At 45.5% G+C, this 65,826-nt stretch overlaps 11 protein-coding genes, 1 long non-coding RNA gene and 1 pseudogene across 17 annotated transcripts in view; 5 read left to right on the plus strand and 8 right to left on the minus strand.

Annotated features, from left to right (window-relative positions):
• Positions 1-4,359: 4,359 nt before the first annotated feature.
• Positions 4,360-4,487, minus strand: LOC117841767 (small nucleolar RNA Z247; annotated as a pseudogene).
• A 2,555-nt stretch (positions 4,488-7,042) lies between these two features.
• On the plus strand, positions 7,043-13,420 carry LOC117846360 (protein arginine N-methyltransferase 5). 2 transcript variants are annotated; one of them, XM_034727505.2, is made up of 22 exons: positions 7,043-7,381; positions 7,463-7,669; positions 8,186-8,275; positions 8,374-8,451; positions 8,548-8,636; positions 8,751-8,826; positions 8,915-9,001; positions 9,188-9,269; positions 9,549-9,643; positions 9,732-9,767; positions 10,435-10,503; positions 10,859-10,927; positions 11,298-11,351; positions 11,525-11,599; positions 11,784-11,876; positions 11,966-12,069; positions 12,166-12,214; positions 12,285-12,371; positions 12,496-12,601; positions 12,698-12,785; positions 12,873-12,966; positions 13,049-13,420. In XM_034727505.2, exons 1-22 carry the CDS (start codon positions 7,238-7,240, stop codon positions 13,130-13,132), a joined length of 1,956 nt encoding a protein of 651 aa, XP_034583396.1. In that variant the 5' UTR covers positions 7,043-7,237; the 3' UTR covers positions 13,133-13,420. The 2 variants fall into 2 exon arrangements, with proteins under 2 accessions (XP_034583396.1, XP_034583404.1); XM_034727513.2 differs by having other exon boundaries at positions 9,552-9,643.
• Positions 13,421-15,449: 2,029 nt separating this feature from the next.
• Positions 15,450-18,475, minus strand: LOC117846372 (uncharacterized). 2 transcript variants are annotated; one of them, XM_034727527.2, is made up of 9 exons: positions 18,317-18,475; positions 18,072-18,204; positions 17,822-17,945; positions 17,648-17,703; positions 17,521-17,568; positions 17,335-17,432; positions 16,657-16,726; positions 16,478-16,588; positions 15,450-15,619 (listed from the first exon to the last, which is right to left on the minus strand). In XM_034727527.2, exons 2-9 carry the CDS (start codon positions 18,159-18,161, stop codon positions 15,566-15,568), a joined length of 651 nt encoding a protein of 216 aa, XP_034583418.1. In that variant the 5' UTR covers positions 18,162-18,204; positions 18,317-18,475; the 3' UTR covers positions 15,450-15,565. The 2 variants fall into 2 exon arrangements, with proteins under 2 accessions (XP_034583418.1, XP_034583424.1); XM_034727533.2 differs by having other exon boundaries at positions 18,072-18,201; positions 18,317-18,472.
• A 205-nt stretch (positions 18,476-18,680) lies between these two features.
• On the plus strand, positions 18,681-21,748 carry LOC117846388 (uncharacterized). Its single transcript, XM_034727544.2, has 6 exons — positions 18,681-19,013; positions 19,904-19,957; positions 20,065-20,145; positions 21,012-21,081; positions 21,181-21,269; positions 21,370-21,748. The coding sequence occupies exons 1-6, from the start codon at positions 18,849-18,851 to the stop codon at positions 21,502-21,504; spliced, it is 594 nt and encodes a 197-aa protein (XP_034583435.1). The 5' UTR covers positions 18,681-18,848; the 3' UTR covers positions 21,505-21,748.
• A 2,538-nt stretch (positions 21,749-24,286) lies between these two features.
• On the plus strand, positions 24,287-27,532 carry LOC117865961 (protein PHOSPHATE STARVATION RESPONSE 3). Of its 2 annotated transcripts, none has more exons than XM_034750250.2 (8): positions 24,287-24,678; positions 25,032-25,798; positions 25,961-26,165; positions 26,256-26,332; positions 26,427-26,466; positions 26,577-26,646; positions 26,780-26,849; positions 27,082-27,532. In XM_034750250.2, the coding sequence occupies exons 2-8, from the start codon at positions 25,124-25,126 to the stop codon at positions 27,295-27,297; spliced, it is 1,353 nt and encodes a 450-aa protein (XP_034606141.1). In that variant the 5' UTR covers positions 24,287-24,678; positions 25,032-25,123; the 3' UTR covers positions 27,298-27,532. The 2 variants fall into 2 exon arrangements, with proteins under 2 accessions (XP_034606141.1, XP_034606132.1); XM_034750241.2 differs by having other exon boundaries at positions 24,287-24,474.
• A 104-nt stretch (positions 27,533-27,636) lies between these two features.
• Positions 27,637-31,269, minus strand: LOC117865974 (putative vacuolar cation/proton exchanger 4). Its single transcript, XM_072292148.1, has 13 exons — positions 31,004-31,269; positions 30,862-30,924; positions 30,100-30,315; positions 29,929-29,996; positions 29,811-29,839; positions 29,516-29,712; positions 29,227-29,445; positions 29,001-29,141; positions 28,759-28,875; positions 28,623-28,676; positions 28,340-28,456; positions 28,058-28,154; positions 27,637-27,848 (listed from the first exon to the last, which is right to left on the minus strand). The coding sequence occupies exons 2-13, from the start codon at positions 30,919-30,921 to the stop codon at positions 27,841-27,843; spliced, it is 1,323 nt and encodes a 440-aa protein (XP_072148249.1). The 5' UTR covers positions 30,922-30,924; positions 31,004-31,269; the 3' UTR covers positions 27,637-27,840.
• Positions 31,270-31,385: 116 nt separating this feature from the next.
• LOC117864132 (protein REPRESSOR OF SILENCING 3) lies at positions 31,386-34,380 on the minus strand. Of its 2 annotated transcripts, none has more exons than XM_034748158.2 (4): positions 34,043-34,380; positions 33,581-33,796; positions 32,417-32,872; positions 31,386-32,310 (listed from the first exon to the last, which is right to left on the minus strand). In XM_034748158.2, exons 1-4 carry the CDS (start codon positions 34,286-34,288, stop codon positions 31,531-31,533), a joined length of 1,698 nt encoding a protein of 565 aa, XP_034604049.1. In that variant the 5' UTR covers positions 34,289-34,380; the 3' UTR covers positions 31,386-31,530. The 2 variants fall into 2 exon arrangements, with proteins under 2 accessions (XP_034604049.1, XP_034604041.1); XM_034748150.2 differs by having other exon boundaries at positions 32,408-32,872; positions 34,043-34,375.
• Positions 34,381-34,514: 134 nt separating this feature from the next.
• Positions 34,515-36,661, minus strand: LOC117864150 (uncharacterized). The gene is made up of 3 exons (XM_034748166.2): positions 35,274-36,661; positions 34,995-35,039; positions 34,515-34,893 (listed from the first exon to the last, which is right to left on the minus strand). The coding sequence occupies exons 1-3, from the start codon at positions 35,609-35,611 to the stop codon at positions 34,836-34,838; spliced, it is 441 nt and encodes a 146-aa protein (XP_034604057.1). The 5' UTR covers positions 35,612-36,661; the 3' UTR covers positions 34,515-34,835.
• Positions 36,662-42,163: 5,502 nt separating this feature from the next.
• LOC140220040 (uncharacterized) lies at positions 42,164-43,497 on the minus strand. Its single transcript, XM_072292154.1, has 2 exons — positions 43,152-43,497; positions 42,164-43,018 (listed from the first exon to the last, which is right to left on the minus strand). The coding sequence occupies exons 1-2, from the start codon at positions 43,494-43,496 to the stop codon at positions 42,437-42,439; spliced, it is 927 nt and encodes a 308-aa protein (XP_072148255.1). The 5' UTR covers position 43,497; the 3' UTR covers positions 42,164-42,436.
• An 81-nt stretch (positions 43,498-43,578) lies between these two features.
• LOC117846098 (protein ALP1-like) lies at positions 43,579-46,909 on the minus strand. Of its 2 annotated transcripts, XM_034727202.2 has the most exons (4): positions 46,012-46,909; positions 44,562-45,931; positions 44,259-44,484; positions 43,579-44,177 (listed from the first exon to the last, which is right to left on the minus strand). In XM_034727202.2, exons 2-4 carry the CDS (start codon positions 45,081-45,083, stop codon positions 43,735-43,737), a joined length of 1,191 nt encoding a protein of 396 aa, XP_034583093.1. In that variant the 5' UTR covers positions 45,084-45,931; positions 46,012-46,909; the 3' UTR covers positions 43,579-43,734. The 2 variants fall into 2 exon arrangements, with proteins under 2 accessions (XP_034583093.1, XP_072148254.1); XM_072292153.1 differs by having other exon boundaries at positions 44,562-46,909.
• A 1,761-nt stretch (positions 46,910-48,670) lies between these two features.
• Positions 48,671-51,527, plus strand: LOC117865433 (uncharacterized). The gene has a single exon (XM_034749638.2). The coding sequence runs from the start codon at positions 49,074-49,076 to the stop codon at positions 51,246-51,248; it is 2,175 nt and encodes a 724-aa protein (XP_034605529.1). The 5' UTR covers positions 48,671-49,073; the 3' UTR covers positions 51,249-51,527.
• Positions 51,528-58,886: 7,359 nt separating this feature from the next.
• On the minus strand, positions 58,887-62,110 carry LOC117836385 (uncharacterized). The gene is made up of 3 exons (XR_004636082.2): positions 61,501-62,110; positions 60,913-60,991; positions 58,887-59,577 (listed from the first exon to the last, which is right to left on the minus strand). It is a non-coding gene; the product is annotated as an uncharacterized lncRNA (long non-coding RNA).
• A 1,745-nt stretch (positions 62,111-63,855) lies between these two features.
• Positions 63,856-65,826, plus strand: part of LOC117858850 (ATP-dependent DNA helicase Q-like 4A) — a 9,684-nt gene continuing 7,713 nt past the window's right edge. The window contains exons 1-4 of the mRNA XM_034741996.2: positions 63,856-64,114; positions 64,701-64,887; positions 64,966-65,023; positions 65,455-65,826. The exon at positions 65,455-65,826 is cut by the window's right edge and continues 42 nt beyond it. Of these exons, the coding sequence (XP_034597887.1) occupies positions 64,724-64,887; positions 64,966-65,023; positions 65,455-65,826 (594 nt within the window). The 5' untranslated portion in view covers positions 63,856-64,114; positions 64,701-64,723. The remainder of the gene's footprint in view (positions 64,115-64,700; positions 64,888-64,965; positions 65,024-65,454) is intronic.

The following is a 65,826-nucleotide window of genomic DNA, read 5'->3' on the forward strand; positions in this document are numbered from 1 at the left end:
ATGAAGGTGCCCGATTGAAATCATGTCAAATAAAAACTTGTAGATTGAAATACTATAAAATTATGTCAAATACGTCTAAGGAATCTGAAAAGTTCATACTTACCGGTAGGTTGGGGCACACGTGGGCTCTTCAGAGGGGCCAAAGTTTTGTCCAAATTGGCTATATTCCTCCATTTTAGACTCAAAGTTATTTAAAGTTAAAAAAGGTTGTTTAGAAAACAAGTGGCCAACTTGATCGAGTGAGTTTTTTTATTTTAAATTTGGTTTTCCATCTATACTTGATGTTGTAAAAGTAATTGGAAGCGATAAGCCCTCCAGGAGCCAAACCTTTCATTATATACTCAGCACATACAACTGTCCGTGTATCATACGGTTACAAGATCTAGCAGATCACGGCATGAGATCAACATGAGTCCTATCCTATTACAATATCAGCCACATTCTAACACTCCCCCTCGATCTAAACTGCATAAGTTCATATCGTTCTTAAACTTAAGGAACTGTTGTCTAGTCAGAATCTTTGTGAAGCCATCAACTAGTTGATCACCAGAAGAAATATGACGAATATCCAACAACCTTTTAGCAACCCGGTCTCGAACAAAGTGATAATCAACCTCAATGTGTTTGGTTCGAGCATGAAACACGGGATTGGACGATAAATATTTGGCACCTAAATTATCACACTAGAGAATTGCTGCTTTTGGTTGTGAAATTCCCAACCCTTTGAGAAGTGTTTGAATCCAAATCACTTCAGCAGTTGCATTAGCTAATGACTTACTCCGCTTCAGTGCTAGACCTAGAAACGGTAGCTTGTTTCCTAACACTCCATGATATGAGATTACTTCCAAGAAAAACTGCAAAACCTCCGGTTGAGCGTCTATCATCTAGACTACCTGCCCAGTCTGCATCAGCAAATGCACTTACAACTATCGAGCTAGAGGGTGAAAAAGTGAGACCAAGATTAAGACTCCCACTTATATATCTTAGAATTCTCTTTCCCGCTACCCAATGTTCAGTAGTTGGAGAGTGTAGAAACTGACACACTTTATTAACTGAAAAAGCAATGTCCGGTCTTGTCAATGTCAAATATTGCAAAGCTCCAACAATACTTTGATACTTTGTTGCTTCTTCTGATTTTAATGGGACACCATTTTGCGACGACAATTTCATATTGACAGATAAAGGAGTATTCATCGGCTTGCATCCTTTCATGCCGGCCTTCACTAGCAAATCAGAGGCATACTTAGATTGTGACAAATATAAGCAATTATCTCTCTAGGTAGCCTAAATACCAAGAAAATAATTGAGATCTCCTAAATCTTTTAGTGCAAAATCTTCTTGTAGATCATGTAACAGAGCTGTTGTTGCCTCTCCACTAGAACTCACCACAACAATGTCATCCACGTGTACAAGTAGATAAATAATAACCCCATTTGTCTTGTAGTGAAACAATTGAGTATCAGCTTGTGAAGGAATAAAGCCAAGTTACTGTAACTTACTACTGAGTCGTGCATAATGCACCAAGCTCTCGGGGCTTGTTTCAATCCATACAATGCTTTATCAAGTTTGTAAATGTACTCTCTCCGAGCAGGATCTTCATAACTCGGTGGTTGTCGCATGTAAACCTCCTCCTCCAGAACACCATGTAAGAACGCATTCTTCACATCTAGTTGTCGTATGCTCCAATTATTTGATACTGCTAAAGACAGAATCAACCGAATTGTAGCTGCCTTGACCACCGGACTAAAAGTCTCTTCATAATCAATGCCATATCGTTGCTTGAAACCTTTGGCTACCAAACGAGCCTTGTATCTATCAATAGAACCATCAGACCGACGCTTAACCTTATACACCCACTTGCAATCAATAATATTTGCCTCCTAGGATGAAGGCACAAGATGCCAAGTCTTGTTCTTAAGCAAAGCTGAAAAGTCTTCATCCATAGCCTCTTTTCAATGTGCACTCGCAAGAGCCTCTTCAAGGGTAGAAGGTTCTGTTGTAGATGTAGATAGCCCATACCGAACTGTACCATCTCTGTATTGTTTGGGCTTCCGTATATTATCCTGGAGCCTTGTCCTTGGACGTGCAGGAGGTGGCGAGGCAGGAACTGGTGGCAGTGTAACCACACATGGTTGGCGTGACGCACTCGGCAGAGGGTCTGAGGAAGAGCTAGGCTCCAGGATGGAGTCAGACATAGGTACCAAGGGAGATTGCATAGGATCACACCTCGGATCAGTATCGATTAACGTATGTGCTATGTCGCCAAGTCAAAAAGAAAAACTAGCCGGAGTAATGATCAGTTCAGCAGTATTTTCATCTTGGTTTTTACTTGAATTACTTGTACAACCGACATGTTCTTGGGAACTAAGATCAGAAAACTCACAAGTAGTATTAGCATGAGTATTAGTACCACCATGATCATGATTAAACATATCCCCGTTAGAGAAATCAGATGAGCTCAAGAGATGAGTTGGAAGAAGAGATATCTCAGAATTTAATTGAGCCTCGGCATTAGGATGAAGGCTGGAAAAAGGAAAAATAGACTCATCAAACACAACGTCCCTGGATATGTAAACACAGACCAGATTTCACATCTAGGCATTTGTATCCCTTATGCATATGACTATAGCCAAGAAAAACACATTGTATTGACCTATAGGAAAGTTTTCTTGTATTGTAGGGTCTCAAATTAGGCCAACATGCACATCCGAAGGTTTTAAGAAAAAGATAATCTGGTTTAGTACAAAAAGTCGCTCAAGAGGGGTTTCAAGATTCAAGACACGGCTTGGTAAACGATTGATAAGATACACTGCCGTAGAGAAGGCTTCATCCTAAAATTTTAAAAGCATGGAGGGATGACCTAGAAGAGCAAGACCGGCTTCAACAATATGATGATGCTTGCGTTCCGCAATCCCATTTTGTTGACGAGCATGAGGACAAGATACATGATGAGATATACCAATCTTTTGAAAGAATGAATTTAATTTTTTGGTACTCCCCTCCCCAATCAGTTTGAAGAGTTTTAATTTTTCTGTTGAACATGTGTTCTACAAGTTTTTGAAAATTCAAGAACACTTGAAAAATATCTGACTTGTTCTTGAGAAGATAAATCCAAGTAAAACAAGAATAGTCATCAATAAAACTCACATAGTAATTATGTCTTCCAACTGATAGAGGAGCAGGTCCCCAAACATCAGAACAAACAAGATCTAGGGGAGCAGATGAAATACTTGTGGATTTATTATATGGAAGTTGATGACTTTTGGCCTTTTGGCAAGCATCACAAACAAGCTCTTTATTAGACTCATTAACAAAGGGAAGACTATTGGAAACAAGGATTTTTTGAACAATAACTGATGAAGGATGACCTAAACGACTATACCACCTAGAAGTGGAAGGCTTGATCACACTAAGAGCTTGGCTTGTCTTGTATGGAATTGGATAAAGACCACCTTTACATCTGCCTTGAAGAAGAATTTTTCTCGTGGCCTGATCCTTGACATAAAAAGAATCGGGATGAAATTCAAAGAAAGAATTATTATCTTTGGTGAAACGATGGACAGAAACAAGGTTCTTTTTAGTCTCAGGGACATGAAGAATTTTATTAAGATGGAGATCACGATATGGGGTATGTAAAATAGCATGACTAATACTCATACATGAACCACTTGCCATATGAACTTGATCTTGTCCACGATACTTCTCCCTTGTAGTCAATTTTTCCAATTCATCGGTGATATGATCAATAGCTCACATATCAGTGTACCAATTAGTATCGACACCATAACCACCATAAGAGCCATATGATGTAGTAGCTGCTGTTGCCAACCTTTGCTGAATAAATTCTTCACCAGTGAAGTTTCTGTCAAATCTTTTGTAGCACGACCACCAAAGTCTCCACGACCTCGACCTCTAAGGGGGTGTTTGGGAGGAGGGGGCTAAATTTTAGCCCCTGTCACATCGAATGTTTGGACACTAATTAGAAGTATTAAACCTAGACTAATTACAAAACTAATTACACAACCCCTAGGCTAAATCGCGAGACGAATCTATTAAGCCTAATTAGTCCATAATTTGACAATGTGGTGCTACAGTAACCATTCTCTAATGATGGATTAATTAGGCTCAATAGATTCGTCTCGTGATTTAGCCTAGGGGTTCTGCTATTAGTTTTTTAATTAGCTCACATTTAGTCCTCCTAATTAGCATTCGAACATCCGATGTGACAGGGCTAAAGTTTAACCCCTGCCTCCCAAACACCCCCTAACTCGGCCACGTCCACGACCGTGACCTCTATAAGCTGAATTCGCTGAATAACTGAAGACTCCATTGTTTTGTTGTTCCAAGCGAGCTTCATAAGCAAGAAGCTGGGCATAAAGATCTGACAAGGTGACATCTTCTCTGCTCATAATTGAGGACATGAATGGATTATAGTCAGCATCTAACCCCTTGAGAATAGATGCAGTAACATCGTCATCTTCTAGCTTCTTTCCAGCAGCAGCCATCTCATCAACAAGAGCTTTCATCTTGGTGAAGTAAGCAGTGGCTGATTGGTTGCCCTTCTGTTCCCTGGCCAATTGTTCCCTAAGCTGGACAATGCGAGATCTTGACTGAGACGAGTACATCTCTGTGATAGCTTGCCACACTTCTGCCGCTGTTTCCAAATGAGCAACCTGGACAAGAACTTCTTTGGAAAGAGAGGACATACGGTGACCCAATACTTGTTGGTCTTTGGAAATCCAAACATCGTACGCAGGATTCTCAATCAACTCATCTGGTTTGTCTGCAGCCTTGGCTATAGTCTCCGACGGCTTCACAATTGTTCCATCGAGATAGCCAATGAGCCGTGCTCCACGCACGGTAGGAAGGACCTGCGCCTTCCACACCAGAAAATTCTCTCTGGTTAACTTCTCTGAAACATTGCTTCCCAACGAACCAGCGAGGGAAGAGGAGGACGAAGTTGACGCCATCGCTTCTGGAGAAAAGGAACTCGATGACGACTTCGGCACGAGAGAAGCAGCGACGATCTCGTCAACAATCCGATCAACAACTAGACAAACGAAGGAAGAGCGGCTCTGTATACCATGTAAAAGTAATTGGAAGCGATAAGCCCTCCAAGGGCCAAACCTTTCATTATATACTTAGCACATACAACTGCCTGTGTATTATACGGTTACAAGACCTAGCAGGTCAAGGCATGAGATCAACACGAGTCCTATCCTATTACAATATCAGCCACGTTCTAACAAATGTGAGTGCCCACAAGTCAGGACACGATACTTGGTGTTGTTGGTCTCAAAGGTGTGGTAATCTTCTCTGAGAATCTTCTCTGAGAAACTACAAAGCTCTGTACATCTTTTTTTTTCCTCATCTAAAAGTACCTTAAGAAAAGCCCATGGAACAACTCTAGAAGGCGCAGATATTAGATAGCATATTCTTATATTAGTACTCTAGCGTACGTTTGGATTACGCCAGCATCAGCCACGCTAAACTAGGGCTCGCCAAATATTTGGTGGATTCCCCACTGGTGTTTTGCCCACGCAAGGGCGTAGAAATCAACTGCGCGCAACTGTAGGCGGGGGCACGTCAAAGATTAGCGCCCATCTAAACATGCTTGAATAACGCAGTCAACATCCGAAAGATTGGTAAGCCATCCAAATAGCCCCTAATCTTTGCACTTGTTAATATGTGGTGTTGCTATAGTGTTCATGTATTTCGAGTAAATATTGTAATTCAATAGGACTCGTAAATTTCGATCTACTATTTTTTCATCACAAATTAGATTTCAATTTGCCTGCACCAGATACAACACTTGGTTGTTAGCATGAACGGTTAAGGAAGAGTATATTCTTAGTGTGTGGTACTCTCCACCAAAACACTTAAAAAATTTCTCTACAAATACCTACAGGTGACCTAATTAAAATAACACTAACACATAGCCTTGAAATTGTATTCCCTCCGTTCCGAATTATAGATCATTTTAGCTTTTCCAGATGCATAGATATTATTATGCATCTAGACATAGGGTATATCTAAGTGCATAACAAAATCTGTTAATCTAAAAAAATCAAAATGACTTATAACTTGGGACGGAGGGAGTAGACCTTGCTTGGAACCTCTGTTTATCTCACCTTCTTCAAATTGATAATCTATGTTTTGCTTGATGTGGAGGTTGGTACAGTTTTCATGTATTTTTTTAGCAAATCTTGCAGGCTGCTTTCATGCATATAACAAAAATTAGTTTTTTGTCCTGGATTTTTGTAATACGCAGTTTTGCTTTTCATGCATTTTGTCAATCTTAACTTCGAGACATAAATATTCTTGAATTATGTTGTTGAGACGAAAAAAGGCTTTATTAAGAATGTAAGGATTGTCACCGTTGGCTCTAGCGGTCTCGTGCCATGTGGATTTTCACACTCACATATGGCTTAGCAGTACTTAACATTTTTGAGAAATTGATATATCAAAAGATAAAGGTAGGCTATAAAAACACCAAGAAAAATTAATTTCTTCCCAAAGAGAATTCTGTTTACTCGGCAAGTTGAACTACAATATGGAATTTTGCTATGTTATGCTCGAGCTAAACTTTCTATTCAGTCATTCTTGGTTACCAAATTCCTATTGAATTCAACTCTAAAAATCCTATTAAATTCAAATTAATTCTTTTTATGAGTAGACATAAAAAAGGACAGAGGTTTAGTTTGCCCACTTATAAATGTTTAAGAAAAAATATTTGGCCATATGGTCAAGCATGAAGCTAGCTATAATTTTCATACACCAGATGCAATGGCTTATTTCATTTCGTTAGGATAAGCCTTTCACAAATGATTGCTCTATAAAACATATAACTTTTATGATACGAAGTTGATGTTATTAGTTCATCAAACACATGAAAATGTTTTATTTTCAAGTACAATTAAGTATAATCGAATAGGATAACAAGTTAACTATTTGGAGCCTGGTACTTATTACTGCTGGTCTCACATGTCAGTCAGCGAAAAGGAAACAACAAATCAACTGCAAAAGAACAAAAAAAAAAAAGAACCAAGAGTGAAATCAGAAGCAGCCCCCAAGGCGCCGCACCCTGCTCTCTGACCGCCGCGCAAACCCCTAAACCCTAGCCGCACTAGGCCCTCTCCCCCTCCTTCACCGGCGGCGGCGGCGGCGGCGGCGGCGGCTGCGGGAGGCCACCAGTATCGGGACGAGGAGAAGCGTCGCATACACAGCTTTTGCAGAGATGCCGCTGGGGCAGCGCGCGGGGGACAAGAGCGACTCCCGCTACTGCGGGGTGGAGGTGCTCGACTTCCCCGCCGGCGAGGGCCTCCCCGCCGTCCTTAACCACTCCCTCGCCTCCGCCTTCGACTTCATCCTCGCCCCGCTGGTGGGTACCGTGCTGCTCCGCTACCGCCCGCCGCCTTCCTCCTCCCCTGCTCAATCTGACGTGCTCTGCTCTACGATGCAGGTCGACCCCAACTACCGGCCCACGCCCGGCGCCGTGCTGCCTGTGTCGGCGTCGGACCTCGTCCTCGGCCCGGCCCAGTGGAGCAACCACGTCGTCGGGAAGATCAGCGAGTGGATTGATTTGGACGCGGAGGACGAGCGGCTCCGGCTGGACTCGGAGCTCACGCTGAAGCAGGAGATCGCGTGGGCGTCTCACCTCTCGCTGCAGGTTCAGTGGTCTCATTGCACTGTTCATGATTCATTCACTCCATAGTCTGACACCAGCCATTGATCCTATCCAAATTGAAAATTTAATTGGGTGATACATTGCCTTCAGGATTTTAAAAGTCAAAACCACTGTAAATAAAAAAAAAATCAAATTTTGCCGAGGGCCAGTAACTGGCTGCTGGTCTGGTCACATTTGATATCTCTTTCATACCTTTAACAATTTTCAAGTTCCAAGAGCATCCGATATCCCAAGGCGACACAAACAGCCTACACTGGAATATTCTCATTGCCATCACTTGCTCCCAGCTCCAGAGGCAAGACAGTAACCTGTGGGTTGCTCCTGGGATTTCAAACCCTGATTGCCATAGCACTAGAAACATGGATAATTCCATTCCTTCTTCCAATACAGAATCTTAGGTTTTTTATGGTAGTTGATTACTTTGTTAGTTTGATTACTATCTCATGCATCATTTTCCTTTTTTGAAGAAATTTTGAATTTTGGCACACTTCCTTGCAGGCGTGCGTTCTTCCTGCCCCCAGGAGACCTTCTTGTGCCAATTATGCTAGAGCTGTGAATCAAATTTTGCAAGGCCTGACCAACATGCATGTAATGCCCTCCTCACCCACTCCTAATTCTGGTACTTTTACATATGTTAAACATTTGCTTATATTTGATTTTTTTTTTTCTTCTGCTTCTTTCTCAAGTTGTGGCTTAGGTTACCTCTGGAGAAGTCTGAGCCAATGGATGATGATCTTGATAAAGTAAAGAATAACAGCCAAATGGTATTTTCCGTTTTATCAAGAATTGCCTGGAACATCATGTAAAAGCATGTTAACGTTATACAACAATTGTGTTCACATGTGTTTTTTCAATTGCAGAGTGAAAAAGTAGACTCGTGGGAATTGTGGAATTCATTCAGATTGCTATGTGATCACAGTAGCCAACTATGTGTGGCACTTGATATTTTGTAAGTGTCCCATTTGCCTATACCATTGCTTTCGTAAGTAGTCAACTACATCTAATCAATAATGCCATAGCCCATAGTTTTAGTTTATTGAAAGATTTGCTATTCTCTTACCAGGAGCACACTGCCATCAATAAACTCATTAGGGCGGTGGTTTGGGGAGCCTGTCAGGGCTGCTATTCTTCAAACAAATGTAATCATACCATTTATTGATTTAACAAATTCATGTCGATGTGAGCAATGAAAATACATATTTTCACCATTTTGATATTTTATCACAGGCTTTTCTAACAAATGCAAAAGGATATCCTTGTTTGTCAAAGCGGCATCAGAGGCTACTAACTGCATTTTTTAACCATTCTGTTCAGGTTTGTTATTTTTCTGCATTTGGACTTATGCTTAATCAGCCTTTCTATTTTCGTATCCTTTTGAGTTAAACTCCAATATATATGCCTTTATTTTTTCAACTCACCTTTTTCTTTACATATACTGTTTATAACTTTCGAGGAAACTGCAGTGGAAATTGTTCTTGAGTTCTTTTTTGTTTTATTTAGGTAATAATCTCTGGGAGATCAAATCACAATGTTTCCCCAGTGTCTGAAGGAGTGCTTTCTGGTGATGAGAACTACATTGAAGGTTGGTCATGCAAACTTTGACATATTAGTCTGTTGTGTGCTTTAACCAAACATGATTTTCATAAACAAAGTTAGTATCCGTTTACACTAAGATACTTGTCACATGGCACTTCTAAACTTCAAATGATGAAATCTAAGCTCTCTCTCCTCCTCCATTGTGAAAGTAATGTGAGTTTCTATGATTTTACTATCTTGTGTAAGACTCACTGTAAACTTACTTTCATATTTTGGCATACAACTCAGCAATTGCCTAAATTATTGACCTAAACTTTTGCTTTAGAAGCTCCTGTTCGACATGCATTAAGTCCATACCTGGACTACGTTGCATACCTATATAGGAGGATGGATCCGCTTCCTGAGCAGGAGCGCTTTGAGGTATCCATTCTACCAAACTTTCCATGGCCTATGTCTTTAGCTCTGAATGTGATATTCAGTTAACCTTGTGTTATTTGACTTGCTTCAGATCAATTACAGGGATTTTTTGCAGTCTCCTCTCCAGGTAATTCCTATTTTATTGGCTCTTGATATCATATTACCTAAAACTAATTCTTTATTGGGTCGGGTCGGGTTATCAATACTACCCCCAGATATCATTATCAGGGGTTTTGGTGTCGCTGAAATTCACTGAATTTTGCAAAATTCAGCTGTTATGGTCACAAATGAAAAAGTGTGTAGTTCCAAAAGTTGTTTAAAGTCAAAATTTGTAAGGGTAAAAATTCTATAATGGCCCCCATAATAGAGCAAATAGCCTGGCATCTCCAATATGTAGAGGTCTAGAGGATGTCCAGGTCAATTTCCATGCAGCCACGCAGGTGGGCCTCATGACTTAAAAGGAGGAGAAAACTGAAATCACGATGGCTCGGGGAGTCGGGGTTCAAACCCACGACCTCACCCTTGCTCAGTTACAATCTTGCAAATAGGCTAAAAGCATTCATATGTTAGGCAGCTAATGCTCTCTGTATCCTCTTTGAGGTTTAAATTCAAATTTGTTCAACCAATATTTCTGGAATTTAAAAATAAAATTTCATAATTGGAAAATTCAGGTTATTGTGCTGCCAACCTGAAATCTGAGGGGAAAAATTTTCAAACCAAAATAGGAATCCTTTGCCCTCCATTACTCTGCACTATTCGCTTTCTCATGGGTCACGACTTTCCTTTTGGTGCAGCCCCTGATGGATAATTTGGAAGCTCAGACTTACGAGACATTTGAGAAGGATGTAGTGAAGTATAGCCAGGTTATTTCTACGTGATTTCGATATGTTTTTTTTATATCATAAGTTCTGAAGGAGTTTATTTCATTTTCATGATTATTGTGAACAATTGTGAATGCAAAATTTAATTTTGAATTAATCTTCCTGCTTAACTATTTAAACCTTTCCCCCCCTTTCATTTAGCAACCCGTCATGTGGTGTTTGTCCACTTGAGTTATTGCTTTACTTGCACAAGTTAAACCTGGTTTGGCAAAAGAAAACAAGCATCATATGACCTGAATGCTATCCTTTTTTTTCATAGGGATTTCCTCCATTTCTGCTTGTTATTTACTTCAATACAGGTGTTGTTTTGTTGTTGATTTTTTCATCATGTGAACAGTATCAAAGAGCAGTCGCTAAGGCCTTGGTTGATAGGGTCCCAGATGATGCAGTCTCCACAACTAGGACGGTGAGCCTTGAACCTGGATTTCTTTTCCCTTCTGAATTAGATGCTTGCAAATCATATTTCTGATAAAACTTCGGATTGTGAAAATTTAAGAAATGAAGTGTATTAATTTGAACTACTATTAGAGGCTTCATTTTTCTGTTGAGCTGACATGAATTCATATATGGTTTCTCCTCCTGTACGGTTCTAGACCATTGCCAGTTGAATGTATCTGTCTTTTCATTTACTTTTTTTTTCGAAATAGGTTTTCCCTGCTTTTAGGAAAGCAAAGTCTTTTCATTTACTTCATTCTGTAAACAAAGCTACTCTTCGTTCCCTGTTTCTGTTATCTCTTGACTAACTATGTAACTCCTGCACTGTTCAACAAATGCAGGTGCTGATGGTTGTTGGAGCAGGCCGAGGGCCTCTAGTACGAGCATCATTGCAGGTCAGTATGAAGCTTATGAGCTTAACAGAAAAAAAAGGGATCTTGATGAATTAGCCTGTTAAGAATACAACTGCAACACCCTTTGTGAAAAACATAGTACAACTGTAACACAAGTCCTTTTTTATTTCTATCTGTTTTCAATGGAGCTAAATAGGACCTGACATTCAATGCAGGCTGCCGAAGAAACTGGTCGCAAGTTAAAAGTATATGCTGTCGAAAAAAATCCTAATGCTGTTATTACTCTTCATGTGAGTTATTTTCCTCTTATCCAATCGTTTCCATTATATGGGAACTAAACTGCTAAAGCTTGTGAATGCAATAATTGCTTATACACAATCCTTTTTACTCACCATTCTATTGCTAATCTATTGTTGCTGTCTTGTACATGTATTGACAACTATTTCGATTTGACTATTTTGGGTCCTGAAACAGAGTTTGATCAAATTGGAGGGGTGGGAAAGCTTGGTTACTGTAATTTCTAGTGACATGAGGTGCTGGAATGCCCCTGAAAAAGCAGATATTTTGGTACAGTTATTTTTCTCTTTTTTTTGGGAAATGGTCATATTTTCCAACCTGCTAAATTTATAAACCTCTGATGTACCTACATGAATCAGGTCAGTGAATTGCTTGGGTCCTTTGGTGACAATGAACTATCTCCTGAGTGTCTGGATGGTGCTCAGCGATTCTTGAAGCCAGATGGGATTTCCATTCCTTCTTCGTACTGGACCTTTTTCTTATAGATATCTTTCCTTAAATTCCTGATGTTTAAAATATATTTGATATCATTTGATTGTTTGCTGATGATGCTGTGCAGATACACCAGTTTCATCCAACCAATAACAGCATCAAAATTGCACAACGATGTAGGTGTCTACCATTTTTAGTTATAGCTGTGACATTTTTATAGAAATATAAGCAACTTGATTTCTGCAGATCAAAGCACACAAAGATATTGCTCATTTTGAAACTGCATATGTTGTCAAACTACACCGCATAGCGAATCTTGCACCTCCACAACAGGTGAGGGACCAGAATTTCTGCTGTGTACTTCATTAGCTGTCTGATCTGATCACAGTTTCTGACACTGCCGTCTTTCCTGTGCTATTTATGCCATGAAATTTGCTGATCACCTCTACATCTGTAGGTTTTTACTTTCACCCATCCAAATTTCTCACCAGACGCCAACAATCGAAGGTATACCAAGCTGCAATTTGAAATGCTACCAGATACGGGATCATGCCTTGTGCACGGTATGCAACTATACTCATGTTTGAATTTCGCTATTCATACAACCCAAACATTAATTGTTCCCTTAGTAACAGTAGTTATCCCCATTATTTTGGCAGGATTTGCTGGATATTTCGACTCTGTTCTATACAAGGATGTTCATCTCGGAATCGAGCCAAACACTGCTACTCCAAACATGTTTAGCTGGTAACTGGCAACCTGATCCTTGCAAACTGACAATAGAATCTTTCAAATATTGCCAACAATACTTGCATCTTGACCAAATATTTTCAGGTTCCCGATCTTCTTCCCGTTGAGAAAGCCCATCTATGTGCCGGACGGGTCTCCTATAGAAGTGCACTTCTGGCGGTGCTGTGCTCCCACAAAGGTATACATAGCTTATTGTCTGGTTGCTAATTCTCAGATACTTGAATTTCTTTATCGCATCCTCATCTTCCCCATCGCTGCAGGTGTGGTACGAGTGGGCTGTGACAACACCGTCTCCGTCGCCAATCCATAACAGCAATGGCCGGTCATATTGGGTTGGTCTATAGCTAAGATCGTCGTTTTGTTTTGTGATAAGAGGGAAAAAAAAGGAATGTAGGGTTTAGTTCTATATGAGTGGAGTTTTGGTGGTTCCTCCCTGGACGCAGTGCCAGGGAGCCCTGGAACCTGTTGTATCTCGAAGGGGTAGTTTGACTCCCAACGTCGTGTACTTAATTTTTGAATTTTGATAGCATAGGCGTCTGACTTTAAAATTTTGGCAATATTTCTTATCATGTCAATTTCGGAATTGCTTACGTTCCTTTTCGATCAATCAATCTATGTGGGTCGTTGGCTTTCGTCTCTAGCGCGCCCGATTTGCTTGTGACTAGATTTTTAACCTTTTTTCTTTAGTATACATGTTTCTCGGAAAAATGAACATGATAAGTTTTCTGAACAAATACGTAATATGAAATCAGTTCACATAACATTTCATAACTCTGCTACCAGCAACACTGAGGAAAAATTGCATCGAGCAGTAATGACGGCACGTGAGCGAGCGGTTGGGCCCATAAGTCAGGGGAGTGGTGGGGAACTTGGGAAGGAAGGCCAACAAGTCAATTTTCAAAAAAGAAAAAAAACCCAACAAGTCAGCGGCGTTGCTGGGAAACGGAAGGAAGCACGAGAGGGCGATTGGTAGCCTGGTTCCTACCTGCACCATATCTTATGCAGCATCTTTGACTTTTCTCATGTTTGGTAGCCTGTAAGCCATGCGAACCTGTATTCCACGATAAAAAAAATTGCACCGCGTGGAACAGAAATTTCCTTCGTTCCACGTGAGCCTTGCTCGCTCTAGCGCCGAGGGAGAGGTTGCACTCACCTCGCGTGAGCGAATGTTCTTCCCCAAATCTCTTTTGCCCACGCTCTTCTTCTTCCTGTCCGCGCAGGTCTGCCGGCAAGCGGGGGCGACCCTCCTCCCCGTGAACAACAAGAACATATGAGGCCTAGAACGGCGGAGGCAAACGAGAACGCGAGCCCAAGTGTCCTGTGCCGCCATGAGCCGCATCGTCGCAGAAGAAGGTGCTGGAAGTGGAACGCCGGTCCAAGCTGCCCACTCTCATGGCCACATTGCAAGTTTGCTCTATGCTCACGGGAGGTGAGGAGCCTAGGTGCGGAGGACGGCGTTCTTGGTGTCGAAGGCGAGGAGGCCCTGCGTGGTGGCGACGTGCACATTGTCGCAGCGCAGATGCGTGGCCTGCGTGGTGAGGTTGTCAAGGTGGCGCTAGTGATTACTCAAGCAAGAAACGAAGCTTCTTATGAAGCAATCGCTTTGATTTCTCAAGCAAGAAATGGAGCCTCTTGTGAAGCAATGGCTTTGATTTCTCAAGAAAGCAAGGATCAAGCAAGCAGCGCTGGCCGATGAGAAACAGAGCTTCTTGTGAAGCGGCTTGCTCGCCGCCTGCTCAATGATGCCGGCGATGATGACTTCGACAATAGCTTGGTCAGCGTGCTTATGACCACACACCGCTGCGTGAGCTCGAATTGTCGTACGAGGCGCTGCCCTTCAACGCAGTGAATTCCGATGTGATGCGACCACATATTCTCATATCAAAGAAGTGTCGATTGATGATTTTCTCTGCCTGTTGGTTGGAATGTTGGGATGGAGTTGGTCGACTGGACGGTGTCCTCCTTGTGTTCGTGCAAATACCTGTGAAGGAGCTAGCATCTGTTATCAGGTGTACTCTTTGATTACTATGCGTTCGTGTTGTAAATTGTGAGCAGAGCAACGATTTGGTCTGAGATTCAGAGGAGAAAGAAAAGATAAAATTGAGAAAAGGGGAGCATGGTATGAACATACGGTGGGTAAAGCTACCATGCCTAAGTGCAAGATAAGCATATCATCTTCATGCAGGCTACCAATCATAGTCTAGACATAGCCTGGTTAACTTAATCAGTCTACCAAATAAGATCATAAAAAAGATGCTGCAGCTCTTTAGGAGGTGTTTGGATCCTTGAGCTAAAATTAGCATGGTTAACTTAATTAGCTGGCTCAAGAGGGCCTGTCTCTACGGTACGGGCCAGCCAACCTCATCAGGCTGCCAAACGCGCCCGAGAGTCTCAGCGACGCAAGCCTGCAAGTCTGCAACTGCCGGGATGGGTGCCACTGGCCAGTCTAGCCTGGCTACACCACCCCGCCAAAAGGATCTCCACCCTACCCTTCTCTCATCGGCGAGTGGACCGCACATATCATCCGAGACCCGATTCCCATTCCCACGCACGGTAGGAAGAGGTCAAGACTCGAGACGACCCTCCTCATGGCGTAAATTAGAACAGAATTAGGACCAACTACACCTTTTAAGGTTAAATTAAGAAATTAAGAAGCATACATTGCAAACAAATATTCTCATTGCATTTTCATACTCGTAACACTGTCGGTGTGCCATTCATTAAAAACATCAAAACCCGAGTGCACAGTTAATGGTCCCCCTCAAAGCTGCAGTAAGCTACTGATCCTCATCGAACTTTATCTTTTTCGCTGAAGGCTGGATGCTCCCCAACTGCGTACAATCAAGAAAACAATACATGATTAGCATCCAGGGAGAATCTATCGGATCTGGCAACAAACTCATAAAAATCAAACTCCAGGACTGATCTTGCCTGTTAATATACTAATCCTATTTTCTGTTTGCAATTTATAAGAAAAGGCCAGAACATCTAACAGGCACCGAACATAAGTTTATATCATTTTTGTGCCTCAAAATTGTTCATCTTTCTGAATTTCTTGGGGGTGTCCCTTTTTTGTGCAGTTGTGCCACCAAACTGGGATTGGACAGAACAGAAACAATGTGCCTTGTTTTGGCCATAAATTTGTTACCACTTCATCTTATCAGGGATAGAGATCCATTAAGAGATTATAATCTTTTTCAGTCACTCTACAAGGTGCTACTGTCGCTAACTATTAAGCCAACATACTTAGTTAAAAAACTTTTTGAGAGCAATAATCCACAAGAACACAATTCTGTTTGCATAATGAAGTTTGTGTTTTCCTGATTCTCCTAGTAGTCAATCATGAAACAGTTTTCCTTAACCAAACATCTCAAAATCAAAGCAAAACTAGCACCTAAAAAGACACATGCAATTGGCATAAAATAAGGAAAAGCTCAGATAATAACATAGCTAATTGCAATTGGCTATCTGGAACCGACACAGGCCAGTGACAGTTGGCCTGACTGTCATCAAGGTTGCAAGGACTCAATTACTGTGTCCATCCAGTGAGCTAAAATACAGTAAATAAACAGCACTATGCTTATCTGTAATTGCACATATTATTCAGAAGCATGAAAGCATAAAAAATTTGTATATATAATCAACGGGATGCCACTAAATAAATTAACGGCAGGTAAAGGTTTACTTACAAGGGCTGGACACTCATAATCAATACCAGCAGCCTTGATCCTTTTGCGACGCTTTTCGTCCCGCTTTACAATTCCTTCAACCATCTTTTTGTGCTCTTCTGTAGTTTTATCCTGGTAACAACACATCTATTTAGTACAATGCGCATATTATGCTACAGCTGCAGTTAGCAATGGCTTACCTTGTTGTGTCTCTTCCGTTCAATTGCTACTCGATCAATTGGTATGAATCCCCGTCGCACCCCTCTCCATCTGAACAAAATTCATAATAAGACATTAAAATTGTACAGGACAGGAATTCTTTTCCCATTTTAATCAAGAAGCAAGAAATTGCCCACTACACACAGCTACTAAGTGCTAAGTTCCCTGTCAAGCACATATAAGAGCAAGGATACAACTATACAAGAACATTGTTTCCTAATAAGTCAGGAATTATGTCCTCAGCCTAAGATCTTTCTGTGTAAGTTCTGGTTTTTTATTTCAAGTTGCATTGACATTGATCCAAACACATGAAACCCATTTTCAATACAAATACATCACCAACTCCTTACGAAGTTCCAACTCCAGCACCTAGTTGATCTGTGCACCAACCTTGCAAAGGCATATATTCAGTGTAACAAATTCAACCTTAATTATATTATTATAAGCAAATTAGACCTATTAACAATGGTCCTCATCAACTCAGTCAACTCTGCAGACTGCATGCATGCTTTATTGAAAAAGTTACAAGTCACTTTTCATCTTATCAGACGCATATGTGCCCATTAAAATACAGACTAGTTAGAATATCAAATCTACTTTTCCTTTCGTCTAACATGTGTGAAGGCAAACAGATAGGCAGCATGTTTGGATAGGCTTACAATTTTGGATGAACTTTCTCTGGCGGAACAAGTGAAACTCGCAAGGTGTGCTCAAACAAGAGATAGTTATTCATCTCATCAGCTACAACCTTCGCCACCTGATACACCAAAGGACATACCCAAAATCATAAGCAGCTGGCAAACAGCATATATTAGCTGCAACGATGTATAAAATGAAGCGCTTACCAAAGGGCTCTCAAACTCGATGAATCCATAGTGCTTAGACTTTCCTGTCTGGAAGTATCATGAAACCACAAGTTAGATGCTTACAAGCAATGCACGGGAACCATGGCATGGCAGTATTATACGATACCTTGCGGTTCCTGGCAATCCTAAGCCTCTTAATATCCCCAAACTGCTTAAAGAACCCTGCAGGAATATCAATCAACAACAACAAAGAGAACATTAGCGCAACGAACGAATCCAGGCGCTCTATTTTCTCTAAATAAACTGCATGGATGCTCATCATCGTCGCACAGAAACACACCTTGCATCTGATCCTCGTAGAAGCCGTGGGGGATGTGCCCAATGTACACTACGGTCGCGGTGTTCTCCGGCTCCTCGGGCTGCTGCACCTTCCGCAGCCTCTTCCCGGGCCCTCCTTCCAGCGGCTGCACCAAACGCAAGACGCCACAGCAACACCACGGTAATATTAGCAGAAAGCCAGAGCTCTTTTCCCCCATCTCACGGCAAGCACTAAACTAAAACCAGGCTGAGTCGAGCGTAGAGCTACGCACCAGGAAGTCCTTGCCCTCGCCGGGGCGGGGAGCCGCGGTGCGCTGCGCGAGCACCCGCTTCTGGTTCCGCTTCTTATCCCGCATCCCCATCTCGCCGGGCCCTCCTGTCTACCGGCTCTCCTGCACGGTCCTGCTGCGGGGCGCCGCCGTTCCAGAGAGAGCGAGAAAGTGAGAATTCAGAGCAACGCGAGGAACCTCGAGGAGTGTCGGATGGAACGGAGAGGGATTCGGTGCGCGTCCCGTACCTTGGATACAGCGCTCGTCAGGCGCGGCGGAGGCAGGAGGCGCCGGAGGCGGGCAGCCGTCGCGGGGGGAGGGGGCGGAGGAAGAGAAGGGGGGGTTAGGGTTTTGCCCGTGGGGAAGTTTTGATGGATGGAGATGGAGGAGGTTTTGGGCCTTGGCCCAATACATAAAGGCCTATTGGGCCTTCATAAAAATTGCTTGCTCGGGTAGTGTCCCGCGTCTGACGCGTGGGCCAACGAGGGGTCCTACACGTCAGCGGCGTTGCTGGGAAGGCGAAGCTTTGACCGAGCGTGTAACTGCCGGGAAGGTTCGCGAAGCATCTGGAACACGCACCCATGCCACTGGCCTGAGTGACTGGCTGACCAGTGACCGCACCACCAAAAGGGTCAGAATTGGAGTGCACGCGACCGCGTCGAGCTCCAGCTCCTCTTCCCGTGCCCGCCTCGCGCCCTCGCGCCTCGCTGAGAGATCTGCGGCGGCCACCGGATCCGTGCGTCGTCGGCGCCGGGGGGCGGGGGAGGAGGACGAGCAGAGATGGAGGACACGGCGGCGGCGGAGAAGGCGGAGAAGGCGTCGTCGTACAGGTACTGGGTGCGGGAGGCCACCGGCGACGCCACGCCGATCCCGGTCCCGCGCAAGCTCGACCCCGCCGCCACCGGCAACGGGAACCCGCCACCACTCGGCTCCGTGTGGAACCAGGTCAGCCCGTCTCTCATCTCCATCCTTCCATCTTTCTGTGTTAGATTGGAAAAGGAATCATGCGTTTGCTGCGTGGGGACACGTTTATGATGTGTCTCGTCTCATCACTGTCCACCCATCTGTCCAAATGCTAGATCTGATCTGTAGTTGAACTTGGCTAGGATCCGTCATCAACTTTGGAATAACGCTGATGTGCGAACCAACATTTCTTCTCTGATTATTTCATGGATTTCTCAGCTAATATCATTCCAATCCATGGAATCCATTGTGGATTGCTGGGTGCATTCACCCTCAAATTCGCTAGGGATTTATAGACTTAGCTGGCAAGTGATCTGCTGCTTATGAACATTCAATTGTGTTGGCAAAGGTGATGGCCTGGAGGTCATGGAATATTATGTGCTAGATTGTTACTTTGTTAGGCATAAACGTACCTTTAAGTGTGAGATAGAAGAAGTGACTTAACCCATATGCATAAATGGAATGGAGGAAACATATATGAAGCGCGAATAGATTTGTAAGCATGGACTACTGGGGAACATATCTCATAAGTTCATACTATTTAACCTGTATTAATATTTCAAATTTCCACACAATTTTTAGTTTACCCCATGTTTGGGTTGATTTATCTTCACAATGAGTAATCTCATGATATTACTCGTAGCTTCTAATAGATGCGTCTTTGAAGTAATAGAAATGGAATGGTGGGAAGAAATATGGAAGTGATGAGTCATCTGAGTTGTAACCATTCTGCGCATAGTTTTGATATGCATTGTATGACTTTAGAAGGAACGAATGACAAATGCACTCTACGTTTTATGGCTACACGCCTTCACTGCTAGGTGCCACAGTGCTGTTCTCTGATGTGTTGTAATGTTGTTTGCACTTTGCAGGCCGGAACCTGGGAGGAGAAAAACCTTAACTCATGGGCCAATAGTAGGATTAAGGTGCAGTAGTTTAGCAGCCAATTGTTTGCAAAAAAATACTTGGTATAAAATGATGTTTCAGTTCTTCTACATTTCTCTTGACATTTGTTGGCTAATCCGTGCTACAGGATTTGTTGGGCTCTCTAGATTCACTGGAATTCCCAACAGGGAAGGCATCCATCGATGAAGTGTCCAAATGCTCAGGAGATGTAAGTATAATGTTTGACAGAATAATTCAGTTCCATGATAGCATTATTACGTTGTGACTAAAGGAAACACACTCTAATTATTCGTGTTCATTCATTGCCATTATACACCTTGTGATTGATATTGTCTGTCACTTTAGCTTGATCAAGAGTTTCTGCCTTGTGGTTTCTCAACGGAAACAGAACCCTTCTGCAATATGACCCTGCCTTTTTTTCTCATCAAGTTTGATATTTGAATTGTACCTGTACTCAAGCATACAGTCAGTTAAAGATTGGAAATATTTGTACTGTACTTGGAAGTCCATTAGCTGTCTTCTATTCAATTACCTGGACAAGCTTATATTGCAAGTCCATTAGAGAACCTGTGCAGAATTTAGCTAAATAAAGGTTAACTCGCAGTCAATGTAGGATTATTTAGAATTTGGCCTCGCGTAGTTTATCATGAATCCACATGAGCTGTGTAGAGCTCAATGTCCATTCCTCCACCTGGGCTACCCAAAGCAACTTCATTGCACCATCCTCAGCCTCATTGTGCCTCTTTGTGCCTTGTGTTAGCTGCGCCCTAAAATTATGATAGCTAAGTTTCTGCAAATGGATGCTTTGAGAAAAAAAAAAGAATGCGATGATCTTTCAAAAAAAATGCGATTAAATGAACTTTAGAAATATGTTGAGCTGAGAATTTCCCGTGGGATGTATTGACCAATAACAGTGGAGTAGATGTATTTTTCAATGTTTACCTGAATGGAATCTTTTGTGATTACTTGATAGCCATTTGCTTGGTGATTTAACATCTCAATTTGCTTCTTTTGACTAAGTAATTCTGTACTGGTGCTAATTTAACATCTCAATTTACATCCATTGTAATGCAGGCATTTCAGGTCACGGTTCGTAACAAGAAGAGAGTAGGGTATAATTATGAGCTAAGCTTGAGATTTAGAGGTAAACACCTCATCATGTCAGGATTGGTATCATTCACTTTAAGAATTTCCACATCAGACTTGCTGTTACTACAGTGTAACTCATGGTTATGCTTATCAGGTGAATGGTTAATTAAAGAAGAAAACAAGAAGGTCAAAGGCCATTTAGACATTCCTGAGTTTTCATTTGGTGAGCTTGATGACTTGGAGGTAAAGCTTCTACTCTATACTAGGGGATCTGTACCAATGCATCTAACATAATAATGGCTGCCATCACATATTCAATCTTTTTTTTTCCGTCTGGTTTCAGTTACAAGTAAGGTTCAGCGATGACAAGGGCCTCGCATCTGACGACAAAACACGGATTTGCAAGGATCTGAAGTCCTTTCTGACTCCAATCCAGGAGAAAATGCGCATGTTCGAAGAAGAGCTCAAAGGTAGATAGCAAAGATTGGCAAGAGTCGGCAGTGCTAGGTAACTGGCTGGCGCTGCTGTGCTAGATGAGTAAGCATGCTGAAACTGAGGTCTTGTGCTTTCGCCATCTTCTGCAGTCGTAACTTGGACGGCTGGGAGCCTGGGACTGTATCTGTGTACTAATGTTATGCACAAGAACTGCCTAAACTCTGGAGCATCTCTTGATCCTCCCTCATTTTCACGGAGGATATATGATAACAAAGAAATTTACAATATTTCTGTGTGGGTGTTTCATCCTGTATCTAAAGCTATGAAGGTACACCCGAAACCCGAATCATATCAGGATGCTATGAATATATTAGATTTATGAATTCACGACAGCAAAAATTAGTATTCAAAATTATGATCTGGATACTGTTAGAATCCTAAATGCCATCCTTTGAGTGGCTGTGACTGATCTGGAGGAGCTAGCGATAATTAAGAGCCCTAGTTGGAATTGAATTCCTTGTCTCCAACAAATTTGGCGCACTAGTTCGTTGTCCCCATCTATCTGATGCATGTGCATCTACCTCAGCCACAATTCCCAGCAATCACCATTTCTCTCACCATCCAGCAGTCTCCAAAACAAATCAACCATTTCATCATCTCCATTACTCTTACAGCTTCTTTCCATCAACCCTTATACGGTATACATGCATGCACATGCCCCAAACTTCCAAATCCTAGTAACTTTTCATTCATTCACAGTGACATTTTTGGACTATCCTATGCCCTAACTCAGCATCCAACTTTTTGTTGAGTGTGCAAGCATGATTGGCAGGACTATTACCAACAAGCAAGCAAATCTACTTGGATGGGGATCTGATGAGGGGTGGACACCTGTGTCTTGGACTTGGGAGTTACTGATTTGGTCTGACAAGAGTGTTCAGTTATACCACTAATAGTTTTCCAAAGAGAAGTGCTTATCTAGTTTAGTGGAGAATTTGGACAGGCAATGCAAGCTCAGTTGCTTGCCTTATCCTCCAACCTCATCATCATTAACCCTCATTTTTTTTTTACTTTATGGTTGTCAAAAGTGGTTTTTGAAGTAATGACCATCAGGTGATGTTGATACGCCAAATCGTTCAATAGTGGTGTGACATCAGTGGCACAAATATTCTTGTTTGTCGCTACTCGTGATGCTAATGACTCCTAATAAAACCTCTATATCTAATCGAGAACTAACACCGAAACTATTTTTAGCGTGTATATTTTAAAAAACACATGTTTTTTTATCCTGATCAAAGAGAACCAAATTATTTCCGCTAGTCTTTGTGCATAAGGCCTCGTTCCAAAGTGTTCAACGAAATCAGAGTGGACAAACCAACTTTTCAAAAGAAAAAAACTGTACAAACCTCTCTGTTCAATTCAATCATTCGCCAGTTTGGTTTCAGCATTCCAAACCGTGTAAAATGTACGTGCTGGCTGAGCGGATACGGTCTTTGTTTACCAAAGACAAGGGAAGGCGTGGGCCCAGGGTGGAGCAAGACTGAAGTGGCAGTTTCAGGAGCTCTGTCGTCTAGTGGATCTGCATCAGCCAATCCTGGGCCGGTGTCTCTGTCTCCGGGGCCATTCAAGTGTCCATGGCAATGGCAACTGCTCATTGGTTCTCTCGACCATTCTGTCCATGGCAATGGCATCTTTTTGGCATCTCTGGAATCTGTTTTCTTCTGGCCACACTTGTTACCAACTTACCACTACAAATGTCACATGCTCATCCGCTAGACTGCTACTTATTACTAATGGCCAGTAAAAAAAAACACCGTTATTGCGAGAAAGAAAAAAATCCATCTTTTTGGATGATCTAGTGTAAAATTCTTACATTCCAAATAAGTGCTTAAAATTTGGTTGTCACAGTACCCTTGTGGTAAGTAAAACCTTGTCTTGATAGGATCTCGCTCTGGCATCACGACAAAACCGCTAGGTAGATGAGGAGGAGGAGGTAAGATTCGAATCCACTGTCAAACCATTTGATTTATACTCGACGATTTAACTAAGCATTAAACCCAATTAAAAAAATTAAGCACCTGCATCTCAAGGGTCACACATCTTGCAACTGGCCGTTGTCCTCTCACAGCACAAAGAGCCTGCCCAGATTCAGTCAGCCAGTGTCTCGCTTGTTTATGCCCTTGGTTAACCCCTGAGCTAATTTAGCTTGCTTATGCAGTTAATCCATGCCGTGTAGTACACTCAGAGAGCTAGACCACTTCAATAAATACGCACAGCCGCTTGGCCAACTCGTGTTGCCATCGACGGCTTCGTTTGCTTTCGCCCTAATTTGTTCGCCTAATTAATGGCCGCACACATGTGCACTGTATCAGGCCAATAGATTTTTTTTAAAGTTATTTCTTGTTACTGACCTGACCAGGTGTGATCGATGTGGACGTGCTGGCTTGGGGGGGCAAAAAAACATTTTTTTTACATTTTGGTAAACATTTAGTCAAATTATATGCATGCTTAGATGATGTTGATTTTATATTAATTGACAATACTGCGATGAACTAAAGACCAAAATCTATTTTCTCCCACTAAATTAAGCCATGGACGGATAAGATTGCCTCTCGCATTGTATGCCAGCAAAGACAATAAACATGTGAGAAAATTTCGAACTTGTAACAACAAATTTGCTCAAATGGTTGGTGAGCTTGGCTTGTTATTTTGGAATGCCATGCTGTCTTCCCAAATTTAGAAGCAAGCAGGGACGAAATGGCATAAGTAAATGAAAGCAACTGCAACTCTGAAAGCTATTAGAGAGAGACTGGAATAGTGCAGGGCACCAATCATTTGCCACAAGAGTAGGAGTACTAGTTTAAAGCCAACCGAAGAGAGAGAGAGAGAGAGAGAGAGAGAGAGAGAGGGTGAGAGGGTGAGAGGGTGCTGTGAAGGTGAGAGGATACAGGATAGGGAAGCTGCTTGCGTCTGAATCTCTTACGCTCTAGAACTCCTGCTCTTTCATTGTCAGGTGGGGATTTGGATCTTCCACCAGCATTTCTTTCTGGATTCCGGTCTTAAGAGTTGCAGCCCGACACTCCTGGTCGTGTTCTGGTTTCTCCGAGGAATCATCTTCTGCTCATGGAATCAACAAATTGTTGTTTGAGTTTCTCCTTCAGATCTCGTTTCATGAAATTTTAGAACACTCTGGAACTATCTGAAGTTTCTGGCCTTGGTAATTCATTAACTTGTTGTTTTATTTAGAACCATCCCAAAATCTGATGTTTATTTTTTTTCCCGTTTTGTTTTCCTTCCTGTGATGTGTCTTGGGCTTCTAACCACAAGTCAGCTGTGAGCTTTCTGTTGTTCAGAAGTTTCTGCTCTGAATCTCATGATTTAAAAGCCAGGATACTGTTGCATCAACCAAAAGGCTACAGTTGTTGAAGGGTCTAAATCATATTTCAACTCATATTTTTATCCAGTTCCGGGCTCTGAATTTTTTCCTTACTATTCATGACTTGATAGGGCTTGCAACAAAATGTCAGAATATTTATTTGTCTTGTTCTTATTCAGTTATTCACTTTGCAGGCTGGGAGGTTGGAGCAAGCAGTCCTCCTCAGTCTCTTCTGCTCAGTGGTGAATGACCAAAGACATCGACAGCCTCAAGCCCTCAAGGCGCCATGAGCACACAGAGCATTATCTCTGTGAAGCAATTCGCTGGCCCTCACAGAATGGCTCACACATGCACTGCTCCCCAGCCTTCAGCTCATAATCTGCTCAGTGCTAAATCAGATAACTGTGGTTCAGCACATGATCCACGGTCATCATGGGCTGCTGTTCAAACCTCGAGCATCAAGTCAGAGATGGTTGGTTCGTTGAGTCTGACAAAGATCCTTCCTTTTAACCTTGAGAAATGCAGTCCTGGCTCCAATCCTGATAGTGCTGTTTCTCACGTATCGCAAGCCGAATTGTCGGAGCCAGTTTCATCTAGTTCTTCCACATTCTGCACAAGTATGTTCTCCTCGTTTCAGACAAACTCCGAATCGTGCCGGCAAAAAGGCGCTCTGCCTTTCCTGCCCCATCCTCCTAAATGTGAGCAGAAGCTGCAGCAACAGATTTCAGCTGGGCAGTCATCCAGCTCTTCTTCCCTTCTCTTTGGTGCTGACCTCAGCAGTGGTGGTCATGATGATGCTGGTGATCTCAAGGACTTTCTTAACCTTTCTGGAGACGTTTCAAAAGGTAGTTTCCATGGAGAAAGCAGTGCCATGGCTTTCAGTGAGCAGATGGAGTTTCAGTTCTTGTCTGAACAGCTTGGAATCGCCATCACGAATAACGAAGAGAGCCCTCGATTAGATGTGAGTCTACCATTGATCTCTAGCTTCATGGGTACTGAACACCAACAATAGCTTGCATTGTTCACTTTGAATCTATTTTTTTGGATGAACGCTTTGAATCTATTTGTCATCCTTAAATGGAAATCTTAACTAGTTCCTCCCCCAAAACTTGTTCTTGATCAGGACATATACGACAGACCACTGCAAACCTCTTCTTGTCCAGTACCATCTTACTCTGGCCAAGAAGACCTCCCGAGCGCAGTATCTCCTGTTAAAGTTCAGCTGAGTTCATCTCGACCTGAAGCATGTAACAAAACAAGACTGAGATGGACACTGGAGCTCCATGAGCGTTTTGTAGAGGCTGTCAACAAGCTTGGAGGGCCAGAAAGTAGGGTGGTCCTTCTAGTTCATTTTAAACAAATTCTCTGATTTGATATTCAAATTGGCGTTAACGTATCAATTATACAAAATCTTGTAGAGGCAACTCCAAAAGGTGTGCTGAAGCTTATGAAGGTAGAAGGCTTGACCATCTATCATGTGAAGAGCCATTTGCAGGTACTTGTGTGGAATTTCTTCCAGTGCATAGTCTTTCTCCAATAAACGTGATCATTTCTGATGTTCTACTCACTCATTTTGTCGGGAAATGCAGAAATATCGTTTTGCCAAGTATCTTCCAGAGACAAAAGAAGGTACTCAAAGTAGCAATTCAAAGCCTATATATTTGAAGTGCTGGTAATTGCTTTATATTGTATGATTCTCCTTTTGAATTTATCTGGGGTTTTTTTCATGCTCAATGAAGACAAGAAGTCCTCTTCAGAAGGCAAGAAATCTCAATCAGCAATACCAGGAAATGATGCCGGCAAAAAGAAGTGAGCATCTCCTCCTCCTGGATTTCCTTTACTTGTTTGCCATTGGGGCATGAGTACCGACTAGCAGAACAATTACGAAGTGCATAAACAAATTCAAAACCATTTAAATTCACCATCTCTTTACGTTTCTTAGGAGTTTACAAGTAGCAGAAGCTCTTCAGATGCAAATGGAGGTTCAGAAACAACTTCATGAACAATTAGAGGTAAAGTACCAAACACTTATGACCAACTATAAATGGTACAATACTTCAATGGTTGTTTCAACTTTAGCTTTAGAAGATCTGTATAAATTTCGGATGCATCTGTGCAGTTATGTTTGACAAATACTATTAGTAGAAGATCGCCATATTGATCATCGCTGTTCTTAGAAAATTCAAACAAACTTGAAGTTTCCCAGCAACATTTACATTGATAAATTTTTTTCTTGGGCATCAGGTGCAAAGGCAACTACAGCTGCGCATAGAAGAACATGCAAGATATTTGCAGAAGATATTAGAAGGACAACAAAAGGCAAGGAACTCCTTATCAACTACGAGAAATTCAGCACAAGAGGAACTGCCAGAATCCACAGAGAAAGAGGAAACCGGCATGAAAGTGGAAACCTCTTCAGAGCCACTGTCAAGGAGCAAAATTTCAGATACTGACGTGTAATGTAACTCATAAGTCACAAGTGGACAACAAAAGTGCAAAGGCTCAGGATGATCTTGAGAAGGAGACAATGTGTTCATAGCTGCGACGAACATGGTGATTGGTTGAATGTTCGCTTCTTTTTCCTTGTAGAATTTTAGCACTTGTGCCTAGATGCTGATCTCTCTTGTATGTATCTTATGACCATGACCAACTAGTACTGCAATGAGTTCTAGCCACTGTATATGATTAACTTTCAGATCAAAATGGAACACAAATTGTTCATACAAAAATTCAGGAGTCTTTCTACTTTCTATAATTTATGCGCGTATTATAAGAACAAAATCGTTGCCTACAGAATAAACTGGAGATTCATGTTGAACTTTTATTTTTCTGCATATCTACAACAGTGGGTGTGCTTGAAAGACCTCTGAGGGTGAGGAACACCGAGAAGTCAGCCAAAGATACAGAAAACAGCTCTTGTTCTCACTGTCACGTACTCACGTAATCCCATGGTAAAAATCTTGTGAACAATCCATCCAATCATCAAGGTACTAGTTTTGGAGGCTAAACACCTGAAGCAAAAAATTCCAAATATACATTATGCAAAATCATTGCGTTGTTGATCTCGCTCACTTCAGAAATGACTTTTTAATTAGAGAACTATGAAAAATAAAAAGCTATGAAAAATATAAAGCAGTTGATACCTTCTTTGTTGCACAAAGAACAATTTAGAGAGGTGAGAAACCTTTATCCCAAAAAAAAGAGAGGTGAGAAAACTTACCATCAATATTTGGATCAGCATATACATAAAAACTGGCAGCTACTATCAGATAGCAGAGAATTAGCATCAACCCTTTGAAACAATTCGAGGTGCCATCCTGAAAATATTGACAAAAAAAACTTGAAACGAGGAAATCTTGCAAGAGTACAATAGTGGGTTCCTAAAATCTCTTCTTTCTTTTCACACGGGCAACAAAACAATGGGAAAAGACCACGAACATGAGTTTCAAATGTAAAAAAAAAAAGGTCTGAAAGACTAATAGTGTTTATATTATTTCAGTACCTGCAACAAAAATGCTACGACCAATACGGTTATCAAGAGGCTTGCAGTTTCAAACAGATGGAAATTCAAGTCCATTGGCTGGCCCATCATCCATCCTGTCACTACACTAAATGGTATCTAAAAAAACGAGATAAAAAGGTATCAGTCAGTTTAGCGGGGGAAAGGGTCCCTTGTAAGCAACTCTTGTGGAACTAAGATTAACAGGAGTTGTGAAGCATAGCCAATATAATTCTGAACAAATTCATATTAATGATAGTGAGCATCACATAGTTGAACAACCCACCACAAACATGGATATCTGCGTTGAAGACCCAATAGCCACTCCAAGGGAAATGTCCTATAAAAAGACAAACAAGAGTCTTGCAAAGCATACCTAAAGAAAAGTTACTAAAAATGGTTAACGTGCCTCTGATGCTTACTAATTTGTCTTTAATCGCAAACATAACAGCGCTAGCATGTTCTGCGGCATTCCCCACAATTGGAAGCAAAACAGTACTGATGAATGCAATCGGTATTTTCCAAGCCTTGGAAGCCCCCTGCAAACAACTTGCAGCGCTAACCCATAGCTCTCCATGATAAAAGATAAATGTTTGCTAGAAATTATGACAAAAAAGGGAAGTGACCAACAAAAATCATCCATTAGATTACTGAGATATAATACCTCAATAGCATCAACTAAAAAGCCAGAGAAAACTGAGATCCAAGCTGTGAAAATTGCAAGCCAAGCAATGGCTTCCCATTTGGAAATTTCAGGATATGCGTATTCGTAGTCATCATCCCCTTGATCTCGACCTCCTCCCTGGTAAAATGCAGAGAAGTACCTCAGAAACTTGCAAAGGGATAAATAAATGAATGAATAAATAATGAGTCGAAGAGAATGAGCTCATAATGCTTGCCTCACAAGCTTCATCTCGACGGCGACTGTTCGACAACTCGAAGTAAACGAAAGCAGCATAAGCAACGAGCATTATGCAGCTGCTGAACCTTGATAATGCCAGCGCTGACTGGCCCAGGTTAACTTCAGTGTGAGTATAGTACAGCATAGCAGGAGACACCAACCCCATCACCGCCATCAAGAGCAGCCCGGAGTTCAGCACAGCATCTTCCTGTCAACAATACAGGATCAGCGCATTCCATCTATATCAAGCAATCCTGCAGACTGATAAGGATGAGCACCTTTCTGAAAGCTTGCTCAGTTTTGCCACAGGCAAGTCCGCCACCGAAGAATGCACAACCGAGAACCAGGAGCATGTTCGACAGGATCGATCCGAGCAGAGACTGCTGAACCACCCGTAGCTTTCCACTCCGTAGCGCATGGATCGATATGACCAGCTCGGTTGCATTACCAAATGTAGCATTCAGAAGGCCTCCAGCTGTGCATGAAATGTGGAGAAAGTTCAGGTAAAGTGAAGCTGTATGCATTGCAATTCAGTTCAGAATGCTTCAGAAGAAGAGCAACTGAGTGAGAGACCTGTTCGGCCAGTGAAGAGTCCTAACTGCCTGTGTGAAGAAGTAAAGAGTAAAACATTTTGTGCAAGTAAATCGCCAAAAGACACCAAGTATGAGGGAATATTATGAGAAGTAGTTACTCAGTAGCAAAACCCAATCGCTCTGCCAAAGGAATGATACCCAACAGGCTCATAGGAAATACCCAGCCCTTCAGAAAACAGAGTAACAACATCAATGAAAGACCACAAGCATGCTAATGTAGTAGTAGTAGAAGAAGTTTTATAAATGGATGAATGGTCTATGGAAATGACCTGATTTTGGCTGATATAGTCGATCAGTATTGCCAAGAATCCACATGGTATAAGAAAATTGAGCTTGGATTTGAACAGCACAATCTTCATGCTACTGAAAACGCCCCAATCTGCAGAGCCTAGACCCCTTTGGAAACTTGCTCCCATATTGTGGGGCGGTGATTGTGGTGCAACATGATTGTCATCCTGGAACCCATCTGCTCCATCTACAGGAGCCTGTTCTATAGGAAAACCAGAAGAGATAAATCCAGTGAATAAGTATGGAGATATACAAAGAAAAAATTATGGAGTTATGCAAACGGAAATCCATGTTGAATGCGCGAGATGACACCAATGACGACTATGATTAGTTACTTGAACTGGTCCATCTGCATACTAGTAGCAACAAGAAAGTATGACACCTAAGTTTTACAGATTGATTCTGAAGTACGAATTCCTTTGGAGAACTTGATGAAATTTCACGAGTCAATTGTTGATGATGGAGTATGCCCAATGATTTAAAATAAAGAGAGAAACAAATTGTTTCGCGATGATCCTAAGGATGAAAAATATTGAGACACGAACGGAATTCATAGTTAACGTGCATGATCCCCAATATTATTTAACGAAATTCAACCACACAAAAATTTCATGATTGACATGGAAATCTCTCGATTGCTTCTCTCTCAAGCACGCAGTGACGATGCAAGCAAGAGGGCCGACACTAAAATGGTGAAGTGATTGCAATGACAAAATTTACACAGGGATGCACATGAATAGAACCTGATGGGAGTTCTGACGCCCATGCAATAGCCTCCGGTAGTCGGCGCCGTCCGTCGCCATCTCCTGATCCAAAGATTGAAACCCAATCAGAATGAGAATTACCATGAATAACATGATCTCTTTATTAGAACAGAATGGCTACCTCCCCTTGATGAAATGCAAGTCTGGAATCTAAGCGGAATTAAGGCACGGTATCACGAGACGACGAATGAAAGGACGAGAGAGGCCAGGTCCATGGCTAGGTTAGAGATGTACATGGCATTTCATCTACTCAGGAGGGAGAGAGAGAGAGAGAGAGAGAGAGAGAGAGAGAGAGAGAGAGAGAGAGAGAGAGAGAGAGATGGTAGTTTTAACGGTGCCCCGCATGGCCGCATGATCCCGCGAAATTGTCGCCTCTCGTAATATACACATACAAAATTACTGAAACAACACGGCATGGTGCCCAGGACACACTGATTTTATGATATTGGCAAAGTTTTTTTACCATATCCAAAAAAAATATTGAATCAAGAGTGCAAGAAGTATTGACAACATGCAAACAGAAATATTGATTGCCCTTACAAAAACAGCCGTTGGTATTTCAGAGTCGTCACAACACAACAGCTATGGTCATGACTTTGACAGTATTGAAATGTTGATCAACGAGTTACAGCCCAGAAAACAAAAGCTTCATCGCTTTTTCAATGGTTTTCCCTTCCGGGCATTGGATTTGGATCCACTGCTCTCGTTGCTCTTCGAGAACCCAGTTATAGCTTTCTTTGCCTTTGACCATTGCTTTTGTGACTCTGCATTTCTCATGAAAGGGCAGACTTCACCGATGGTGATCTTTGGGACCACCCGCACCTTCTGCGGCTTATTAATATCCTTACACTTACCACCAGGTGACCCATCTGTAGTGCCAGAAGACAGCATTTCCACAGAACTCGGCAACTTCAGCTCAGATGGGAGCTGCATGGTAGCTTCCAAGACTTCTGAAGATCTCGCATTTTCAATGACATTTGGAAGTACTGATGGCGTTGGATGGGTGTTCGGCAGCACCTGTGATATACTGAAAGGTGTGCTTCCCATGCCCCCTACAAGATCTCTCCAAGCTGATTTCTGAGTCCACATCGAGCCCTTTTTAGGTTCATTCGCAGCCACATTTTGTGCACTTTCATTTTTGGTCGAACTTGTCTGAGCCTCGACACCTTGAAGATCTGCAGAGCTTTCATCTCTTGGGAGTGTTGAAGACAACTCATATGTTCCTTTTCCTGTAAAACCTGGAGACTTCAGTTGGCTTTTGCTGTCTTCTGCTTTAACAGTTAAAGGCTTGCCTATAGTTCTTGTGTCTAAGATAACTGAAATAGGTTCTTGTTTCCCTTTTCCAGGCTCCGACGAAGCCTCATTTCTCTTCCTCTTCTTTGGCAGGGAAGCCTCTTCAATATTTGGACACTTTCTTAACTGTGGGTCCTGCACATACATAAAGTTATTCTAACTATGTTTATGCATATAATTGCACGTAAATTTGTAAAGGGGTTGCTCAAATAAGTACTTGCAATGTGCATACATTTTTCACCTCCTGCTTTTTCATGTTTGCTTGCCCTGCTGGTTTATTGGACTTGCGGGGAGCAATATTGATCACAAGGTCATCATCCAAATCTTCGTCTGAAGACTCTTCAACTTCTTCCACTTGCATATCTTCCTCTGGAGCCTCATCAGTTTCTTCAATTTGCATGTTATTCACAGCATCGGAGGGTTCAATGGTATCAGTATGAACATCACATCTCTTCATTTCTGATGAATCAAAATGCTCATTTTCCTTCTCGAAAAGCTTGTTCATCACAGAATTCATAATGTTCCGTTCCTTTTCATACACAACAGCATTAAGAACTGCAGCGTACTCATTATTAGCTGCTTCAGGAGGTCCACAGTGCTCCTCACAGTCACAGAAATGAATCGGATAAGAAGGAACTTCAATATGTCGGAAACTGTACTTGTGCTTTCCTGTGCCTTTAAAAGGCAAGGCTTTTACCTGTACATTGATTGAGGAGAACACATGCCTGTAAGTTTATTGGCATATTGGACATTGCTCTATATATTGCACAGAACAATACAATCAGCACATGTGTTTATGTTTTAGGTATCTTAATGCTCTCTTACAATTTTGTTACATTACTGGTCCAAAGATTTCAATAAGATACTTCCCTACCTACAGCACTACAGATCATATCCTAAGTTATGAGTTATGACAACATAGATTCTCACATATTTGGAAAAGGAAAACAACACTGTTGGAGAACCAGTTCCACCCTATAAAATTATATGCATACCATAATGTTTTTGACAACACTGTTTATGTTTTTCACTTATAGGAAGACCATAGGACTAGAAGCCACTACTCAAAGAATTAACATAATATAGAAAAGCTTATTATAACCAGACTGTACTGGCAAAGCTCCTACACTCATCTTATTTATTCTCGAATTGGCTTACTGATAAGAAAACTATTCACTACCAATGAAAGACAATCTAGAATTTACCCAGAAAGTATAAATGAGCAATACAAAGATCAATATTGAGGAGAGGTATACGAACTAATAGTCTAATACTTGGACCTATGTTAAGAACTGGCTAAATAACTGTACGGCTCATAAAGCTTCGAATGTATTTGAAGAGCTTGTGAAAAAATTAGTCAGACGTAAGTTCCAAAACCTGTACTACAGTACAAGCAAATGCTCACCTTCCTCAGTTTTGGGAAGTAAAGGTTAATCTTAGAGCCATCCAAAGCAGCCTTATCCAGCTTCGGCCTGTCCTGCTTCTCCACATTATCATTCACCGCAGCTTCCTGTGCTGCTGCAGCTGCTTCCTGCTCCCATTCTCGCTTCAGGCGAGTAAGGTAGTGCTCTTTGGCCTTCTCCAGCCTAAGCTTCCCTCCTTTCCATTTACACCCATTGTACTGCACACAGAACATCATGAGCTCAGACAATCTCAGGGCAAAAGCGCTACGACAAACCGGACACGGAAATTTCTGATTAACAATTCTTTGCTGGGTTCATTAGACTCACGAATTAAAAAAACTGCACTAATCTCCAGTTCTCCACTCCAGATAGAGTAAGATGAACAGACAGAAGCTACAGAATCTAGTGCTGCTAACTGAGAGCATTATAAAGTGGTATAAAGACGAGAAGGGGCTAATGAGTACAGTGGAGAAGAGCTTGGCGAGGGCCTTGTCGGAGGGGCAGTGGAAGTCGACGTAGGCGAAGCTGCGGCCGTTGGTGCGCACGAACTCGACGCCGGCGACGCGCCCGGCCGAGGCGAACACGGCCTCCAGGTCGGCCGCGCCCACGCTCTCCGCCAGCCCGCCCACGAAGATACGCAGCAGAGCGCCCGTGCCGCTGCCTTCTACTGCTCCCCCCTCCCCGCCTGTCGACGCCGCCGCCACCGCCATGAGAAGGGGCCCTTGCTAGCGGTGGTGGCTGGAGAAGCGAGAACGCGGGAGGAGACGGCGGCGGAGCCCCTAGTGGAGGAGGGTGGAAGGGACACGACACGAGGCTGTAAGATTCGTGCGGAGGCCTTTCACGTGGGCCGGCTTTGAGGGAGATGTTGGTATGGGCGGACCTATTGGGAATTTGGGCCTAATTAGTAATGGGCTTAAAAGGCCGTTTTTCTCAAACTGGACCAAGAAATGACACTATGCTTTAATTCTTTTTGATCAAATCCAAACCAAAATTCGCTTATGCTAGCTGTTACAGAGAGCACGCAAGTGCAAATCAGTGAGTTGAGCTGTACAGTAGTAGCTAAGCTATCTTTTTGGTTCTTCCATCTAGCTTCTAGCAAAAAGAACTCTGTCTCGCATGGCACGTCCACCCTTGAAATGCTGTGAGGAGTGAGCAATCGGGGAGCACGAACCGGCCGGGTGGCCAGAGCCTCCATTGCCGGCCTAACTCGGGGCACGCCATGGAATGTAAGAGCTTGTCTTGTTGTATCCGTCGATCTCACTGGTCTTCTTCGCCGTCCTTGAGCAGATTGCAGATGTCTGAACACTCCACCAGGCTGCAAGTAGGCAACACGTGCATGAAAGAGTTCATGCCAATTCAGGGGCAGAAAAAAATTCTAATCAGAAGAATATGAAGATTGTGCTGATCTCTGCTTACCAGTATTGCCGGCTGCGGAAAGTGTCCTTGAACACCACCAGAGGCCTGCAGGCACGCGTCCATCCATCATAAACGTCAACAAGAAACAAGAGATTAGTTGCAGTTTCGCATTCAGTCCGGTGTTGTTTATCTGAAAAATTCAGTTGATTTGGAGGCCAGCAACGATCTTGGACGCGATCGAGCAAGAGTGCAATACGATCGATCGAATCGATGGATGGAAGAGCACGCTCGGTATCGGTAGTAAAATTAATTGAGCAGCGAGGAGGGATGGAGAGTTACCTCCGGATGTTGAAGGGCCCGGCGACGCCCGGCGCGCCGTATCCGCCGAGGACGCAGGTGCTGACGCACTTGGAGGTGCAGCGCGCCGCCCGGTCCGACTTGGGGTGCCGGATCCTGTTGGTCTCCCCCTGCCGCCCGCCCTCCTCGCCGGACAGAGTCGGCGGGAGGTTGCACAGCGGTTCCGACCCCGGCGCCGGCGGCGCGGGCGCCGAGACCGCGAGCGCCGCCGCCAGCGCCACCACCGCCGGAGCCTGCAGCAGCCTCACGACGCCGGCGCCGAGCTTGCGTCCGCCCCTGATGGCCGCCGGCACCCCGCCGGGCTTGGTTGGCGACCGCATCGCGCTCTAGTCATGCGCGGCCCGCACCTCCTGCGTAGCTCTGTTTCAAGGAAGAACCGAGGGCAGAGCGAGGCCACCAGAATCCGGGATGGCGCCAAAGCGGCTCTGGCGTGGCGCGAGAGGAGGGCCTCAAATTCGCGGAGCTGACGTGGCCTCTGCGCAGCCAACACTGGTTGCTTTGCTTGCTTCTCCATCTGATGACGTCAGCAGCATCCATCATTCGACTCCGAACGAAGCAACCGCAGCATGAAGGTGCGCGATGGCAGCAGGCGTACCAGAGGGTAGTGCGCTAGTGGTACAGGTTCCATGAGTCGATGTCAGCTCTCGGTGCTACTACAAGTGGTGGCTGTAGTGCTGTTTGCAATGCCTGCATCTGCATGGATTGCATTGGACGGCAGTGGCACGCGCCACCCCTGACGGGAAAAAAATTCTATGCAGGAGTCCTGCAAACCTGGCACCGTGCGTCCGATAATCCACGCGTGGCGCTTCTGGAATCGGACGGGAGAATGTGAGAGGAGGCGGTGCTTGGCTCATGCAAAAGTCAGGACGGCAAAAGTCAGGCGGTGCTTGGCTCGCGATGGGGAGGCCCCGACGTGTACCATGTGCAACCTCTGCCGCGTGGGGACCACCTCTGATGCCGCCCGCGTACTCCTCGCCGCCGCCGTCACCTACAGCACCCTCGTCTCTGGGTGCTGATGGTAGGAGCACGTCGTCGCTGCGCGCCGGCACATGGTTTTGCTGCTTAAGGTTGTGAACCATCATTTTGCAAATAAACGCCTCCAGCTCCTCCTACAATGGTAGCTGCCTTTGTCCTCCTCTTGCATCGCGTCAGCGTTGTCCTGGGCGATAGGAGCGGTGCTGCCGGGTCGCAGGGCGAAGAACATGACCCCCAGATGGCCAGATAGACATAGCTGAAGAGACGCTGGCTCGTCTAGGCCTCTTCCTCCGGCGCGAGGCGTAGACGCTGGATTTCCTAGGCGTCCACGCGTCGGCCATCAGGCGTCGTCCTGCACAGCGCGGCATTTGCAGGACTCCCCCCCTGCCCCACCGTGATTCAGCTCGTACACAACAAATCGAAGCCATCTGATCAATGATCCATCCCCACTGGCCTGGCTTGGCTGCTGGTGGGGGCGATATGGCCCAAGAAACCGGTCGGCCATTAATCCCAACAGTCACTAGTGGTCCTGTGCAGCTTCACCGACGCGGCGACGGTCGACGGCGCAGACTGCACTGCACGCGGGGCCCCCATTGCATTGCGTCCCGTGGTCGGCAGCACCGGTTGTTCTGACACTGTCCTCCTAGACGCAGCGCGGCTGCGAACGTACTGTACAGCGCGTGCGTGCATGGCGCATGCATGTGATCGGTGACGGCTGTCGGCCGGTGGCTTGCATTGGTTTGGGAAGCAGCAGCGTTCTCTCCACGGTACGGCTCTCTCTCTGGTGGTCTCTGCCTGTGACTGCTGCCATGCATCGCATGGTGCGTCGTCGGCGAACGCCGTGAGCGCCTGCGTGCGCGCATGCATGCATTCCGTGCCGACCGGTTCTCTCGATGGGTGTGTTTTTGTTGCATGCACTTATAATGTATGGATGATCCTATGGATTCAACCAATTTACTTGTGTAATATGTTATATCATATGGTTCACTTTTATTAGTAGAATAATATATTAAATGAGATGGTTTCATCATAGATAAAATAGTACAATTCACCAACCAAACAAAATGATAATTATTATTTTAAATAATTTCATACATGAACCAAATGATACAAACAACCAAACATACCCGATGATGCTACACCTGACACTGCTAGCAGCATGCAATTATTTCCCCACTACGTCCACATGCCTATCCCCTTAGGTATGGTCTTCGTTGATCAGGCCGAGCACGGCAACCGGCACTCCGGCAGACGAAGAGCGGAACGAGGAAGGAACATCCCTCCGGTGTTCAGGAAAGAATGCAATTCTAGATTTAAAAGTCATCCATGAAAGAAAACTCTACCACTCTAACATCTACTCCATCCGTTCCAAATTGTAAGTCATTCCAAGAATCTTGGAGAGTCAAAGCATCTCAAGTTTGACCAAATTTATATGATAATATAATAACATTTATGATGTCAACTAAGTATCATTAGATTCTTTATCAATTATTTTTATAGTATATCTATTTGATATCATGAATCTTTATATTTTTCTCTATAATTTTGGTCAAACTTGAGATGCTTTGACTCTCCAAGATTCTTAGAATGACTTACAATTTGGAACGGAGGGAGTACTTAGTAGCATAGGTAGCATGGGACCAACCGATGCATGAACTTTTTAGTCTCCAGTACCTTCTTGCAGTGACTTGATGCTGAGAGCATATCTTCTATTTAAATATTGTCCATTTGGTCGCTGTTTGGAGCAATATTTAACTGGTCATTTGCACACACACATGTTTGGACAACAAACTAGTAAGAGTACATATATCTTTTCACATATTTATCGATTTGTGTGAACATCTTTTTACATGTTTATTGATTTATGCGAAGGATGCTAGAATCGCATCCTTTGGAAGCACGATTGGCCTCATCTCGACCACGATCAGCGACAGCGCGCGTGAGCCAGCAGCGGTCGTGGATTGTGAAAACTAACGGCTGTGTGGATCCTTTGATCATGGTGGCCTCTAAAACCCTTCACTGCACATAAAACCAAAGCTGGTAAAAAGATGAAGTAAAATTGCGATATGGCTCGGTGGACTGTAAAATTGAGGGCGGCAAATTAAAGGCCGTTTGGACGGCTGGCATGCCGGGTTTTCTTACTGCTACGTGAGTATGATGACACACGTGGAGAGCCACATATCACTAGTTCCTTTTTTTTTTCCGCACATGGTCGATATGGATCTTGGTTAATCCGTGGGTTCAATGGCAAGGGACCAACATAAACGGATTACACATGGATGGGCCTGGCCCGAAGACAGCCAGCCCGACCGTTACACTATGTGCATGTTCGAGACTTGCGTAGCGCTTGGTTGGTAGCGTAGCATGTTGCTGTGCGTGACAACGTAACGTGTGTTGGATGGAACATTCGCATATGGCGCGCACGTTGCTGTATACAGTGTGTAGTGTATTGGCAGTCTGGTACCAATGGGCAATAGCACGCTGGAATGAATGAATGTACTCGCGTACCTGTCATCAAGAAAAGTTCTCTCTCTTTCTTTTTTTTTTTCCTCTGCTCTTTTTATGTCCCGCCGTTTTCTTGTTCTTATACTTCTTTTTTAAAGAAAGAAAAGAAGGGCACACCGGCGCACCGCCACCGTGCATGGTCAGGGTTGGGAATCTCGCGGAGCCAGCAAAGGCACATGCAAATTTCACTGTGCCAGTCAGTGGTCTACTCGATCCCCTCCCAGCTGGGAGGACGAGGACGAGGACGAGCTGGTGGCACAGACAAAACGCAGGTCCTGCAGGTTCAGGGCGCTGTGGGGTGGCGAGGACGGCGCAGGCGAAGCTGGAAAGTGAGCGGCCGTGATCTCGCTCGCAGAAAGCGGCCGAGCAGGCAAGGAACGACGAAGCGTCCGTGACACGCTAGTACGCGCGCACGACAGCATCGAACTGAGAACTGAGCTCACGAACGAGCAGGACGACGATCAGATGGAGAGAAAGTGCGTGGGGGGGTAATTTTGCTCCGGGACATCTTTCAATGCTGATTTTAGCTACCGGACACTCCTCAATTGTTACTACTTGCTGATACACATCGAACTCAATAAAATATTAATTTCTATATGAGGGGAGAGAGTAATGCGATGAATGGACTAAAATGCCCATCAATTTTCCTTTTTTTTATGAGGATAGTTCAAGTTTTCTTTTTTTTTTCAATCTTGATGTGACCGTACGTTCTTGGCCGAGGCGAACGCCTTGTGCGGGCGAATTATATGGTCAGGCTCCAGGAGAAGGCTGCTGAAACGGAGCGTGAGGCGCAGCGCGCCACCGAGTTGGGCTTCACGACGCGCCAGTGCGAGACCTGCAGCGCGCGCACAGAAATTCATTATTATAATAACTATAGTGTCCAGCAGCAAATATCCAAAATTGAATGGTGTCTAACAGCAAAAGCTAACATTGAGTAGTGTCCCCTAGCAAAATTACCCCAGGTGCGTGCGTGCTTTGGCGACGGCCTTTTTACCCGTCCGCTGGTCCGTGAGCTGTACGTACGTGTGAGAAAGTACAGTGCCGTGGTGAGACCTGGTAGCACCGTAGAAGGGACGCGTCTTCTTCCCTTTACGCGCTGGCCGTCGCCGCCCAGCTGAGCTTTAACCTCCGGTCCTCCTCGCCGGCTACCTACGCGCACGCCAGATCCGCCGGCCGGACCACCGCCGCCGTATCCTCCGCGCGTCCACTGTATCCGTCCAACATGCATGCTGTCTTGGCTACCCCGATCCGTATTGAATGGGCCGAAAATGCAGCGGAGGCCCGGCAAAGCTGACGTACGTATTCTACCTACTTGCGCGTGCAGACTGCAGCGTGCTCATCCCGTCATCCGATCCACCCTGCTGCAGGACTACTACTGTCCGGCGTAAATTCCGTGCAGCCAGTTTCAAAACCGGGAATAGTGTCCGACTCCCGCGACATTTAGAGGGCGTTTGGTTCCTTTGCTTATTTTTAAGTAAGTGTCACATCAATGTTTAGATACTAATTAGGAGTATTAAACGTAGGCTATTTACAAAACCCATTACATAAGTGGAGGCTAAACAGCGAGACGAACCTATTAAGCCTAATTAATTCATCATTAGCAAATGTTTACTGTAGCAACACATTGTCAAATCATGGACTAATTAGGCTTAATAGATTCGTCTCGTCGTTTAGCCTCCACTTATATAATGGATTTTGTAAATAGTCTACGTTTAATACTTCTAATTAGTATCTAAACATTCGATGTGACGGATGCTTAAAAATAAGCAAACCAACCAAACCAGGCCTTAGTTCAGTGTTGAGATTCATGATTACATTAGATGGATGAGGATGATCGAGAGGACTTTATGGGATCGCCATGGACTTTAAAGTGCAATGTGTATAGAGCTCTTATTTGAAAGTGTATGTTAGGCTTCATCGTCAAGATGCATTATCTACCTCCGTCTTGGCATGCGTAAATTGTATTCTTTCATGTTTTTCCAAAAGAAGCGATTGGCTTGTTTGATAGTCGGTGTGCAGCAGTATACTTGGTTTGCATTCCCTTCCTTTCCAACATCCATATCATCTAGTCTGATAGTCGGTGTACTCATAACAATACGCGCTCCCTTCCTTTCCAGCATTCAAAATTTCATAATTGTAGTGACACGCACTTCCTTTTCAATGTTCAAATTCATTTTGGGTGTAGCAAGAATAGCGCTAGCAGTAATGAGTTTAGTATAACTATAATACATTATCAAATGGGGGTGAACATGGCCCAAAAGTTGAGTAACGGCAATAGCTAGATTCAACCCAACATTTCGTAAAGACATCGGTATAGAGGCACGGGAAGATGATACTTGCTAGTAAAATCGGATAGCGTTTAGATAGTTCATGATGATAAATATGGGTATCTAACATGTTTTAAATCTCCCACTACAGTTGCCGCTATAGTCTGCTGTAACTATTTATCGTAGAATACTTTTATTTGTGCTCATGTATAATTTCCTGTTATAGCCCCATTTAGCTCCGCTATTAGCTATTTTGAAGTTCACCCGCTAAACCCTTTAGCTCGCTATTTAAAATACCAGTATTTAAAAAAACATAATTGTTAAAACCTTGGCTTAATCTATGTAGTACACTAGTACGTGAAACCTTAGCCTTTTCTATTATTGTAGTCACGTAGCTGGATAATTTAAAAACATATATATTGTAGTACTTTGGGATAATTTCTTGGTGATATATTGAGGTAATAATAATAAGAAACCTGTATAATGTAGATGTAAATTTAGATGTTTACTTTTTTTCATAAATTTAGGTGGCTAATTTTTTGTTTAGAAAACGGGACAGCAGATCAATAGCTAATATTATTAATGATGGTTAGAATTGGAATCTACAGAATTAGTTGCAGGATTGAATTTATCTTTTTAGTCCGTTTAATGAGGGTTAATATAAAATATTGAGTCTCGTCAATTAGTTTTTGTAAAACAAGATCTTACCGTTGGTAGAGGGTATCAAACGGCCGATCGAGCGTTGAATGAGGATGGAAGGTTTGTCAGAGCCGGGTGAGCACGAGAACCGTTCTTTAGGTAGTGTTTGGTTACTTGAATGAAGTGGAACATGTATGGGATGGTTCATCTGGATAGGATGATTCTGGACGATATAATACAAGTTGGATGTTTGGTTGTGTGAATAAGATGGTACATGATTTTGTTTGGTTGCTTGAATAGGATGATACAGGATGGTACAAGATCATGTTTGGTTACCTGAATGAATCAGGGTATGGTAACTTCCCTACTATAGGTGGTAACTTTACCTCTAATATAATGAGAAAGCAAATAAAGCGTGTTAGATAAATAAATTGACATAAAAGAACGCATCCAGATATAAGCCCAACACTGAACAACGAGTACAGAGACAAGCCCAACACTGAGATAATATCATAGATAATAGTTCATACATATCAGATCATAGTTCATTCATACCAGATAATACCATACCATAGTTCAAACATATCAAACCATCAACCACTGTAGTTTTAGTTCTACGGTTAGCAAAATATTAGAACCAACACCAACATGCTACAAAATACCCCAACACAGTTCATGACTAGGTACAACACACAATCACTAATTATAAACCACCATAGATTACAGTTCTAGTGGTTAGCAAAATATTTAGATTGCTACTTATAGATCAGCATCGGAAAGGTGCTCCTTGATGTACCTTGCAACCCATATCATTTTGCTTGATAGGGGCAACTTGTAAAAGGCCTTTGCTTGTGGTGGATGGTCACACAAATAAGCATAGTAGTGATCAAGATGGGCTGCATCAAATCCAGGGATACTCATCATGGCATCATAAAGTCCCTCAGGAATGTCACCATCTGAAGTAATGGCCTTGGTGACATTTGTTATGGCTGCTGCTAAGTTCCCGAGGCTCTGGCTAATCATAGTCACCATGGTAATATTAGGATCTTCAACAGTGACCTTGGCCTTCTTTGGTGGTGGTGGTTTAGTACCTGAGGACTCCCCGCTAGTATTGTTGATAGACATTGTCACCTCATCGGGCATTGCCCCTACTTGATCATTTGTAGGTGAAGCATCTTCAGTGTCTTTTGGTGCATTCTCTGTTTCAGTAACCTCTGTAGCGAGAGGGTCATTTGCTCCCTTGGCATATGCACCAGTTGCCAAACTATTGCCAAAGATAGTGGCCATCTCATGGTAGTGCTCAATTGGAGTGTTTAAGTAGTTGGCATCCTCACGATGGTCCTAGCAAGCCAAATACATTGGTGCCATGAATTTTAGTAAAATATTAAGACTCATATGACAACAATTTCAACAAACTAAGAAGAGCATAAGGTAAAAATTTCAATCCAGTACTAACAATCATATGGCAACTAACCCGAATATGACCAATGTAATGCTCTCTCTCAAGGGTTATGGTACAGCTTTCTTCGTCCCAATTAGCTGCACTCAAGCTTTTCAGCTTCACAATCTTTCCATAAATCTTTTTCCACTTTCTGAGGTGGTTGCTAACTTGTGTACCAGTGACATGAACACCCAGACAGTCATTCAAAGCCCTTGCACAGGCATTCAAATGAACTTGCTTGAAGCCTGAAGAGGTTTTAGTGCCACTAGCCACAAGCTGAGACAAGTAGTTGAGCATAAAGCTTGACATAGCACTTGTCCATTGAATTGCACCTCCACCATGTGCAGCCAAGTTATCTCCCTGATGTTCCTGGTCCATCTCCTACAACATACAAAACAAACACAAGAATTCATAATATAGAAAAATTATTCATATTAAATCAGCAAGGATTCATATCAAAACAGCACAAGCATTCCTATTAAACAGTAAAATGATTCATATTACAACATCACAATGGTTCCCACTAGGCACAACACAATGGTTCATAGCTGCTACATAAATTCGAGAAAATAAACAACACAAAAAATAGTTCATTGGTACAATACAAAGCACATTATTAATGTCCATAGTGATTTTGACGATCTGCCCACATTGCTTCAGCAATCAATTGCCTCTTGTCAACCATAAACCTATGGTCATTTGCTAGCTGCCTTGTTATCCTTCGAGGGTTAGGTGTCCAATTGCTCTCTGGTAGAATGAAACGGTCTGTTCCTTGAGAAATAACCCAATTGTGAAGGATGCAACAAGCTAGGACAATATCAACTTGAGTGCGGAAGGGGAAGAATGGGGTTGCATCATCAAGAATTTTGAATCTCCTCTTGAGTGATCCAAAGGCACGCTCTATGGTCACCCGTAGAGAAGAGTGCCTAAGATTGAACAACTCCTCAGCATTTTGTACAGGGTTGTTTCCCCACTCATTCAAGTGATACCGTACAGCACGGAATGGTGGCATGAACCCAGGTTTGGCTCCATAACCAGCATCAACTAGGTAGAATTTTCCTAAGATATTACCAACATGGTGATTAAATAAGGTTCAATTGAATTGGTATGAGCATAAATATCTAGAAACAATTATGTTACCTTCCGGGACACGTAGTCCATTCTCACGCTCTATTGCATCAGCTAAAACCACAGCATCATGTGCTGTCCCCTCCCAACCAGCCAGCACATATGTGAATTTCAAGTCAAAATCTACCGCTGCCATAACATTTTGGGTAGGAAATGATTTTCTACCACGAAAGGCTGCTTCCATAGACTTACTAACAGATGCTCTTATATGTGTTCCATCAATAGCACCAATACAATCCTATTGTTCACATAAAAAAAATTAGAAACCAAAAGTTATGACCATATATCCCTAATCTAGGGTTTGTCGTGTCATACCTTGAAGTATGGATCCCATCTTGGGTTCCCTGCAATTTTGGCTGGGGTCTCCAATGAAGGTGGCCGAATAAGATCATTGCGTAGCTCACCTATGGCATGGAGGACTAATCCAAAGTACCGACTAACTGTTTCACCTGACCTATTAAAATTAGTACCAACTAACCTATTTCGTAGGTTGTGACCAACTGTATTCAAGAACATGGCAACTTGTTCCTCAATGCATACATGTTTAGTGTCACGTAACAGAGAGCGTTCCCTCAAAACTTGGCACAACTGGAAAAATGAGATTCTCTTAAGCCTTATCATTTTTGTGCATGTCGTATCATCCTTGTAGATCCTTGTGTTAAGATACTCAATTCTAGACTTATCCCTCTCCTCCATTGGCCCATAAGTAATACGTTGCCTTTTATTGCTTAATATTCTAGACGTCACAAACAAAGCCACCATACATGAAGCTGCATATGCTGCTGCTGCGGTAATAAGCATCAATAATTTTCTCCTAACAAGTTTCCTGTTGTCCATCTACATTACCCAAAATAGTGCAAAACATGTATCAATTTCATAATCTAACCATACTGTGTCAGAACAATATATCAATCATGTTTCAGAAATGCACTTTCTAAACGCCCAGAGGGTCAAGGTAAGCTACCGGAAAAAAAAACAAAACAAAACAAGCTGAGTACAGAGGTGAAACCAGTACAACACTACAAGCATCTCGAAGATCGGCCTGAACCATCACAAGAGCACGTCACAGCTTGCACGAAATCCTAAAATTCTTACAGGAAGCCTCTACACAACAAGCAGACGGCCAACTTCATCCGTCCAGATCCAGAACAATAAAAAAAGCCCCAATCTCTCACACCATCCGTGAATCCAGAACACGAGCGCGTAAGGTCAAACACGAATCCTAGATCTACTGGGAAAGTAGGAGGGAGGGGGGTGCCGACCTTACCTGGTCCAACTCTTGACTGTCGCTGGTTGTTGGAGGAGGCGTGGGCGGGGCGGCTACTGTCGCTGGTTGCTGGAGGAGGCGTGGGCGGGGCGCCGCCCAGCGCCGTCGCCAGGGACGAGAGAAGAAACGGAGGGGGCGAGAGAAACAGAGGGGTGGGGAAAAACCGAGCGGACGGGAGGTGGGCGGTGAAAAGGCGAGCGCGCCTGGTCCTGGATCGGTCCGTTCCGTCAATTTTGCCGCACCGCTCGGTTCAGCATGGGATAGGAATATTCTTGGAATATGGATGGCCCTATCCTGCACCGCTCGATTCAATTCGACCAACCAAACGTGGTGACCGTTTCTGATTCTGGACGGACTCGTACAAGTACCGGTTCAACCAAACACTACTTCAAACGGCTGAACGGGCCCACGTGGCAGTCTGATTAAAAAAAACAAGAACAGAGAGTTAAACCGCAAAACGACAAACACACCAAGACGGGTCTCAGTGAAGTGTGTCACCTCTCAATTCGGTGGAGCAGTTTATTACTGACGGCGTAATTTACTGGTGCATCTGTCTCTGCATCAAATCACGGCGCTGCCCGCGGCGCATGTGTGTAGTAGCGCTGCCCGCGGCTCCAATGGTTGAGTCAACCAGGTAGCTCGAAGATATCCACGTCAACAAGAGATAAGAATAAAAGTCGATTTCCCCAACAGCTAGAACTCTTAGCACACATGTCCAGATGTGGGTCCCACCTGGGAAGTAATTGTTTTCCCCTCGGCTCTTCTTCTTCGTCCTCAGTCCTCACCGCCATCCCCTTCTCGGCGTTCCAGCGAGACGTCCGTGGAGGCGCCGCGGCCGCCGGCGTGCCAACGTCCGCTGTGCCGGCCACCCGCCGCCGTGCTCGCGCTCGCCGCCGACACACACCGCGCCGCATCGCTGTGGCCTCAGGCCTGCGCGCCACCGGGCAGCGCCATGGCCTCGCCTGCGTCGACCGCCTTGTACCGCCGCTGCCTCCTGGCCCGCGTGCGCCTTCCCGTCGCTGCGCATCAGCTTCGGTGTCGGCCGCTGGGTAGCGCCGCCTCCTCGCGTCGCGCGGACTCGCGTGCCGCCGCCTCGCCCGCATGCCTTCCCGTCGCTGCGCAGCAGCTCCGCCGCCAGCAGCGCAGCGGACTCGTCCGCGGTGGCCTGCGCGCCGTTGCACGGCTTCCGTTGCGCTACCGTGGGCACTCCGCTGGCCGGTAGCGGGAAGGCCGTCGTCCACTCGTCCTTCTTCTCACCGGGCGCAAGGGAGAAAGAGAGAAAGCAGTGCGTCCCATGTATGCCTCGAGTCGCGCGATTAAGTCTATCTGTTGTTCGCACGCTAGCGTTGAGTTTTTCTTACATTCTCTTTCGTCCACGGCAGCAGAAATCCAAGTATCCAACGTTGGAAGAAATCTAAGTATCCAACATCGGAAGAGGCTGGGCCTGTTGGATATAAATTCCTAAAAAAGTTTAGTCCTAAAATTTAGGAGAGGGATGTTTGGATGGAATCCTACTCTTTAGGATGTTAGAGGGAAAATGACTTTTTTACTCCCAATTACTCCTCTAAATGCCCTGCACTGTTCACGCCATTAAATGCTTGGGGAGGGCAACAGGGGTAAAGGGAGGTTTGGGGACCACTTTTAGGAGAAAAATAACCCATTATGCCTTGACCCTCCTAATAAAAATAACCCTCCTAAAATTTATGAGTTCACTTTTAGGATCCATATTTGGATGCACAAGTCCTAAAAGTATCCTAAAAGTGAAGTTCTAATCTTTAGGAGTGTGTATCCAAACAAGCCCTAACGTTGGTTGGTTCGGTCCGACGATCCCGTCGATTCAATTCAAAGTTTCAAACCTCGTGGCTAGGCGCCTACTCCCTCCGTCGAAAAAAATATAACTCTCGTTTCCCGATAAGTTAACTAATTTTAAATTTACTCAAATTTATATAAAATAATACAGTATTTATAGTATAAAATAAATATTAATAGATTAATCATGTACTCCCTCCGTTCCAAGGTCGTTTTGACTTTTCTAGATACATAGATATTATTATGTATCTAGATATAGGGTATATCTAAGTGCATAACAAAGTCTATGAATCTAAAAAGTCAAAACGACCTGTAATTTGGAACGAAGGGAGTAATATATTTTCATACTAAACCTATCGTGAGATGATGGATTTGATCAAACTTAAAACTGTTTAACGAAACGAGAGTTGCATATTTTTTTTACGGAGGGAGTAAGATAGGCGAGCGCTTAGGACAAGTAGAGCGGTACGGAGCACATCGCGCAAAAAGCCACAGAAGACAGAATAGTTTGATTAGATTAGTGCCAGCCGGCGATTATCGTAGGCTGATGAGCACGTTACGCTAGATCTGGCATGATCCCATGCATACATTAAGTACATTACATGCTGTACTTTTTATTATGGTTCGCAGTGACCCAGTGACTGTCTGAACTTACTATACAAGTAGATTTATTTGGAAAAAAAACTACTCGCATACAAGTAGAGCTTTATTTGGAAAAAAAAACTACTCGTATACAAGTAGGCCTCGTGCGGGCCCCACCTAGCAGCAACTGTAGTCTGCGGGCAGAGGACCAAAAGTCCAATGGCCAGGTCGGCTAGCTTGTCCCCGGTCAGTGTTAAACTAGTCTCAAGCACCTTGCTTCGGCTCTGAAAGACTGAAACACGATGCAAGTCGTGTGCTCGCCGCCGTTTTGCGCGTCCCGAGCATGATCCGCGCGCAACCGGTCCTAATCCTCATCGGCTTTTGAATTCGAACTCGATGCCATCGGTTGTCGTCTCCTCGGGGATGCGTACACAAGAGCGAAAAACTACCGAGGGGGCACGCGAACGCAGCATGCCTCATGCCCCGTCACGAACACGTCCACCTCCATGGCTCCATCCCCACGCAGATGGTCCAGCCCAGAGCTCGCTCGCAAGCAGAGAGGAAACAAAGCCGAAAGCTAGTAAAGCTAAACCAAACTCCCTCCAGTCCAAGACGAAACGCCAGCCAGCCAAGCCAAAGCATCCCCGAAGCCGCCACCGCCAACCAGACCGACTCCCCCACGTTCGAAACGCCGCCCGGCGCCCGCTACGCGCCGCGCCGCCCCGCCCGTCAACCAAACCAAACCCAGCCGCGCCGTCGCGTCCTCCGTGACGCCGGAAAGAGACACTGCCAATGCGCCACACACGCACAGGCACAGCCTGCTCGGAGTAGTAATCCATCCAGCGAGACGACGCGCTGAGGTGTGTGCTGGGCAGCTGGCTGGCTGGCGGCCCCCCATGTGAGCCCCTCTCCCCCATGGCCCCATCGCTGCCCGCTTCTTCAATCACTCGCTCGCTCACACTCCCCATGTGCCCGCTCTGAATACCACTGCGCCTTCACGCGCCACCACCACCACCACCCCTCGTCTCCTTCCTCCCCGCTCCTCCGTGATCCCGTCTCCTCACATCCCTAGATCAAGCCCCGCATTCCCTCCCCTCTCCCTCCTCCAGATCGCGGCGGCCGGCACCGGACATTCCCTCCTCGGGGCGAGCGCGACACCGGCCGCAGCCATGATCCCCCGCAGCGCGCCGGCGTGCGCGGCGCTGCTGCTGCCGCTGCTGCTCGGGCTCCTGAGCCCGCACCCGGCGGCGTCGCAGCAGGAGGGCGACGTGCCCGAGTCCTACGCGGCCTCGTTCGCGTCGCGCTTCGCCGCGCCGCCGTCCTGGTCGTTCCCAAACCCGCGCCTCCGAGCGGCCTACGCCGCGCTCCAGGCGTGGAAGCGCACCGCCATCTTCTCCGACCCGACCAACTTCACCGCCAACTGGTCCGGCCCCAACGTCTGCGCCTACAACGGCGTCTTCTGCGCGCCCCTCCCCACCACCACCGCCACCACCGGCTACAGCCACGGCCACGGCGGCGATGGCGGCGGCGACCTCGTCGTCGCGGGGATCGACCTCAACCACGCCGACATCGCGGGGTACCTGCCGGCGTCGCTGCCGCTCGGCGTCCCCGACCTCGCGCTCTTCCACATCAACTCCAACCGCTTCTGCGGCGTGGTGCCGGAGACCTTCCACCACCTCCGCCTTCTCCACGAGCTCGACCTCAGCAACAACCGCTTCGTCGGCGGGTTCCCCGAGGTGGTGCTGTCGCTGCCGTCGCTCAGGTACCTCGACCTCAGGTTCAACGAGTTCGAGGGCTCCATCCCGCCGGCGCTCTTCGACCGCCCGTTCGACGCCATCTTCATCAACTCCAACCGCCTCCGCAACCCCATCCCGGCCAACCTCGGCAACTCGCCGGCCTCCGTCGTCGTGCTCGCGCACAACAGGCTTGGAGGGTGCATCCCGCCCAGCATCGGCAAGATGGCCGAGACGCTCAACGAGATAGTGCTCATCGCCGACGAGCTCACGGGGTGTGTCCCGCCGCAGGTCGGGCTGCTGAAGAGGGTCACCGTGTTCGACGTCAGCGACAACCACCTGCAGGGACAGCTCCCGGCCAGCATCGCCGGGATGGCCGCCGTCGAGGAGCTCGACGTCGCCAGGAACCGCTTCGAGGGCGCCGTGCCGGCCGGTGTCTGCGCCTTGGCGGGCCTCAAGAACTTCACCTACACCGACAACTTCATCACTTCGCGCCCGCCCTGCGCCAAGGCCACCGCCGACGGCGCGTGGAACTGCATCCCCGGCGCGCCAGCCCAGCGTCCGCCGTCGCAGTGCGCGGCCGCCGCGGCGCACCCGTTCGACTGCAGCAAGGCGCAATGCCAGGCCCCGGCCTACACCCCGACGCCGGGTGGTGGCGGCGGCGGCGGCGGCGGTCATGGCCGCGGTGGGCGCGGAAGCGGCAGGCAGCCGCCCACGCCAGTGGGATCTCCTCCGAGACGCGGCAGAGCTGGGAACCAGCCGCCATCGAGCTCTCCTACCCCATCCTACCCGTCGCCGCCTTCGAGCACTCCTACTCCGCCGTCGAGCGCCACCACTCCCTCGTCCCACTCGCCGCCGAAGAGCTCCACGCCGTCGTACCCCTCGCCGCCTCAGGGATCCACCACTCCCTCGTACCCTCCGCCGCCATCGAGCGCCACCACTCCTTCTTACCACTCGCCACCGCAGGGATCACCCACCACTCCGTCATACCCCTCGCCGCCGTCGAGCGCCACCACCCCCTCCTACCACCACTCGCCACCACCCACCACGCCGTCCTACCCCTCACCACCCAAGGGCTCCCCCACGCCGTCGTACCCATCACCACCCTCAAGCTCCAGCACCCCATCCTACCACTCGCCGCCGCATGGCGCGCCGACCCCGTCCTACCCGTCGCCACCCAAGGGCTCTTCTTCCCCAACTCCAGTGACCCACGCGCCGCCCCCGCCGACCTCCGCGGACGAGCCGGACTTGCGTCACGCGCCGCCGCCGGGCTCGTACGGCCCCACCCCCTCGACGCCACCGTCCCACGGCTCGCCGTCTCCTCCCTCGACAGGCCACCCCACGCCGTCGCCACCCACAGAGCACCCAGGCTACGTCCTGCCGCCGCACGCGCCGGGGACCCCCTCCTCTTCCCCGTCCCACCCCGGCACCCCGTCGACGACGCCAGGAACGCCGCCGTCGAAGCACTGCTCGCCGCCGCCCCAGGGCGGGAGCCCCGGCACCGGCACCGGCGGTGACCACGGGCACGGGCACGGCGGGAAGCTGCCGTTCCCGCCGGTCTACGGCGTGTCCTACGCGTCGCCGCCGCCTCCTGGGAAGCCGTACTACTAGCCGCCCCTGAAGACCGCTCCGCTCGCCGCCTCGCCGGAGCGCCGGTCATCGGCACCAACACCCACCACCCGCCCGCCAGTATAATACTTCTCCATCTGCATCCCTGTAGTATTTTTGCTCCTTTTTCTCTTCTTCGTTCTTTTCTTTCTTTGATGATGATGAGTATTTGATCAAATTGAATCAAAGAGTTGCAATGTATTGATTCGTTCTTTCTCCCTCCCCCCAGCCTCCTCACCGAATTCATTAATTAATTCATTTGGAGATGTATAATTCTGCTCACTTTGTACTTGCGATCGCATCGCATTGTCCTGTGTACACGAGCGATCACATGTGTACGCAGTGAGTGATACGAGATCTGGGACACAGTGCCGCGATCTATGTTGGGCATGGGTTAATTTCCCGTCGAGACGGACGTGCCGAATTGCAGCCGCCGGCCGCCATGGAAAGGGGAGCGGCAACCGGCCCTCTTCAGATCGAGGGGAATGTCTGCAAAGCAAAGCCAGGTGGATCCGATGCCGGTGCACGCTTGGTCTCTCTCTCTCTCTCGGTGGTAAAGGACGCGTTTCGGGCAAAGAAAGCGGGAATCTTCGACGGGGCCTCAGATGAGCAAGGAGAACGTGGCCATGCCGCCATGGCGCGCCCGTGAAGAAGAGAACAAGGCTGGAAGCGAAGGGAAGCAGCAGCAGCAGCTCAGAGGTTGGTGGCGGCTAATGCCGGCAATCAATTGGAGGGCAACCACCGCGCTGTACTTGCCGGATTCAGATCGGGGGGAGAGGGACAGGCGGCAGCCCGGCAGCCCAGCCCCAGCGGGGCGTCCCCGTCCGTGTCCCGTGGCGCCCTCGTGGGCGTGTCCGTCCTGTCCATCCCATCGACCCATCATGCACCATGTGTTTGTGTACTGCGGCGGTGAGCATGGCTCCGCGTCCGCGGTGAGATGAGGGAGGAGAAGGAAAAGGGGAAGAAGACGCCGTCGTCGCGTCGGGGCCACCGGCGGGGGGACATGGGCCCCGTCGCGTCGGCGTCAGGTGCGACGGCGACTCGACGCTGCGCGCACCAAGGGGAGAGGATTGGGCCTGTCGCCGTCGTCGGTCGTGGGTCAGTGGCGTGGAAGGATCATGCATGGATGGGATCGGAGACGTGCATGCCGCTGCAGTACAGAGCGGGTTGGTCGCCGAAGAAAGGTGGTGGTCTGCGTTGGTGGAGCACGGTGGTCGGTGGCCGGTGGGTGAAGAACATGAACATGCGCGGGGGAGTTAATCGCTTCGACGAAATTACCGACCGTGTGCAGGAAGGGTGAAGGGTACGTAACAAAGGCCGTGGCCCATTTGTTTGTTCTGCGTGGTAATGGTAATGGTAAGGCAGGACACCTGGAATTCTGAATTGATTACTCGAACCACGTACGGTCCTGCCTCCTCCGTGAGAGATGGGTTTGGTTGGAGCCTTGGAGCTGGAGGCGAGTTCAGATCCGGAACTCTGGAAATACGAGTCTCACCTGCAAAGTATTTGCCAAATTGGAATGCAGGATTGCTTTCTTCGGTTCGCGACGTGAAATGCGTACGCAAAGTGTGTTCTGAAACTAAAATACCTGCAAAGTGATTAAGGCCTTGTTTAGTTGCCTGATTTTGGGTGTCCAAAATCACTGTGCTATGTAGCACACTGTAACGTTTCGTTTGTATTTGTGAATTATTGTCCAAATATTGACTAATTAGGTTTAAAAGATTCGTCTCACAAAGTACAACAAAATTGTGCAATTAATTTTTGATTTCATCTACATTTAGTACTCCATGCATGTACCGCAAGTTTGATGTGATAGTGAATCTTCTTTTTGCATAGTGTCAAAGTTGGGAGTTTGGGGGACAGGCCCTATATGAAAGCAAGAGGCAGAATGCAGAAGGCAGTGATCTAATGTGCGAGGCCGTGTCCTTATCCTTGATTTCTCTACGCGGCGGAAAGCACCGACATCGCTTCAGGCTTCGGAGCTCGCTGTTGCTGCTAGCCTTGATTGACTATTTGCCAGCCAAAACAACCCGCCGATCATTTTTTTTCTCTGGGGAAAAAGGAAACAACTTGTTTGAAAAGACAAGTGTTTTTGGGTCAGAGCTGGTGTTTTATCTGCTCGATGAAGCTTGAGGACAGGTCAGTACTCACCGCTAGTCAATGTCCGATCTCAGGTTCAGGCCCCGTTTGTTTTCTAGCAGTTTCTGAATGTGAAAAATCAGAAGTTCAAACAAACAACAAATTTCTAGCGCAGGTTTTGAAAACTTATGAAAACTAAGTTTATACGAAAAGATGGAAAGCTCAATTTTATAAGTTTTCGTAGGATTCTGAGCTCAGAAAGCTAAATACATCGTGTGGCATACATGTTGGTGTTGGTGGTGGCATATATGTTGTTGGTTGCGACGTATTTTCGTACCTTTAGATGCAAGTTTTTGCAGTAAACCAATTACTTCTTAGGAGGTAAAATGACAAATAAATCTAAATCGTTGATTTTAAGAGTATACAAATAAAGATTATTTTTTCAATTATGTTAGTAATCGGTATATGCATGCATCCACTTTTATCGCAGTTATGTACTTATGCGATAACAACATTTGTTTATGCTGATCTTTTCATGTTTGTATCCAGGTTGGTAAATCATGCGTGCTTCATGTTTGTATCCAGGTTGGTAAATCACGCGTGAAAGCTTTCCAATAGACTGGAATATCTCATTTCTTAATCATGTATAAAAACAGCTCTGAAATAACACTCATTGGGGAATAAAAATTGTACCAATATTTATCCTATTAGACTTTAGAAAAATATATATTCACTTAAAATACATAGCACCTCTTGCCAAAAAGGGAAATTATATGTATACATGTATCTACATTACGAATTATGGAGGTCATCAAGCACAATAGACACGTTAAAACAAAACACATTACAGCCCCCTTGCTGAGGGATCAATGAACACATTACTTATATAAATAAACGGTCCACGGTCATTTCAAAGTACCGTAACGAAGCCCCTTTCAATATCATGCTAATCCTCATTTTCTAATATTGTGTGAGTTTTGCGTCCAAAACTATCATTTTTGCATGCATAGATCTTGTCATCATATTCTTATATACAATGCACTATCAAGTAGGGGAGCTCCCAGAAGAATTAGGTCGGCCGTTATAGAGACTTTACACCTTCTCAATCAAACAAAATTCTAAATCTAAAAAGGAGCATATGCCCCCCTCGCCTCTCCTAGGGTCTATCTAAATCCTCGATTATGATAGAGAACATGCTCATACATAGTATCTTAGAATTTTTATATGTTCAAAATGTGTTCTTCCCATCAGGTCCATCATTCGCAAGTGCTTGCCCTTGCCCATTAGGTTCATCGAGTTAACGCTAATAATTAATATATCAAAACGCACATACAATTCCAAATTTCTCAAGCATCAAAAAAATACCAAATTTGTCACCCTACGTCATAGTTATTAGCACTATACCGGACACTGGCGATCCAACCGGATTTTTTTTTGAACTAGAGCCTTGATCGGAACCAACCAACATTCTAGTTAGAAGGCCAACAATGCTATTTTTTTTAACTACAGTACAAAATCGGACCTTGAATCGCTAGGTTCAAACCTTGGACCTAGGGCGTGAAGTCTCCTCCAACAGTTGAGCTAGTGCATGCTGCATGGCTCTAAAGCATATGTGTCACATTCACCTAAATAAAAAAGTAGCATAAAAGATTGCCAACGGTCTGGTTTTACACACTAAAACTAAAGTTAAAATGGGTGCCAAAATAAAAGAAATGTGATGGGAGTGGATGTAAGTGTTGGTCCACCATACATCAAAAGTTGTGCTTAGGCAATCTCTTAACTCTCTCTCTCACACACACTCTCTGTCCACGCGCTCACCACTAGACACAGAGCGAGCGCCGCTGGTCGTCGGCAAAGTGCTCCTCTGTCACCGCTACCACCAGACAGTGAACAACAGCGGGGATAGGTACGCCGTCCTTCAAGCTATGCCTCTTCAAGCCGCATTCCTTCTCATGATCCTCGCCGCTTCTTCGGCGGGGTCATCGGAGGCGGCTACTGGCTCCTCTCGGCGATGGACGCACCCGCGGCGTCGTGCTCCGGCACGTGCATCTTCGCGGCTGACGGCGCGCCCGCGAGGATTCTCCGATGCCCCATGTCCCTCCTTGAGACGAAGGCCCCTGCCATCGGGTTCGAGATCGACAGGGTCGGCGATGCGCGTGCACCGCCTGGATGCTCTACCGTGGCGACGTGGCGCGCACGGCGTGCGTCGAGTACGACCGCACCGCGGCGTTGCAGGCCCGCCGCCTGTGCGCGTCCAAGGTGATGTTGTCGTATGTCTCCACACCTGCACGCTCCGCTACTCCGCGGGCCTCCCCTTCTTCGGCGAGGTCGTCCGCGACCACCGCTTTCGCGTCCAACGACACCATTGCGCTCCGAGTTGCATCGTCGAGGTCGGCCGAACTCGATCGGGACGTCGACGGCATACTGAAGCAGCTGACGAGGACGACGTACCTCTCCACGCTTTTGTTCACTGCTACCACCAGACGCCCACCATCATTTGTGTATTTTCTACCCCTCCTCTGTCACAAAGTGGTTTGTCTCCTCGTGCTCGATTGAGCCTGGCGGCTCGCGCTAGCTGCAGTGCTGCGCATGATACTTTTTTATTTTACCAGGAGTTGGAACCGTTTTGGACTTTTTAAGTCAGAGCAAATCTCGTTACACTTCGGATCAAGAGGACGTTTCACGGATGGGAAAGAACACAAGGATTGGATGAGCGGGGCTGAGAGCCCACCTCGTCAACGAGATCAAGTTGGATCAAACAAAAAAATAAATATTACTTATTTTAATAATATATAAGATAAGATAATATTTTTACATTTAAAATGTTACTTAGGTAAGATACGGTAATATTTTTTATATTAAAAAATATTATTTATTTATTTTAGAAGATGTATTTAGCTTTCTGAACTCAAAAGGTTAAAAAAACTTAGAAAACTGAATTTTTTCAGCTTTTCATATAAACTCAGATTTTTGAGGTTCTGTCTTTCTGAAAGCTGTAAAAAAGTTCACTGTTTGTTTAACCTTCTAATTTTCACGTTCAGAAACTATTAGCAAGCTCAAACAGACAAGCTTTTAGTCTTTTGTTATACTTGAGTTGGGAATTGAAAAGAGAAGTGAAGAGATAAATCTTATTTTCATCAGTGAACGATAAATCGTATTATAAGTGAGGAAGAACGGTTAGAACCCGGCGAGTCCTCGATCCTATTTTCATCGAACTTCAACTTATATTGCCACCAAACAAACAAGAGATTTTTACCCTTCATATCTGAACCCCTATTCCCTCGTTTCGGTTACCCCATCGGCCCATCCAAACGAGACATTTGGGTCACCGATGGTGTTTTATCTGCTCGACGAAGCTTGAGGACATGCCATTACTCACGAGTCAGGGTCAGTTACTGTTACCTCTGAGTTCTGAGAGCAATTATTCGTTCAGAAAGTAAATAAAAACACTGGGAGCAATTGCCTACTCTGAGGCTCTGCGCTCTCCTAAGTCCTAACTGATGGCATAGCTTCTCCGGCGTCCTTCTCTTTCTTTTGGAAGAAGAGCAGCAGCTGGATTAGCCGTTGGCATTAAAATCATCACGGTGCCATTCCGATCAGCAGTGATTAGTGGAGCACAGTGCGTCGAGAGAACGAGTGAGATGGTGTCGGTGGTGGTGGTGGCTGGTGGCGCAGACGCTGCTGCAGACCGTGGGGAGCACTCGAGCAGAGCACAGCAGAGCAGCGCGATGCACTGGCTGGTGGCCCGTGTCGCGGGTGACGGTAATAATCACCCGTGCCCCGTGGGCAGAAGGGTAAAATGCCAGTGACCGCCGTCTTGTCGGTGACGCTTCAGGTGCGTCACGCTGACGACCACGTGACGAGCCGCGAGGCCGTAGCGATACCAGGGCAGCTCCCAAGTCTCTCTTCTATCTGGATGGATGTGGGTTGTACTTGTATTGCCTTCTGATGGCATGAACTCCGGTGTCAAGACGCACAAATGGCAATCTCATTGACAGTTTGACACTGATCACTGTGGTCTCGTGCCCTCGTCCAAGCGTGCTCTCTCTCTCTCTCTCTCTCTCTGCACAGCGCCTGGAGCTCATGCACAATAAGGCATGCAGACCAATGGCCGCGGCCTCCATTTGACATGGCTTTGGCACACTAGATCAACTGAAAATAACGCAGCAAAGATCTTATCAGCAGAAGTACCAACAGCATGCACGACTCAGTATGAATGAACAAACTGAAGTCCTGCTCCAACATCTTGATATAACATCGAGCTACGTTCATTCTACAATTCTTCGACTAGTGAGTGAGCTGGTGTGCCCATGGTTGACGACGGAGCATTCTGCTACCGGGGAGAGGGAGCAGCTGGGAGACTACTGCTGCTGTCCATGACCAGTGGCGGAGCCAGGACACGAGAGCTGGGTATTCCCAGCTAAAAAAAATTATACCATCCAAGTCATATTCAGCGGCAAATATGTTCACCCGTAGGGGTTGTCCTTTGTAACTTTTTGCCCAACTTCATACCTGGTACATCTATTTCACAACCTAATCATCGTGTGTGTCACCGTCACCGGAACATGGCTAGAATTCGCAATCGAGGAACATCCATCTTACAATGCATGGATCGATATGCAGGGCTGAGTAATTACTAGGCTAAGGTCAGAGGGATCATCATGGAATGACAGCTTGGAATCCTTAGTTTCACTCCTCACTAATGCGCTTCCACAGCTTGCCGGAGGTGCACCTCTATTTGGTCCATTGCCATGATGTTACCCGGGGATACCACTGCTGCGAGTACGCTACAACTCCGTCTAAAGATGCGTGAAGTTGGAAAATTGCAGCCAAGGTTAGGGATCCGAGAAAGGAGAATGGATTTTGGGAGAAATCGAAGAGGAAGAGCCTGAGTGGGATGCTATGTCAGCCATGATGAAAGAATCCGTTGTGTTTATGGTAGTTGGCACTTTTTGGGTGGACCGAATTAGATCTTAGCACAGATGATACTGGTTGGTCCAAGCTGCATGTATCGGGCTCGTTTTACGCTAGGGAACAAGAATTGCACATGTATATAGATTTTTACTGGAAAATGTTAGGTATTCCCGGAGGCATCAACGTGCCTCCGCCCCTGTCCATGACCCAAATGATGAGGTGGAAGGAGGGTTAGGGATGCTGAGTCTTGATGGTGGCAAGGTCAGAGCCGATGGGGAAGAGGCGGCACCAACAGAATATCAGAGGCGGCGAGCGGAGCGGAGCAGGCAGCCGGCTATCATGAGTCGTGAGCGAGGAGCTGCGGCGGCGATCTGTCAGAGGCGGAGTGGTGAGCGTGGGGAGCTAGCTGGTAGGCGAAGGTTGCCGGCACGAGCAGCCGAGGAGGCAAGAGGGTGCGGCTAGTTATCACCAAGGGAAAGCATGCACCTGGTTGATGTGAATTTTCAGGCTTTTCAATGAATAAAGGAGGAGGCTGTACAGGATATTCGAAACATAGTGCCATAGTGGTATAATAACATTACATTTTGAAGTACCTAAAAACAAACCAGCATGTCTTCGTAGTGAAAAACTACGCACAATACAGGTTAAGATAGAGAGTGTTCATCTGAAACAACAGGGCCAACGGAAAGTTAGCAATAGCTTTTCAAGCTGGACTTCCAGTTTTTGTTTCAGACTCTCCCATGTTGGCAATTCAATCCATGAGTTGTTTTTTTGAGTTTCATCACGGACCAGCCCCTGCCCGTTGCATTGAAGTAGGACAAATGTTTTTACAGCATACAGTTCATCATGTTTTGCTAGCACAGATCTGCCAGTAATTTAGAGATTACAAGCGCCAAAGGGAACATCTCCAGCTAAGCTATTAGATAGAACTGAAACCACTCCTGCAGGTTCCAGAAACCCTTCAGATCAGCCAGCGTAACTGAAACCACTCCTGTCTTTCCTTACCCCTCACAGCAACTTATGATATGAGCTTCTTCTGTCAGGTACCTCGACGTTTAGGTATCAGCAGGCACCATCCCTCAACTTCGGCCGCTCTGGTCTGGTTGCCAGCCCAACCAGTTTCTCCAACAGAGTGTGCATTGCTCTATATATTTTACTGGACATTGGATCATCCAGCTCTTGATCATGTCAGCAATCCATGAGGAGGAATTGCTTTCCACAGTATTAGCCTCTCTCTAGATCCATGAACATATCATTGCGCGACTGTCGATTGATGAGTGACGAACTAGCTATGAGATCTGATGTGGACCGCAGCAAGATCGTCCTTCTGCTTTGACACCTGGAAAGGAAACAGAGAAGAATTATGGCAGACTGAATGAAGTTCATATTTCAACCGACTGTTAAATCACTGGTACCCATGCCTGACCTTCAGGATGTTTGGATCCTGAAGTTAAAGTTTAGTCTGTGTCACATCGGATATTCGGATGCTAATTAGAAGGACTAAACATGAGCTAATTACAAAACTAATTGCAGAACCCCTAGACTAAATAGCGAGACGAATCTATTAAGCCTAATTAATCCATCATTAGCGAATGTTTACTGTAGCACCATATTGTCAAAAATCATGGACTAATTAGGCTTAATAGATTCGTCTCGCGATTTAACCTAGGGATTGTGAAATTGGTTTTGTAATTAGTCTATGTTTAATACTCCTAATTAGTGTCCAAACATTCGATGTGACGGGGACTAAAATTTAACCCGGGGATCCAAACATCCCCTTAGCATAATTTCGCAGAACTTAGGGGGTGTTTGGATCCTCGGGCTAAACTTTAGCCCACTGTCACATCGAATATTTGGACACTAATTAGAAGTATTAAACATAGGCTAATTACAAAACCAATTTCACAACCCCTAGGCTAAATCGCGAGACGAATCCATTAAGCCTAATTAGGTCATGATTTGACAATATGGTGCTACAGTAAACATTCGCTAATGATGGATTAATTAGGCTTAATGGATTCGTCTCGCGATTTAGCTTAGGGGTTCTGCAATTAGTTTTGTAATTAGCTCATGTTTAGTCCTCCTAATTAGCATCCGAATATCCGATGTGACACGGACTAAACTTTAGCTCGAGGATCCAAACACCCCCTTAGTTCACAGGCTTCTGCTCCCGAAGTACTACATGGAACTCAGAAACACTAGTACGTCACCAATAGTGTGAAGGTAAAGAAACGTCTGGCAGACAGCTGATTCATTGTAAAAAAAGAACAAAAATGGAAAAAGTGGTCTGTATATGCTACTCCCTCCATCCCAAATTACTATTTATTTTATCTTTTCTAGATATATAACTTTTGCTACGTATTAGACATATCCATATCAAAAATTTTGTATCTAGAAAAATCAAAACAAATAGTAATTTGGGACGGATGGAGTACTTGGGAGAGTGCTTCTATTAGTAATGGAAACTGTCTCGGTTCCGTTATCGCTTTATTAAGGTAAGATATTTTGGGGGCAAAGTATATATGAGCTCTTCATGCCAGCATGAATAGAAATTCAAAGGAAACCATTAAGGATGAAAGTAAGTATCACCACGTCATAATTTTAATCTGACTGTTATGCAAATCAGCAACGAGTATGAAACGAATACGATGTAACTGAGAGGAGAACCAATTACCAGGATTGGCATAAGCACAGTTCTGCTTCTCTGTTCAATTTAAAAGTATGCAGCTTCTGTATCTTTCTTTGGGCTGATTCTGGCATAGGCAGAAAATCATGTCAACCTTGATCGGTGCAGATGCTGCTGCTCTGCACAGCAACTGAAGCTCATTGCTTCGGAAGGTGTGATAAGCCTATGGTCAACCCCACTGGCATGCTTTTGCCCAACCGTATTAATTGAAAAAAATATGTTTGTCAATGGAGATAGACACGAGTACATATCAAACTGAAATTTTTTCTTCCGACAAAAGCTTAATGATGTTGAGATGTTTAAAATTGAGGTACATCTAGTCGGTGCTTCTTTTTCATGCTCTCATGGAAAATACCACTACCTTTTGGTGCAGCCTGTACGATCATGTAGCAGGCAGCAGAAACCAAAACTTTGTAGCAACTGCTAGGATATAAATTCAAACAATTGCATGCAAAAACTTCACCAACTGATTCCTCAGTTCCTCTTAGATTGGATGGTAAAGGCTTGGATCCTGATCAGATTCAGTTGAAACAAAAATTAACAGGAGAGTTAATTGAACCAACATGCAACAGTTACCTCTTCAGATTCTGAAATGAGGTCGCGACTTCCGAGCAATCATGCTGATGGTTGAGGATGCACTGCTCTGCTTCCTAAGTGGAGGAGGGGGTGGAAAGAGACATGGGATGATGGGAGGACCGGGCCCAGAGAGGCGAGCTTGAGATGTAGCTGTTGGCACCGCCGAACCGGGATTAGCAGGACAGGTCGCATCGGCATTAGCGGAGGCGGGGCGATGGGCGATCCATCAGAGGCGGCGGCGCGATCCGGAGAGGCGGCGGGGCGAGGGCATGCCACCGCGCGAGCGTGCTCGGAGCGCCCCCCGCGCCCCCACGGCGGCGCGGCGAGGGTGGATTGCCTTCAACAACTTTCGCAATATAGCCCTTATTTCGGATCGAGACTAATAATCGCGATCCAAAATTTTCCAACTTAGCCCCTGACTCTTTTCACGTAACCCCCTTCTTTGGATCGCAATTATTAACCTCGATCCGAATATTTACATTAAACTCCCCAGTTTGGATTGCTACTATTAATCGCGATCCGATTATTTGCACAAAGCCCCTACCTTTGCAAAATAGCCCCTCATTTGCATCTGGCGGCCGGCGCACGGCGATGGGCGACGGGGTCGTGCTTGCTCCTCGGCAGCCGCAAAGCCGGAGACGCTACGACGGCGGCGCAAATAAATGGACGCCGTAGCCTGAAGGCTGAAGCTCTGACGCCGGCGAGTGTAGCGAAGCTCTGGCCTTTTTGGAGAAAATGGCCGAGGCGCCAAAGGCCTGGAGAAACGGAGCCCAGCTCTTGTTTCGGCCCGGCCCAAAAATGGTATGGCCTGGTGTGTGTTGACTGTTTCTGTCCGGCCCAAGCACGTGATATACAAGCTTTAAACTGTGTTTGGAAAATTAAAAAGCCATGTTTTACAAGCTTAAACTGTGTTTGAATTTTTTTAAAAAAAGCCATGTTTCGTAAAGCTAATTTTAGTCCTTGAAAAAGAAGGTTCTTTTCAGGTGCCAGCTTCTACATAAAGACAACTAATTGTCCTTTTTATTTCTCATTTCTCATTTACCCGTTTCTTTGATTAACCCTATTGCAAAGGTGTTTGACTGCACGTTGATTGTGGGGTGTACTCGTCTTCTGAAGTGCTCGCGTAGTTTGCAGTCAGCCGCGCTGCTACGAACAATAGAATGGTTTCACTTACCGTCGATGAAAATTCTCACTGCTCTGGAAAAAAAGGAGATCATCACGGATCGGTCGTTGGTAGCTCCCTGGTGCCGTCCACGAGGAGTCTGTTCGCTTCACCTTATTCAGCTGGCTTATCAGGGCAAGTACATTGGTGTCGTCTAATAGGTGTTCTCATGCATTGACACGTAATCTTGAGACGATTTAGCATGCAACCTGTACAAATGGGTTGTCCTATAAGTTATCTGGTAGTGATATATAATTCCTTAATTTGTGCATAAGAAAAATAAAATATTATGAGTTGCATGGCAACAATAACTCGTACAATGGTTGTTAAGTTGTCTCGTAGTCCTACAATTTAGCTCATGAGGTGGTTGTTTCGCGAAGCAATGACTTCTTTCTCTCTCCTCGCTCTCTCTCCTCCACATCATCAAAAATCCTACGTGGCACTGCATGAGACGACCTATGAGACCGCTAACGTGTAGCAATGTACTTGCCCTCAGCCACCAAACAATATTTTCCTCTTATAACAAATCAACCATTTCATCTTTTTAGCCGACTTAGGGCAAGTACACTGGTGTCGTCTAATAGGCGGTCTCATGCATTGACATGTAATCTTGAGACGATTCAATAGGCAACTCGTACAATGGGTTGTCCTATAAGTTGTCTGATAATGGTATATAATTCCTTAATTTGTGCATAAGAAAAACAAAATATTATGAGTTGTATGGCAACAATAACTCGTACAATGGTTGTTAAGTTGTCTCGTAGTCCTACAATTTAGCTCATGAGGTGGTTGTTTCGCGAAGCAACGACCTCTTTCTCTCTCCTCGCTCTCTCCTCCACATCATCAAAAATCCTACGTGTCACTGCATGAGACGACCTATAAGATCGCTGACGTGTAGCAATGTATTTGCCTTGTAAGCTGAAACCAACTAGTCGCACAAACTTGCGCGGTGCACGGGCGGGAAATCCCCGACATCCTCCTTCCGCACGCTACGCACACTGACCACACGGCCCACGTACCAGGCGAAAGTACGAAGCACACGTGTCAAAAAAAATCGCACGCATTTCTATCCGTTGGCGACCCCCTGGCGCGCCGCGAATCTCCGCGTCCATCGGACGGCAGGCAGCGCTAACCGGGGTGATTTGGATTAACCGGCGGCGGCCCGATCTGTTTCCCTCCACAGGGGAGGTTTTCAATTTTGATGCGCGTGCCGTATCCCGCGCCCCTGCCCTGCCTCCCTCTCCGCCGCAACCATTTCCGCGGAAAAAACCCACCACATCACCCCGTTCGCACGACAGATTCCCTCCCCAACGCTCCTGTGCTAGGTCTCGCTCGCGGGATCTCTCGCGCCTCCTCCCTCCCCCGCCTCCTCCGCCTCCGCTCCCGCCGGCAGCCGCTGCGGGCGCAGGCGGTTTCAGAGAGGCTTCAATCCGGTGACGCTCGCGCCTCCGCGTACGTGATTTTGTTTTTTCGCGGAATTTTTTTGGTCCAGTCTGGTTGGGGGGCTTGCGCGCTGGTGGGAGGTTTGGGGAAACCACGAGGAGGGGCTGCGTCGGGCGGCGCGGGTGTGGGGGTGTGTGTGTGTGGAGGGGGGGGGGGGGGGGGGGTGTTCTGAGGACAGGGTGTTCGGCGGAATGCCGCCTCAGGCGGCCTCGCTGAGCTGCCTGAGGCGAGGCCCTCGCTGTTTCGGATTATGATCATCAGCTAGTTCCTAGCGCGAAACTCTGGCTTGTTGGGGGGAGGTATCTGTGCCTGTTTGTGACTATCAATCATGTAGCGCCGGGGAGCCATTGTGCCGTCGTGCTAAAATGTGTGTTGTTGGGCTTCTCACGCTGTCAGTGCTGATCCTGCTTTGACTCATTTGGGCATTTTACAAACGTCAATTAACCGGAACAGTGCCTTTCACTGCTGAATTCACGCACACTCTTGGTGTGCTGCGATCAACTGGATCACACAGCACACCAATCTGCTCTTATGGTGAGCTTATCTTATGTTTAGCACTTAATATGTGGCCATCTCTGTTGGAATTATGAATCAGGTCCTCTGCTCTTATGAGCGCCGATGCAAGCCAATAACAATCCACCAAGGGTCAACTGGCAGCATCATGCAAATGCTATTGAAGGCTCCTCTAGCAAAGATGACTTTCTGAGTTCAAGCTTTCTGTTCTCTTTGCCAACTCAAAGGCCTAACCCAGAAGCAAACCGCGAGGGGATGCTTTCTCTAAGGTATGCTCTAATCTATGCAATGCAAATAGGTTACATCCTTTGCCAAATCAACAAGAAACTATTGTTTCTACTTTTCAGGTCCTCTGCTTGTAAAATTCAAGGCACAGAGCGTCTTCAAGTTCCGTGGATTGAGAAGGTATGACTAATGCTGGCTGACATGTTATGAATATTTGATGTTATTAATATTTGGTGATGCTTAAACTAGCATACAGTCACATGGTCACTTACCATTGCAACCTCTAGGTTTGAATTTAGGTAACTTTACATCAGGAGTCTTACGTCTTTAAAGCCACATATGTGCTGATATTGCTTCATTATAATAAAAGTTATTGATGGTTGGGTTGCGTGAACTCCTAAGAACAGAACATGATTGGTGGAATAAACTTGAAATCTGTTCATTAATAATGTACATGTTATATAATAACCTGTACTGAAAAATTCAACCTCTACCTTCTCGTTCTCTTTACTTACAGTCATTACCTTTTTATCCAAAGATCATCCAACCTAATTGGAAGTATATGCATTGCTCAACACACTTTGTTTACTTCTGCAATTTTTTTTTCACAGGCCTGGCGTTCTCTATGCAACACTCAGGTTGCCTGCAGGAGCTATTTAAGACCTGGTTTATCTGCAAAAGTGAAAGACTGCGATAAGGGTCATGCTCGCATTTATGGAGAAGGCTCATATAACATTAACAAGATGGAAACTGTGCCAGGAAATAGGATTCTCTCTCAGGAAAGCACGCACCGACCCTGTGAAAGTGGTTCTGTGGAGAACAATAGCATCCATCAGCCTACTGGCATTGACTCCTCTACAAGGACTTACCAGAGCAACCATGTGGTGCAGACAGATATAATGAGAGCAAGAAATCAGTACAATTATGTAAGAACCGATGCTGGACTACACCAGGCTGCTCCAGTTGCTGATAGCATGTGCACT

This window comes from Setaria viridis, chromosome 1 (genome assembly GCF_005286985.2).
Source record: "Setaria viridis chromosome 1, Setaria_viridis_v4.0, whole genome shotgun sequence".
Taxonomy (NCBI): Eukaryota; Viridiplantae; Streptophyta; class Magnoliopsida; order Poales; family Poaceae; genus Setaria; species Setaria viridis.

Bases quoted from the DNA above. Each gene is read 5' to 3' on its own strand.
- LOC117846360 (XM_034727505.2), top strand. From the start codon at position 7,238: ATGCCGCTGGGGCAGCGCGCGGGGGACAAGAGCGACTCCCGCTACTGC. The intron at 10,504-10,858 runs GTTATTTCTACG...TCATGTGAACAG, and splicing joins ATGTAGTGAAGTATAGCCAG to TATCAAAGAGCAGTCGCTAA. The intron at 10,928-11,297 runs GTGAGCCTTGAA...CAACAAATGCAG, and splicing joins CAGTCTCCACAACTAGGACG to GTGCTGATGGTTGTTGGAGC.
- LOC117846372 (XM_034727527.2), bottom strand. From the start codon at position 18,161: ATGGGGATGCGGGATAAGAAGCGGAACCAGAAGCGGGTGCTCGCGCAG. The intron at 16,727-17,334 runs GTAAGCCTATCC...AATTTTGTTCAG, and splicing joins GAGAAAGTTCATCCAAAATT to ATGGAGAGGGGTGCGACGGG. The intron at 16,589-16,656 runs GTAAGCCATTGC...TGTTGTTACCAG, and splicing joins AACGGAAGAGACACAACAAG to GATAAAACTACAGAAGAGCA.
- LOC117846388 (XM_034727544.2), top strand. From the start codon at position 18,849: ATGGAGGACACGGCGGCGGCGGAGAAGGCGGAGAAGGCGTCGTCGTAC. The intron at 19,014-19,903 runs GTCAGCCCGTCT...TGCACTTTGCAG, and splicing joins TCGGCTCCGTGTGGAACCAG to GCCGGAACCTGGGAGGAGAA. The intron at 21,082-21,180 runs GTAAACACCTCA...TATGCTTATCAG, and splicing joins GCTAAGCTTGAGATTTAGAG to GTGAATGGTTAATTAAAGAA.
- LOC117865961 (XM_034750250.2), top strand. From the start codon at position 25,124: ATGAGCACACAGAGCATTATCTCTGTGAAGCAATTCGCTGGCCCTCAC. The intron at 26,166-26,255 runs GTAGGGTGGTCC...AAAATCTTGTAG, and splicing joins CAAGCTTGGAGGGCCAGAAA to AGGCAACTCCAAAAGGTGTG. The intron at 26,850-27,081 runs GTAAAGTACCAA...CTTGGGCATCAG, and splicing joins AACTTCATGAACAATTAGAG to GTGCAAAGGCAACTACAGCT.
- LOC117865974 (XM_072292148.1), bottom strand. From the start codon at position 30,921: ATGGCGACGGACGGCGCCGACTACCGGAGGCTATTGCATGGGCGTCAG. The intron at 29,997-30,099 runs GTCATTTCCATA...TGTTTTCTGAAG, and splicing joins ACTATATCAGCCAAAATCAG to GGCTGGGTATTTCCTATGAG. The intron at 29,713-29,810 runs GTCTCTCACTCA...TTTCATGCACAG, and splicing joins ACTCTTCACTGGCCGAACAG to CTGGAGGCCTTCTGAATGCT.
- LOC117864132 (XM_034748150.2), bottom strand. From the start codon at position 34,288: ATGGCGGTGGCGGCGGCGTCGACAGGCGGGGAGGGGGGAGCAGTAGAA. The intron at 32,873-33,580 runs GTGAGCATTTGC...ATCAATGTACAG, and splicing joins ACTTCCCAAAACTGAGGAAG to GTAAAAGCCTTGCCTTTTAA. The intron at 32,311-32,407 runs GTATGCACATTG...ATGTATGTGCAG, and splicing joins AAAAGCAGGAGGTGAAAAAT to GACCCACAGTTAAGAAAGTG.
- LOC117864150 (XM_034748166.2), bottom strand. From the start codon at position 35,611: ATGCGGTCGCCAACCAAGCCCGGCGGGGTGCCGGCGGCCATCAGGGGC. The intron at 35,040-35,273 runs GTAACTCTCCAT...GCGTGCCTGCAG, and splicing joins GGGCCCTTCAACATCCGGAG to GCCTCTGGTGGTGTTCAAGG. The intron at 34,894-34,994 runs GTAAGCAGAGAT...GCCTACTTGCAG, and splicing joins TTCCGCAGCCGGCAATACTG to CCTGGTGGAGTGTTCAGACA.
- LOC140220040 (XM_072292154.1), bottom strand. From the start codon at position 43,496: ATGGACCAGGAACATCAGGGAGATAACTTGGCTGCACATGGTGGAGGT. The intron at 43,019-43,151 runs GTTAGTTGCCAT...TTGGCTTGCTAG, and splicing joins ATTACATTGGTCATATTCGG to GACCATCGTGAGGATGCCAA.
- LOC117846098 (XM_034727202.2), bottom strand. From the start codon at position 45,083: ATGGACAACAGGAAACTTGTTAGGAGAAAATTATTGATGCTTATTACC. The intron at 44,485-44,561 runs GTATGACACGAC...TGTGAACAATAG, and splicing joins GATGGGATCCATACTTCAAG to GATTGTATTGGTGCTATTGA. The intron at 44,178-44,258 runs GTAACATAATTG...GTAATATCTTAG, and splicing joins TGGACTACGTGTCCCGGAAG to GAAAATTCTACCTAGTTGAT.
- LOC117865433 (XM_034749638.2), top strand. From the start codon at position 49,074: ATGATCCCCCGCAGCGCGCCGGCGTGCGCGGCGCTGCTGCTGCCGCTG.